The 72,089-nt window shown below is 42.6% G+C and overlaps 1 long non-coding RNA gene across 1 annotated transcript; it reads right to left on the bottom strand.

Moving 5' to 3' along the window:
* Positions 1-30,139: 30,139 nt before the first annotated feature.
* LOC116572355 lies at positions 30,140-66,357 on the bottom strand. The gene is made up of 3 exons (XR_004278270.1): positions 66,145-66,357; positions 62,823-62,956; positions 30,140-30,918 (listed from the first exon to the last, which is right to left on the bottom strand). It is a non-coding gene; the product is annotated as an uncharacterized LOC116572355 (long non-coding RNA).
* Positions 66,358-72,089: the final 5,732 nt, after the last annotated feature.

Raw genomic sequence — 72,089 nt, 5'->3', positions numbered from 1 at the left:
TTCAGAATCCGTTCTACATGATTTCTGGCTATTTCACAAAATCAGGCCACCCTGAATCAGGTTCTGAGCACTCTTCCAAAAGGAGAATTCTAAATATATTTGAAGCAGAGATTACTTTATTAGTGAAAACAGGCAGCTTCCCATGGGGAACTTTTTTGACAAGCAAAGCACTCAGATGTGTGAATTTAGGTATATGAGTTTATAGCTACATCTCAATTTTTAGTTTGGTATTCTGATTTTTTTCAGCCACCATTCATTTCATTCATGTATTCATTCATCAAATATTTATTGAGTATCTTTACAGCAGGACATGTTCTAGATGGTGGGGATTAAGTGTTAAACATAATAGACACAGCCCTTGTCTTCATGAAGCTTAATCTAATGGGGAAGGCATATTTTTAAACATAAATATACAGTAGTAAAAAGCAGATACGATGAGAGGGATCAAAAGGAGGTGCCTGATTTAGATTGGAGGGATCAAGCAAAGCCCTCAGGAGAAGTGCCATTTAAGTTGAGACTGGATAGAGAAGGGGGATCCCGAGGGGGGAGAGGAAAAGGAAGCACATTTTACACAGAAGGAGAGAGCCTGTGTGAAACACTGAGGCCAGAGGAGTTTGCTGAGATGAAGGAATTTAAAGAAAGTAGGAACGGGTTCACTCTAGGCCTCATATTTGGAGGGAAACAGATGTTGCCTGAAAAGGGTCATTGCATTTACCATTCTCAGACAAGTGATGATTTTTAAAGAATGCCATCCACATAGGATGAGAATCTTCACATTTTCCTTAAGTTTAAATATCTGTCAAAATCTCAAATAGCCAGACATTTTTATTCCTGCTTTCCCCTTGTATATAGTGAGTCATCAAGCAAGTATTAGATAGTTACTCAAGGAAGTAACTTCCAGGATATGCCATAGGGTCTGCTCTAACCTATTTTTTCTGTTTGACTTCTAAACAGACTTTCTGAACAAATTTTCTTGCACTTTATGTATCCTTTGACTATGTAAGCTGTAAATTAATATTAGTACTATTAATATTAGCATATCTGTTGCTGTTCTTATTAAATTGTAAGATGTTTAGGGACGGGAACAAGCTGTTATTTATTTTGCTTCCCCCTCAATTTTCTTTTAGAACTACACCCCATAGATATTGTAGCAGTTACTAGAAGGAATGTATGAAAAGTAAGTACTACGCAGACAATTTTTTGAAGATTTATTTATTTATTTATTTATTTATTTGAGAGAGAGAGAGAGATTGCATGCTTGATCACAAGCTGGGTGGTGGGGAGAGGGTGGGCCAGTGGGAGAGAGAGAATCTCAAGTCCACTCCCTGTTGGGCACAGGGCAGATCCCATGATCTTGAAACTGGGACATGAGCCTAAATGGAGTCAGACACTTCACTGAGTGAGCCACTCAGGCACCCTAGCCCTATAAAATTTTTAAGTGCTTACTAAGCTATACTGTTTCTGCAGAGGAATTATACAAATGTTAACAGGAATAGCTGGAACATTATTTCAGTGGTCAGATACATTTGGCTACACAATATAACACCTTTGTGAAGATATACAGTGCATACTGGTGTCTTACAAGCTTGGAATCTTGCTTTAAAGGTGATACTTAACTTTGCTTAACCCTGAATTTCTAAGCTCATTTGATCATGGACCTCCCTCTGTTCCCAACTCAATTTTCAGCCAGACATTTCTCTGCATCTGTAAAATGCAGTTTGGGGAACCCAGTTTGTATTAAGGCTTTTTCAAAATGTTTAAAATATACATATTTGTTTTTGTAGTTTTTAAAAGCATACAGCAATCTTTAGTTAAAGTGAATCCTTGATGAGCCATAAAACTTACCCTTTCATTCCATTACCCATTCATCAAACATACATTGATTACCTCTGGTGGACTGGTAGTGGGCTAGAACTCACAGTTCAAGCGAAGCAGCTAATAAGAAACCCCACTCTTGCAGTGATGTGGTAAGTGCCGATGGAGGTTTAATAGCACCAGTCCTGGCAGGGAGGTGCAAGCCCTCCCATTCTACTTTGGGCCAGTGGGAGATTGTGATTCATGCCAACAATGGACCATTTTTCAGCTTGGTTCCATATCGTCCGTCTACTGCACATCCTCTTTAAATGTTCCTTAAGATACATTTTTTAAAGTCTGCTTTTTGTGAGTAGGGGAGCACCCATGAAAAGTGCAGCTGCTCCCAGCCCTCTAAGCCCCTCAACGTGCAGCTTGCAGCAGCAGTGGTGATTGTGACCAGGATAGGTATTATTATGGGTTGTCATAGGGCTACGCAGGGTCATCGTCAAGGAGCTGTCCATCCTCTTCACGGACTGTAACTTCCTACCACTGAAAAGGAGAAGTCGGGAAGAACCCATTACAAACATGTTTCCTTAGAAAAGGTCAGGGCATAGTCACTGCTGGATAAGAATCAGCACATTTCTCGGAAGCAATACCAATCCTTTCCATCAGTCCTCCCAGTGAGGCATGTCATGTTCTGTCCATTTTTACAGGCCTTATCTATCCGCAGCCTGCCTTTTCGCCTTGATAACTGATTTCTGCACCATCAATCGCGTTGGCTATGGGAGCTATCGGAAGGACTGCAGAAGTGGGCGGAACGCCAGATTTATCTCACTTTTCCTCTCTGGTGTCTTATCATAGAAGCACTTTGTTAGATCCTTACTTGCTATATAACCATGGGCTACTGAGTTGGGCTCCAGGTTTGCCCATCTACAGGATGGGAATAACAACTAATGCTGACCTCAAGAGGCCCTTGTGAGCAAAAAGAGAACAGAGGGAAGACACTTAGGGGGTGCACCGCATAGTAAATTCTCAAAGAACGTTTGCTATTTTTTTTTTTACTCTTATTTCTTAGTACGCTTTATCAGAGGTAGGTTTGGAATAAATTTTTGAAATCTCACCTTCTAGTTGAATTAAACAATTCTTCAGTGAGCACCAGACATGTAATTCAGCAAGTATTTATTAACTACCCATGATGTGCATGAGGAAATAAAGGGGCTCTGTGGAGATAAAGGTAACTAGAATAAGAATCTTGTCTCCAATGGGAAGTACCATGGAATAAAGGGCTTCTTAGAGTTTGCTCTGTGTTTGGCCTTGTGTGAGGTCCCGGGGTGGAATGGGATAGGTACAAATGTAAAAAAAAGACAGTTCTAGTCTTCCAAAGGTCCTATGACTGCGGCTGTGCAGAGACAGCAGCTTTTTATGCAGGTAGTAAGTTAGGTCAGGATATAATTAGGCACCCAACTGACAGAAGCATTTCTGTGGCATTAAGGAGAGTAACCAGATGTTTTCCTAACCTGGCTACAACATTTGTCACCCAGGGGTTCATTCAGTATCTCAAGATTAGCTAAACCAGCATCTTGGTCCTTTTACCAAATGATCAAGGAGTCAACCCTCCTTTTGGAATTTTGCGGTTGGGTCCATCAGTTAAGAGAAACTGTACTGTATTCCTGTGCCGGTTACCTCCAACCAGCTCTCTAGGCCCATCCATAGAAGTAGATGTTTCTGTATTCAGGGGTGGTGAAGGGGGCATTCTTTCTGAGGAGCGGTGGTCTCTACTTCCTCAGCTTATGGAGAAATGTAAGACAACTGCTTTTCTGAATGTATTTTTCCCGGGGTAACCATCATAAAAGTGTCCGTCTCTGTTGGCTGAGATATTTTTCTCCTTTTCAAATATCCTATTGTTCTTTTCATGTTTATTGTTTCCTTTATGCCTCTCTGATAGCTTCTTTTGAGGCCTTGTAAGATATTTTGATACTGAGTAAGGAAGGCAGATGTGAGACCCTCTATTATTCTGCCTCTTATTTTGATTTAAAGTTACGTGTTCCCCTATGGAAGAAAACAATAAAACTACAGTGCTGGAAGAAGGAAAGAATACGGGAAGATGAATAGGAACCTGTTTCACTGGAGAATGAAAGAAGAAGAAGGATATTGGGCATAACAATCAATGCAGGAGATCGTGAGTGACACTCAGATAGTCTATTAACCTGATAATAACTGCCTTGTTAGATTTATTTCTTGAGGTATGGCAACTACTGAAAGACAGTCTAAAAGTGTGGTTTCTCCCGATATGTTGTCTAATTCAGTGTAATCACCATCTTTTATGTATTAATTATAGCTTAGCCTCGCAATTGGGATGAACGGAAGAGCTGACATCAAATCAGGCCAGATTTGATTAGCATTCTTTGACAGGATTCCTCTCTGGGATGGCATTTTGCATCTCGCATCCTCTGAGGATGAATGGGGATGAGAGCGTTTCATCAGCGGTCGTGAGCAGGGTCGCACATCAGGCCAGGAAGCTCCGTGGGGAAGTTCCCTGCCGTGGAAGGGACAGCAGGCTTTCAGACAGGCTTTGTCCAAATTGCCGCTCCATTACCTGCTGGCTGTCGACTGGGGAGAGGTCACTGAACTCGCCTGAGTCTCACTTGCTTCATCTACAAGACGGGACACTCTGTTGACTCAGCAGGATCGTTTGGAGGATCCAGTGGGATAATGTACATAAGGGTGCCTTCTGCCAACTTTAAACAGTTTAACAGGTGTTAGTGTCAGTCCTTGAGTGACCAAAGACACCTGTCCCCGCTGGATGAATAGCTCTACCTTGGCTGGTCTTCTTCAGGGTCTAGGTTAGTGTTTCTGCACACATCAGGCACTCACCCCACAGGACTGACCGAACAGCCCTGACCGCCTAGCATGGGCGTCACCCTGAAGGAGAGTTTACAATCCCATTTAGGACACAGATAAAATGTGACAAGCCACTCATTCAAAAGGTCAAAATAAGTTCACTTTAAAGACGAAGAGGCATTTTATACTCTATGCCTGTGTCCCCATTTTAAAAGTAAGTGGAAAAATCCTTAAAAGATGAATTTACTTAATCAAGCCACAGTTGGAGCCATGAAAAACCTATAATCATAATATAGTATCTTCTGAATATTTATTACTTCTAACTGGACATACGCATCATTTATTTCTCACATCATTTTCTATGAAGTAGCACGAGAGATAATTTAAGATTTAGGAAAATGTGTTCTAGAACCATTTGTCGGAGGTGACATTCTTGTAATTGGTAGAGAAAGCAGGTCATCCAGGCAACGCTTGTTGCTGTTACTTAGAGAAAAGGCTAATGAAATACCCATTTATTTAAAGCGGCTTGTTTGTTTTGTTTTCCCCTTGATGCAAATATGACAGTGCGGCATGCAAAAATCTACCGGGAGCCCAGGCTACACCTATCCAGGGGCAATATCTAGAGCAAGTATGGTGTTTACTCTCTCCTGATCAAATCATTTCAAAATAGGATTTCCTCTTCCTGAGGCCTCTTTCGCCACTTTTTATTCCCCAGCCCTCGCCCCCTGTAGCTTCATTTTTCTTCCTCTTGTTTAGATAGCAAACCTGATCAAAGACCATCTGTCTGCTGGCTTTCAGTGGAGGTTAACATGCATCAGAATGTGATTAATGTTTGATTGTATATTAACATCATCTTAATTATGAAAAACTGAAATTTAAATAAAAATATCCAATTTAAATCTCTCCCAGAGTCAGCCTCCTGTGTGGCTCTCTGGGAGAGTAGAAAGGGAGAATTTTTTTTACTTAATTCACTGGGAAGAGTAGGAGATCGGATACCCCCAAAGGCTGCGTTTCTTCCTTGCCTTTTAATATGACAATGACATCTTTCTCATTCTCCACTAAGGAACAATTCACCAAGTTTTTGAGTTTTTAATGACAGAGTCTGGAGCTGAGCTCCTTGACCCATTGGTTGAAGAGCCATTGTTTAGTGGTGAAAAAACGCAGAGTAACTGATAAAGCCCATCACAAGCCCTCTGGCTAAAAGGTAGTTTTGTTTTGCAAATTAGATTCTTTGACACATTAGAAATTCGGTAAAAGAGATAAGGCATTCAGCTTGGGTTCTGAATAGACAATGTTCCTGGGAGATAGCTCAGCTCCTAATGCATAAACAGTGGGGTACTCTGGAGCTCTACTGGTGTCGCCCATGACATCAAGTGGCCAGCAGAAAATGCAAAGCCCTTCAGAGCCTTTCCAGCATTCTGTGCAAGTGTCTGTTCTGTGTAAAGACAGGGAATTAGGGAGAGACTCTTTGTATGCCCGGTTAACTGTTGTCTTCTTCAGGCCTTTGGTGATGTGGATTGGATCCCAGGAAAAGCAAGGGACATAAACACACACACACACACACACACACACACACACACACACACACACACCCTATTCCAAAATACACCTGGGAAAAGGTAGCAGCACAGAAGTCACCCTCCGGCTCCTTTCCTGATTCAAGTCCTGGCCTACGAGAGTCAGTTTCCAGTAGTTATATCTTTAGCCTGTCTCCGAGGCTGTCTCATACGGCGCTAAAGCTTGAGGGTGCACACAGATGCCCAGAGGGGTGGCATCCTGGTGTTTCATTCTTGGAATTTCATTCATTCCAAGTAACTAAAAAGTTACTTGGCTGGGAATTAGATTTGTGGTTTTGCCTTATGCATTTTTCTGCAGAAGGCAAGTATCTAGTCTGTCTTATTTGGTGTCCCTTGGAGGCTAGGCACTGAGGGCAGGCCCAGGTTTGGCCTGGGCACTATTCAGAAGAGAGGCTATGGCTCCATTAAGGGAAAGAGCGAGACCGCTTTTATGGCTTTGCCGTTCTTTCTTCTGTCTTGTCCTTTTGTCAGCATCTGGAGGTCCTTTCTGAGGACTTGTACCCTCTAGTGTATTGGAGGTTTACCTTTACTTTCCATTTTCAGTGGAAGTAGTGAGTTAGGGGCTGTCGCATCTTCATTTTACAGTTTACATTTTACATTTACATCTACATTTTACATTTTACAGATCCAAGCACTGGAGCTCGGAGAAGTTAAGTAACTTGCTCAGGTTTGCACAGCTAGTTAAGTGGTTCGAGCCTGCTGTGTCTGTGTCCAGAGTCCTTGTTACTAACTAATGTGTGGTTCTACTGAATCTTCCCACATTGAAGTCGTAAGAAACTGCTTCATTTCCTTCCCATTTAATCGGAAACTGATGGTAATACTGTATTGTAATCATTCATTCACGTGATCAAAAAAAGTTTATTTATCACTGTCTTAGTCCATTCGGGCTGCCGTAACAAGATACTAGATACTGGGTAGCTTATAAATAAATAATAGAAATTTATTGCTTGTGATTTGGGAGACTGGGAAGTCCAAGACCAAGGCTCCAGTGTGGTTGGTTGAGGACCCTCTTTCTGGGTCAGCCCCTAACTCACTACTTCCATTGAAAATGGAAGGTAAAGGGACACCTACAAGGAAGAGTAGGGAATGAAACATAATTTCCCTTGACCCTTCTGACTTCTCTCTGGCTGAGACCTCTGTAATAATAGACTAACAAGGAGAAACAAACAAATTTATTAACATATGTATCATACAAACATAAGGGAGATACTCAGAAAAAGAATGAGTAACTTTAGAGGTGGCTGAGAATTCAAATTTAAATACTATCTCAATAGAGAAAAGATTGGGGAGACAGAGGCCTCTCAAGAAAGAACAAATGAGCAGGAAGAATAGCTGGGACCCTGCCTGAGTTGGCCAGAGGCTCTACCATTCATGGATCCATGGCAGGTCCATCCAGAAGCCTCTTCTCCTTTACCCTTAAAGAGGCCTGACCTACTTATTTACCAAGAGGAAGTTGCTGAGAAAAACCAAGAACCGGTTATTGGCATCACAGACATCCACATTTGTCCACATTCACAGATACCCTGCACTTGGCTCAGAGAATTTGTGACTGATTTCAGAAATTTTGTTTCTGTTCTATTCAATCAAACTGGTTTGTTTGTGTGGTGAAGCTATAGGCTGAAGCAACAGCTTCGAAAAAAGAAAAGCAATCTCTCGGGCAGGTTGTTTCTTTTCCTGATGCCACATGGTCAGTGGAATGATTTTTGTAGTTTGTATAGTCTCCTGGCCCTCCTCTTTGGAAACCCTTGTTCCAGCCAGCTTGGTCTTTTCATTAGTTCCCGAGTGTGCTGCAAACATTCTCACCACAGTGAATATTCACTTTTATTTAAAATGCTCCTCCTCCGCCTCCCCTCCCCAAATCCATCCTCCTCTTTTTCAGGTTGGGACCTCCCCTATGTTCCACCCAAAGGACACCTGTCTCTGATGCGTTTTTCTCAGTGCCAGCCCTTAGGTCTCATTACCTCTTTTGGGTTCTTCCTGGTCTTACAACGGTGCTTGCATTGGTGCTTCTGACCTGTGACGCTTATCACCTGTGTTTATGACTCCTCCCCTTCATCTACATAGGAAACCCTGCAGAGGAAGAGACCCAAGTCTGTGCTTGGTACCTCTCTAAAAAAGATCACGTAATCCAGTCCTGGATGAGGCCAGTGTGGGGAATCAACTCGAGATATGTTGGTTGATCTCTAGCAGGTTTATTTTTACATGAAGGTGTTTCTGGCTGCTGAGGTTTAGAATAAGTAGATAGTCGGTCTATATTTGCTTGTAGATAGTTGGAAGCCATTGAATTATCAGATGTCTGTGGTAGTGGGAACCTTGCAGAACAGTTTTCCCAGTGACTTTATTCACTAGCGGAGGACATTGAAGTTCAGAGAGGGACAGTGACTTTGTCCAAATTCCCTCAGGGAGTTAAGGACTAAGGCCCCTCCCTGTCTGCTTGTCTGGGCTACTTGGCTCTTTTTCCATCACAATACCTGATCTTTCCAAGATGTCTGGCTCCCTACATTTTCTAGGGACAGGGACCTTCTTTATTTCTTCTTTAGCTATCCATTCTTTGTTTTTTTTGTTTTGTTTTGGTTTGGTTTGGTTTTTTTCATTCTTTGGTTTTATCAAGTGCTGGGTTAGGGTCTTCTTTCCCTAGGCAACAGAAACTCAGCTTCTATTAGAAAAAGAAAAATAATATTCTTGTAAATTCATATGCTCATCCTAGTACAAGCCACTGCAGGAAACCTCAGATATTTCAAATTCAGTCTTACTCATAAAATACATGTGGTTTAAGCAAGAAGATGGGACATGTGCATGAAAACTGTTAGCAGAAATATAAAGCAGTGATCAGTGTTCAAACTGCATTACCCAGCTAAACAAACTACTGAAACAATTCCTCAGAAAGACCCTTCCTGTAGAAATCATCATTGGGTAACTGTGGATAAAAGCAAATTTCTGTGTCAGATGTGAAAGCCGGGGTCCAAGGTCACTGTGGATCAAGGAACTTTCATGAAAGTGTCCAGGGCTGGGGAGCGTGGGAGAGGCAGGGCTTCTGTGATGGACATTTCCGGGCACAGCCACCCATACTGGCTGTTCTCATCCTCTGATGTGTATACAGTCTTGGTTGTGATGTGCCAGATGAGGAGACACCTCTGCCCTCTCCCATGATTTCTTGTGATCTTTATATTGATGGGCCTGGAATGTCACAATAACATTCATTGCAGAACCACCTTGGCAAGTCAGTTTTTAGGCTAGTTGAATAGTTGAAACACACCATGCTACTTTAAAAGTCGGTCTGTTCTCTGTATGTTATTACTCTTTTTTTTTTTTTCTTCCTTTCGGCCAAAAGATCAAGATTAAAGCTTTATACCAAGATGATAGTCTCTATAACACTACTGTTGGAGCAAGTTTCACTGTCCACATTAGTCAATGATGCATCCATCCCGAAGCATTTATGATGTGACCCAGACAGGTTAAATATGCATTGTCCTGACAGCCTTCCACATAACTTGTAGCAGCGGACACATTGGAACTATCTATTAAAAGATGTTAATAATACACCAGTTGGACTTCTAACAGTACAATTATAATTTAAAATGTGCATTCTTTAAATAGTTTGTGAAAACTAGATGTTGAAGAAACCCAACTCTTCAGGACTTGGGATGCTTTTCCCTTTTCTCCCATTTTTCTCAGTATACATACTGAGGTATGTTGGTCATGTTAGAATGCAGTTCTTTCCAGAGTCTCCAAGAAGTCATTCTTTGCTGTTTCAGCTCAATGAGCATAGCTTTCCTGGTCTCCATTATGCCACTTCCTGTGTTGGTCTCTTGACCCTTGGTTTATGTTTACATGTGTGTGTCTGGGTTCTCAACTAGACTCCAAGCCCACTGAGAGCAGGACCTGTGTCTTATACTTGTCATACTCTCCCTGCTCTTCCAAGCTTATATCATACTATCTACAAAATGCAGAAACTTTAAGAAGATGTGATGAGTATGGGCACCTGGGTGGCTCAGTGGGTTAAGCCTCTGCTTTCGGCACAGGTCATGATCTCAGGGTCCTGGGATCGAGCCCTGCATTAGGCTCTCTACTCACTGGGAAGCCTGCTTCCCCCTTTCTCTCTCTGCCTGCCTCTCTGCCTGCTTGTGATCGCTCTGTCAAATAAATAAATAAAATCTTTAATTAAAAAAAGAATATGTGATGATTAATTAATAACTGAAATCTTTCTAATTACTTGACATCCTGACTTATGGAAAAGATGACCCTGAGATCATATTATTTAGGGTTTTCTTTTTCTATAAATAGTTTCTATAAATAGAAACTTAATGATGTAGAATACTTTTCCAACCTGTGGGCCACTGACCACAGGGAAGACAAAAGATTTCAATCACACATAAAATAAGTATTTTCTTCATGAACATATAACAAATGTACAAATATTATCATTTGGGCCATTCCAAACACTCTGCCACTTCCATAGCTTTTAGCTTAAGGCTTTGGAATTTTTGTTAAAATGCAAACCCTAGGTTGTAGGTGGTCTGGGTGTTGGGAGAGAGTGATCATTCTTTTTTTTGGGGGGGGGGTGATCATTCTTTAAGGAATGAATGGAAGATCTATCTATAGCTGGTATTGGGAGTAAGAGGGGAGACAAGATTCTGAGCTCTAAAGAGGAAAAAGTAAGCTCACTGCACAGTGCTACCTCGGGGCCCCCTGAGAGGTAGCCAGCATTCAGGATATGCTCCCAGTTTGTATTCATCTGCTAGAGAGGAGGACTCAGAGGCCCACAGTGTTCAAGAACCACCTTGGCGTGAAGGCTTCTGCTCCCTATTTCATTTAGGAACATAGGTTAACTCTTCATTAGCACATTGATTGTGTCTAACATAGATCAAATGAAGCCTCGTTAGAGAATACATATGTGTTTTCCTTGCCCACAGGGAGTCAGTAAGAAACTGTCGGAGAGGCAGAAACCACCTCTGGGAATCATTCCACAAACAGGGCTCGTGCTCAGATGCATAGTGAGCGATTCCAGCCTGACTTGTGAGGTTGGGAGCAGGGCTGATGGGCTTGAGCTAGCAATGGTCTTCGAAGACATGGGGCTTGTTCCAGATACAGAAAGGTAATGGTAATGTGGTGGGGTAGGCCAGAGCATTGCAGGAACAGCAGCAGTGCTGTGGTTAGGGACATAGGATACACCCCTCACTGAACACAAGTGTTAAGGAGGGAGTCTAGGGTCCCCAACCTCCTCTGATGCACCCAAGGGTAAATCAAGCCAACAAACTGTTTAATGTTATTACCACTTCCTAGCTGAATGTATCTTTCCAAGATCAAAGGATTTCAAAATCTTAACCTTGAAGGGCATGGGGATGCCATCTAGTCGGACTTCCACCAGTAGTGGGATCTCCCCCTAGGTTCCTAAACAGGCTCTACTTGAATTCTTCCAGTGACCAAGAACTCACTGCTTCCTGGGGCTCTGGATTCTTTCTGGATGGGCTGTATTATTAGGACATTCTCCTCCTGCTTCTCTGATGCTGTGTCTTTTTGTGTTCTCCCCTCACCCTCTCTTAGAACCCTCTCCCTCCAAGCCACAGTGCATTGATGGAGACCCAACTGACCCTACCACTTATCACACTTCCACCCACTACTTGAAATTTAGAACTCTAAATTAGACCTGCTTCTCTGCTTTAGTCACCAACTTAGGGCTTCTTATTATATTAATTGCTGTGTATAGCAGAGATGATTTTTTTTTCCTGCCAGATTTCTTCTCAGCCTTATTATTGTTCGGAAGCCATAAAACTGAAAACTGCATTTTTATGACTTCAGATGACCTTCAGAATTCCAGACACGGCTGACTCTTGCTTGGCTATAATATTTTGGCTCATTAATTTCAGAGAAGATACTCCGATTTATAATTTTATTAAGTTTCTGAGGATTTTTAATACTGTGTTTCTAAATATGATGAACTTCTCTCCACCAAATTTTAATTAGGGAGCATATTAAATCCTCAATTAATGCTTGCAGTAATGCATATTTAATATCCAATAACATTTGATCAGGATCCTCTCAGCAAGGAAGGGACTGGGGTATTCAGGGTCCTTGGTTCTCACTGACCGGTAGGGAAGCCATATCTTCCTTTCAGCCTTTCCTCGCCCTGGAGAGTAGAGCCCATTAGGAGGTATTTGGTCAGGAACACAATTGAAACTCTCATTATTAACTTCCCCCTGAAGTGAGCAGAGCGTATGCTGCCACTGAGTGTGCAAGAGGCACACAGTAGATTTTCTGAATAAGCCATTCCAAAGCACATGAAGGAACTTTAAAAACTATGTGCCTTAAAGGTATTTTATTTCTTCTTTTCATCTCTAATTTATTTCCCAGTGCACAGAATAACATGCATTAGTGCAGGTGTCTGCAAACTTTTTCTGTAAAGGGCCATTTTTTTATATAAAGGTATTGTGGGTCATATGGTCTTTGTCCCAGCCACTTGATTTTGCCCTTATAGCAAAAAAAGCAGCCATAGACAGTACATAGATGGATAGGTATGGCTGTTTTCTAATAAAACTTTATCTATGGACAATGAAATTTGAATTTCATATCATTTTCACATGTCACAAAATACTGTTCTTGATTTTTTTTTCAACCATGTATGCATATAGAAACCATTCTTAGCTTGTGATTTGGCCAATGGCCAATTTTCCAACCCTTGCTTGAGTGAAGAGTCCACAGCCTAGGTCAGGAGACCTGAAATCTCAGTCTAGCTCTGCCATTAGGTCACCTCGGGGCACTCCAGAAAGTCACTGCACTCTTGAAAACCAGTTTCTTTAGTGGTAAAATGAAGACGTGGACTGGATGACAGCTAAGATCTTGGTCTAAGGATGAGTGATCACTTCCACAGCAGGAACTTGCTCAGGCGCTCTTTCTAGAGGCCATAAAAAACATCTGTTCTCATTTTCCTCTTCTTAAAGCAGTCCCTTTCCTTTAGTCTCGGAATGCTTTTGGAAGGAGAACAAAAGTAGCCAGACACCCGTTCCGGAGTGCCCGAGGCTCATGATCTGCACTTTGGGATACTGGAGCTTCGTTTTGGCCTTGGTTGCAATAGGAATGGTTTCTCTCTCTGGTTCTTTACCACCTTTATTCTCTTGAGAGCTTCAGAATCTTCATACAGAAAATCTGTCCAGGAAGTATTGACTACCAGGGAAGCCCATAGAATTCAGAGGTAGACAACATCACTATGAAACAGAGAACATGTTTCTCCTTCCAAGGGCTGGCCCTCAGCTATATTCATGCCACCCAAGGAGGCAGAATTCCCTCCAGTCTTCCACTTTGGCTCTTATCCTTTCGATAGTCATGTCCACCCTTTCACACTCTCCTCCTTCCTGTAAAATCCCACTGTCAGGATACAAGGGCATAATTTGGCCATTCATGTTGAGATAAGAACAGTTGTTGGAAACTTATAACGTTGGAGAAACCTGGAAGAATTTGGGCTTCGATAATTATGAGAACCAACACTTAATGGGTCCTTACACCTGCTAAGCTCTGTGTGTATCTGTGCATATATGCATGTGTTTATGTGTGTGTTTCTACCTAAAATCCTCATTTTGTAGATAAGGAAAAAAAGTCAAAATTTAAAGAATCTTAATAACTTGCCCAAGGTTCATTACCTAGTAAGTAGTGGGATTTCAACCCAAACAGTCTGACTCTAGAGCTGCCACTCTTACAGTATACCATGTCTAGAATGTTAATATGTGGAGACTTAGTAAGTGGAAGAAGAGAAGTATTAGGAGAGCTTGTCTGAGCTGTCATCTTCTACATACTATGTCGCTCCCACACATTGTCTCCAGTGAGGTTGCCTCTCCTGTCACATGCTTTCCTTCCCTCATTCACAGTTTGCCAAGAAGGAGGATCCTTGTGTACTGGAATCTGGGAGCTGATTGTCCCAGGAGCTGTTGATTCTGCCTCCCTCTCTTCCTGTCAGGTTGCCTTGCCATCCCTTGCAGTATGATTTCATCCAGATGGCCAAATAATAACTTCATTATAAAAATAATTGCTTAAGTAACACTAATATTTATAATTCATACTCAGAATTTTCTTTCCCCCTGTTCTGAACATAGCAAAAACATAACACTTTAAAATGCCACCGAGGCCATCTGTTGTTTCCTATCAGTTCTTGACGTCAGAGTGGCTCAGTTATTTTAGGGTTTCCATAACTGTGATCATACAAGGAGGCATTTCAGAGAGTATTAGGACCACTGAACAAGGGACTCAGACTTGCAAGGGACCCAGGGGTCATCTATATCTTCCTTCCATGTTCTCCCGAACATGGAACTTAAGTAGAATTCTAGTGGTTGAGAGATTTATTAGGAAGATCTCCCTCTTTCTAAATGCCAGAGTATTTCTCCTCCCTGAAGCATTTGCTCACATGTCTAGGTTCTGGCCTCTGGACCTACATAGAGTAAGATGTCTGACATGAGTAGACGTTCAAAAATTTTTAAAGCTGTGATCATGTCTTTCTGGAAGCTTCCTTATTCTATAGAGAGCTTTCTCAATTCCTTCAAATGGCTCTCATGTGATTTGGTGTTGATCATGCTCACTTTCCTAATCTTTTTCTTCCCATTAGACTCCAGGAATCCTCTTAACATGGGTGACCTCTGACCTCTCAGAAACACTCTAAGAGTTATTTCATGTAATCTTCACAACCACTCTTCGAATTGAAAGGACCGTGGGGTTCCCACTGTACAGATGAGGAGATTGATTGCAAGGTCAACAAAATGATGTGTTCACCAGCAATCCCTGACTTCTCTATAGTCCAGTGAAGAGTCACAACCTGTCCACTCTCTTTTCTCTATAGCCCAGTGTTTCCTCATGGTAGAGTACCTTGTAATAGATGTGCTCAGAGCAATTTTTTCTTTCTTTTTTCTCACTTTAAATAAAATACCTCAGAAATACCAAAAGAGGATAATTAATAACTTAATTAACACCCTTGTAGCCACTACCCAACTTAGGAAATAAAACATTACAGATAATAACTTATATACCCTTCTATATTGACCCCCATCTCATATCCCTACTTTTAAATCCAGAAGCAACCATTATTCTAAATGTCATGTGTATCATTCTCCATATATATATATATATATATCCCTACACAATACCTAGTATAATTTCATGTTTTATTAAACTTCATATATATGCTATTCATAATGTACATATCCCAATTTTTTCTTTCATTTAACAGTTTGGTTTTGAGACTCATTCATATTGATACATGTGACTAGAGCTCGTGTTTTTCTTTGTCCTATAATAATATTCCTTTTAATGTGTATGCTATTTGTTTACTCTTTCTACTTTTGATGAGCATTTTAGGTTCTTTCCCATCTTTCCATTGCAACAGTGCTTCAACAAACATGGTGCTGAGCCCAAGTTTCTCTAGAAATGGAAATACTAGGTCATAGAATGCATGCATGTAGAATATTTGCAGCTTTACCAGTTGTTACCACACTGCCCCCCAAAGTGGCATCTTATGCTCACTAGCAGTGTACAAAGGACCCCATGGTGCTACCTCTTTAATCAACACTTACTAGTATCATACTTTGTCAGCCTGATAGGTATGACTATCATTGTTTTGAGAAAAATAGATATTATTGTTTCTAATTTATGTTAGAGTGCAAAACACTAAACTTTATTTGCGTAAACTGGCCTGACCAAGCCACACAGTCTGAACTAGAATGCAAGCTCCTTAGCAGGAGTAGAATTTGCTTGCTGTTGTTAGCCATTAGTCAATATTGCCTAGGCACTAGTGTATTTAAAAAAAAAAAAAAAAAAAAAAGCTATCCTAGGTGCCATGAAACTTCCATAGGAAATACATTTGCATTTGTATTTGTTAATGCTGATGGAGGCAATGTGCAGGTAAATAGGTTTATAATTTGGACTCATGCTACTTTTGGGTATATAACTGAAGTGTGCACTGTGCCAGTCTATATAACAGCAAGTTGTGTGATCATTTGGTTCTGTGGAAGTGGACACGCTCCATACTCTCAGGTGATCTGCCATTAAATGGTGGAGCTAATGAAGGCCACAGGCAGTAGCCCAAATGAAAGGCAAAGAGTATTGCTGGGACGAAATTCATAGAAATAGAAAATCAACATTACTTTGCAAATGTGCTCTGAGAGATGTGCCCTGCTTACTTTGAGGTGACAAGAAGGCACAGACAATCTGGGACATGAAGACCTGCTAGCCAGGGAAGGTCAGGCAGATATTGAAAGCCTGGCATCTAGCAGGGAAATGCCACTGAGCCTACTAGAGAAATTCCACTGAAGGAGCTTCTAGGCACTAGCACAGGGAAGGTGGTGATGCTTCCCTTGGCACTGCGCATTCGGCTAGGGAAGACCAGGGCAGTGGGTACTGACTAGTTCCAGAAGGTAAAGCCCACAAGCCCACAAATGAAGCCTGTACATATTTTTGCTCTGTACCTGCCAGCTTCAGGCCCTTGGGGGGAGGTACTGAGATAACGAGTATAACGCTTGACCCTTGCCTCAGATTTGTATCATCAGAGAAATGAGACAAGGAAAGCAAAAGGGCATTCTAGGCTTTTTATATACGTATATTAAAAAGTAGAAGTAAACATATGGTGAGGGGTCAGTGGTGGAGAATAGTAGTATCAAAACCTAAAGTGAAGAGTCAGAACCACTGATGAGGAGCCTTGAATGCCAAGAAAAGCAACTGAATTATCATTCAGTAATACTATTAGCATACTTGAATGGCACCTGTTATATTCTAGGCATTCTAGGTCTTATACACTCTACATACTTTATCTCATGTAATTCTCTCGATTACCCCATAGGTGGGTATATTTCTATCTCTGTTTTATAGATGAGGGAACTGGACACAGAGAGGTTTGGAGACTTGTCCCAAATCTTCCAGCTACCAAGTGGTAGAGCCAGGTTTTGGACTCACGCAGTGTGGCTGGCTTCTATAGTCCTATAATCCCATTATAGGATCTGGGGGTTTCTAAGTAAAGGTTGATTAAAGCTTATAGCTTTTGAAAAACCCAAAGTGCTGGCCACATCACTGGACATTCAGATTCCATGCATCTGAAATATTGAACGACTGCAGGGATAGTTTAGATGCACGTGCACACTTGGCTGACAGTCCCTGCTGTCAGCCCATGGGAGCCGCTTGGGTTTCTGATAAGCCCAGCGACATTCCCAAAGTTCAGCACTTGAGAAAGGGAGAGTTTTAGCAAAGCAGCGTTTTAGCAGAACTGATCTGGCAGTTGTGCTTGACAGGAACGAGGAAGGTCCAGAGAATCAAGGTTGAGAGAGCATGGCAGACTGTTGAGAAGCCAAGTCAGAAGAGAGGAGGGGCTGGGCCAGAAGGAGGAAACAAAAGCTAACTAAACCATTGATGCTGGAGACCAGCTAGGACCATGTAAAAGGAGATGTGGATGCCTTCACGTGGGGAACTTGAATAGGGAGTGACAACAGGGAGTAGCAATCCTCATGCTGCTGAGTCCACCCTAGTGGTTAGCACTTGGGCTCAGGTCCCAGTCCCTGCTCCATCACTTACAACTGTGTGGCTGTGGACAGACAGCTCCATAGCCTTTCCATGCCTCACTTGGTTCATGTATGAACTGGAAATAATGACAGCATCTCTCATTGGGTGATTACTGTATAAACAATGCTTAGAACAGTGGTTTGCTCACAACGTGTGTGCAGCAAATGTTAGGTCTTATTATTTTTAATGGTAGGAGATGGAAATTGGGCAGTGTGAGAGACCATAAACTAAGATTTAGAAATCTTGGTCTTTGATTCGGCAAGATCTCTGATCCTACTACAGGCTACCTTCAGACTGGGGAGAAGAAAAAAAAAAAAACCTGCTTTTTCCGAAATGACAGCAGCTTCATTTTCAATGAAAATGATGCTAATTACTGGGTATTGACCCAAGATGAATTTCTCTTTGATGAACTACATACTGCTCTTCAGAAAACCTAGCCAAATCATCTCAAATACCAGGAAGTGTGGGGTAATGCAGCAAATTGGGGGAAAATGTGTATCAGAAAAAATTATTGCTACAAAAATATTTTCAGTAAGTTTGTTCCCTTCATAAATAGTGTGAATGGAATGCCTCAGCAATCAGCTGAAAGCCCGATCTTCGCTGTGGGCTAATTGCTCGTCTGGTTAGTGCAGAATTTAATTTGTGCTATTGTGCAGGCAAGGCTGAGAGCGTGAAATAAACAATGTGTGTTAATTTCACGTTTTCCAGTCTACTTAGCCAAAGAGAAAGCTTGGGCTCCTTCTCAGGCCTCGCCCCACCCCCCTCCCCAGCTTCTCATCCTGGAATTTGCAGACCATGGAGGGGTGGGATATTTGCTGACTGCAGGTGTGGGGTTCTTGTTCTGAGACTAAAGTTGCAGGAAAGCCAGCTGACCTGGGCAGTGATGCTAACCAAGGATACACACAGTACTCACCCCATTTCTACCCCATGCCCAGGGCTGTTGCCCAGATCTTTCTTCCATGAAACACATGGTGACCTGCTGGTGCCAGGCAACTGCATTTATACTCTCAGGCTTGGTGATGACCCTGGCCTCCTCCATAGCTGTTTTCATCAGGGCAAAGAGAAAACTATCTAACTGGATGTATGCATACTGAATGGATTAATTTGATGAGCTAAGGGGAGTTTGCTCTGTTTAGGGCAGCAGAAGTAGCTTTATGAGGAAGTAGAAGAGATGCCCACTTTCAGTTTGGGGATTGAAGGAGGCTAAGTTGACTTCTCCCTTGCCTGCTTTCCTCCATGTTCCACTCCAGGAATCAGAGAAATCAGCACTTCTCCCTCCTTTCATGATAGCTGAAGGCCCAGAAGCCCAAAAGAAGTGCCTGGCTTAGGGTCTGAGGGGCATTCAGTAGCTTGACAAGACCCAGAATTTGATGATCCACTCTTGTAGTACTCTCTGCTATACCATTTCTCATCAGGTCTATAAAGTGAACCCAGTTACCTTCTTTATAGGTATCTATATCTTTATCTATAGATAAATATAGGTATATTTATCTTTATGATCAGGGGCCCAGAGTCAGGCTGCTTGAGTGCAGATCCTTGCTCTAGCCAGATAACATTGCATGAGCTACTCATTCCTTTCCATGCCTCAGTGTCCTCATTTGTAAAATGCACATAATAACAGCACACTCTTCAGAAGGTTATTATGAGTATCCAACTAGTTAATTCATATAAAGTGCTTGTACCAGTGCCTGGAAAAGTCAGTATTCAGTAAACATTAACTATCAGTGTTATTATTTTGAATATTCTAAATTTCTGATGCATTTTTATTGTAAGATTGTGTGTATGCCTGTGTGTGTGTGAGAGAGAGAGAGAGAACTCAGATAGTCCTATCCTCTTAGAATGAAGGACTATTATTCCCTTGCCTTCATTTACCATCCGTCCTGCTTTTATTATTAAAAATCTAAGAGGGGAATCGCAGTATCTGGGAATGTCTTAGGGCCTTTTTTTAATTGAGAGAAGAGCTAAAGAACTGAATTGATGAATGAATTGCATCATTGATGCAAACCCTTGTTTGTCTCTGTCTTCCCAGTGACGGTACAGGTCCAGTACACAGTACATCTTGAATGTGTGCTGAGCCACCAACAGTCCAATGGGAGAGGCAAAACGTAGCTACATCTTTAAGCCTGCAGAGGACAAAAACAAAGTGGGGGAAAAAATCTCTTCCCTTCAGGCCTTCCTTGATCATGGAGATGACTGGTATTTCTTTCCAGGAAAAAGCAAGATCAGTCTTATTTTAACCCATTAAAGCATAGGTTAGAGCCACCTTACCCTAGTCTAAGAGGTATATGCTTTTGGAGGGGCCTCCGTAGGTATTATATCAAGGCCCTGTATTGAACTGGATACTATACCAAATGCTGAAAATGCAAAGATTGTGCCTGTCCTTCGGGAGACCATAATCCGGGTAAGTAGGGATCTTAACTCTATACTGCAACTTGACATTGACACAGCGTCTTGCTATTTGTAAAAGCACTGTGCTAAACATTCCTATACAACAGGTAAGGACAGTCAGACAATGAGGGATTAAAGGACTTACTCAAGGTTACGCAGCTGAAATGTAACTTCAAGTCTCTGGACTTGAGATCCGCTCCTCTCTCCCCTACATACATGGACTTCTCCATGGCATAAAGGCTGTTTGGCCTGACAGCCTTGTTCTGCTAACTATTGGGGATGGCAAAGGAAAAGCACACGTGATAGTACCAGGTGGGGCTGTGTAACCTGAAGATAAAAGAAGAAGCATGTTTCCACAATGCTACAATTATGAACTGGAGATCTAGGGGAAATTAATATTCTCAGCAAAGTGGCCATAGTTATGGAGCACCTACTGCATGCAAGACACTGGGCTGGAATTATGATAGGAGAGAGTGGAGGGTTGACACAGAGATGAGTAAGAGGCCGTCCCTGTTCTCTGGTGGATCACAAACTCTGGAGAAGATAAAATGAGCATCCCTAGAAGGAAACTTGATTTTAGCTTGTGGAAACTGTTACCCAGTTGTATAGGCTGGATGGGCTTGGAATTTGAGAGAAGGTGAGAACCTATAAATGCTGGGCTGGATGTAAGTTGCAAAAAGAGTCTGAGGTAAGAGATGACCCCAGGAAGTGTATCACTGGCTGCCTGACAGTGAGGGGAACAGTATCTTGCTTGCTTCAGGGTGGAGTAATCGGGGAAAGCTTCCAGAAGCAGTGGAACCTACAGGAGCCTCAGGGAGGAAGCATTTGAATACTGGAGGAGTGGGACAAGGGATCCAGACAGAAGGAATGTCAAGATCAAAAGCACCAGAAAAGGTAGGAAAGCATCTCGTCTGTCTCCAGTCATAGTTTAATTGGAAAGATCATTTGGCTTTGATGGCAGAGAGTCTTTGACAGAGATGAAGAAGATGGTTGTTGAGTGCTTCACGCAGCAGAAGGAGTAGGGAGAAGGGAAGGAGAGTTTAAGATGAATACATAGCCAGGTGACTTTTTCCCATGATTCCCCTTGTCCAGCCAGAATTCACAGGTTAAACAGTGAACCTTATTGGACAGATAGATAAGAGATTGGAAATGTCCCTGGCTTGACAGGAACTGAGAAGTCCTTTCCCTAACCATATCTTCTTAGCTCGGAACCATCCAGGGCCCATACATGGCTGCTCCCAGCTTAGGGCTCAAAGACTTCCTGAAAGCTGACGTGTTGGCAATAAGAAGGCAAGAGTTAATGAGGCTGTAACCCATAAGACCTTCACAATCTTCAGGCAGGCATGGTTTGAGGATTTCTCCTCTTGAGCGTTCCCTTGAAGTTCATTCACAACTGATTTCATCTAGGTATAATAAATATGTAGAGGAAGAAGGTAAGAGATGGAAATGGGACAAGGTGGCACCAGTGTTTCCAGGAACCCTATTCCATCATCCTTCTGAAGGATCAGTTGCTCTGTGAGAATGCAGCCTTCCCCAGTGGAGAACCAGCATTCACTGCCATCCACCCCTCCTATGGTTGAGACCGTACACCTTTCCTTGGTGCCTGCTTTCTGGGAGTAGACTCCTCTAGGAGAAGTAGGGCGTCTACCTTCAGAGACCCTTCAAGGAGCCAGAACCCCTTCCCCACCTCACAGCATTTCTACCTCTGCCCTGGCTTGGGAGCTGTAGTGGCACAAAACGAGAACCAGAGGAGAAGGGCGCTGACACAGAGGACATGAGGGAACTCCAGGCAGGTGTTCCGACCTCACGATTTTCAGCAGGCTGATGTGGGCTCTGTCTCCTGGTTTCCATCCTGAGAAAGCCCAAGGAAGAGCTGCCTAATGTGTCAGCCCCAAAAGACCCTTAGGCATAGAGTAAGTGACAAGCCCCAGGAGGCTGCCTGCTGCCACAGTCCCCCAGCGGACAGGCAGAGGGAAGGGAAGGTCAGAGAAGAGGGATGCTGATGGCAAATAATCCAGCAGGGAAGGGCCTGGACTGGCCTAAGCTGCACAGCTAGTCATTTCACCGAATGTGTCAGCCCCTGGTATTTGAAATCTTCTAACATGTGCAAGTGGGTCGGCGGTGGTGTTGCAAAGAACGTGGTGGCTTGAGTGCTTCACGGGACCCTGTGCGAAGTCTTCTTTCCCTTCGGGGTGTCTAGAGCTGAGAAAACCTGAATTCTAAATCCTCCGTGAGGCTTGGACCTCCCTGAACCTTTGAACATCTCCAAGTGTGAGAATTCTAGGGTGAGGAGCCAAGAAGAATACAGCAATACTCTGGGTGCTCTGCCCCATGAGGTTACCCATTGATGTGTGTGACCTGAATGACTCAGTCCTGTGCCATGCTTCCAAGGGCAGAGGTGCTTTCCCTTCACCTTCAACTCACAAACCTTTCGAGTCCTTCCAGAACCAATTCAAGGTTCTACTCCATGCAGGTAGCACCAAATTGTTGTTTTCAACACCAATCCATGTGTTTTCCCAAAGGCTAGCTAGTGAAAGCTCTGATTTGAAGAAAGCCCACTCTATAGGTCCTGTGTTAGTCATGGCTTCCTCGTTTATGTTCACAGCAAAACTATGAAGTGAAGCATTTTGTTTCTTGGTGGGAGAACAGAGACTCAGAGAAGCTAAGGTTTCTCATCCTGGGTCCAGTTGATTCCAAAGCCAGAGCTCTGAACCACTGTGTTCTACATGATTGTCCAGCCCTGCCAATGTGCTCTGTTGTTTTGGTGTTAAAGCCATTATGGTTCAAACTGAACTTGCTAGGCTCTGTGGAAATGTAAAGTACTATGAGCTACACATTCCCTCCTGCTCAGGGAACTTGAACTCTGGGTACACAGATAATGTATATAAATAGATGGTTGACACAGAGGACCCACATTACATCGTGTCAACTGGTGCTTAGTGGGCATCTAGTGTGCACCACCAGGCATGGAGCTGAGCTCCTGAGGATCTCAAGAGAGAACCGTCTCTGCTCCATTGATGCTTACAGTCCACTGTGGAAGCAAATAAGTTTGCAAATGGCTGTATAATTTACAATGTAAAATGTTAGGGAGAGAAAGATCTGTAAGCTATGAGAGATAAGAGCCAGGGGACCTTTTTTAGATGTGAAGGCCAGAGAAAGCCTACCCCCTGAAGTGTTATTTTAGCTGAGATTTGGAAGATGAGCAAGAGCTGGAAGAATGCAAAGAGGTTGGGATCTGGGAAGGGGTCATTTCTGGCCATAGCCTGAGGCAGAAAGAAACATGGAACTTTAAAGAAACACATCTAACCAAGGCAGCCAGCTGTGTGCCTCCAGCTTTCGCCATGCTTTTTGGTTTGCTTCAGCCCTCAGGCCCTACGTCCTGAATGCCCTGAGCTTAGCAGATGCCTCCCTTTCTGTCAGTACCCCCGGCCTCTTATTATGACATTATACACAGCTTCATTCTGAGCTTGGCTTCTTGCTTTGTCCTTTTTCTCCTTTTGATCATGGCAGGAGCTTCTGGACCACTTGGACAGTTGGGCTCATGGCTCGTCTCCCTAAACAGGGGGCCACTGGGCTATCAAAGCCCAACCTGAAGAGCTCTGCTTTCTTTTGTATCTCCCCCTCCCCAGCCTCCGTGGGAGCTAGGACCTGGGAAGACTGTAAATTGTATACATTATTTCCTTTTTGATTAGGTGAATAAATAACTTGATTGAGACGCGCCTCTTTGGAGGGCGATGCTGGCAGGCTTCCAGGAGTGGGAGGCAGCTGGCTCTGAGCACAGAGGAGGTAGCAACAAAGACTGGAGGGATAGACACATCGTGGGCAGGCTTGGGATCCTGCCTGGTCTTGGAGAGAACTGGCCAGAAATGTTTAAGCAAAGCAGTTTGCACCCTCTCTTCCTGAGAGGGAAGGTTCGGGTTTGGGATGCCTTCGCAAACACTGGGCCATCTGTCCCAGCCCACTGCTCTCCGGAGGGATAGGCTCAGCTGGGAGGAGTGGGCACAGGTTACGGGGCTGCTGACAACTGTGCTACCCAAGCGAGTTGGACCACGGGAAAATTCCCTACAGATGAGAGGTATAGTTTTTAAGAAAGGCCTTTAGACCCTGGGCAGTGTCTCCATTGTGCAGGGCAAAGAGATGTTGGTGCATGGAATATACTCACTGGCCTTTGATCCATGCTCCTCTTTATTGCTCCAAATTTAAAGTATGGAACTAAACTGAGATTCCTCTTCCTTCCACAACTCAAGAGATACCATTGGCTACCTGCATAGCCTCCCAAAGTGGCCCTGCCCCATCTTAGAACTTTGACAAGCTCTGGTGCTAACCACCCAAGATGCCCTGTAGCAAGGGGCAGTTTCAACATGGGGAGAAACAGCATGTCAGACTCTAAGTGATTCAGGTATAAGTCCTACTCCAAATGCTAGCTGTGATATTCACTACTCTGTGACAGGGGAGAAGCCAGCTCTGAGTGTAGATACTAAGTTTTAAGCACCTAAAACAGGCCTTTTGGTGCAAAATTGGGTTTCCTTGCCGGTTACTGATCTACTGCTAAGAGCTATTCCTTGGAGTTAAGTCATTCCTTGGAGTTAAGTGCTTTCAAAAATCCCCTGTTAAAACATCTCTAAGATGGAAAACACATTGACCCAGTAGCAGTCATTAACACCTGACTTGGTTAGAGAATAATCGATGACTACCCTTTCAGGCCCAAGGAAATAGATGAGGACATAAAGCAATTTGCTACCATTGATGGAGCCCATTACAGGCCTAGAAGAACACTGGGTCTTTCATATATATCTTCTCATTTAGTCCTCAGGATCTGAACCCAAGTTTGTGTGGTGACCACCACTTTAACCTTTCCACTATTCCAACTGCCTTATCTGAAGGGTTGTAGGGGAAATGAGATTGTTTTGAGGAAACACTAGCCTCTGAGAGGGCTTCTCTGAATATCCAGGTACCTAAGGGGGAAGGAAGGGCACCACAAGCCGGTAATGCCCCAGTTTGGCCCTGTTCATGCAGTCATGCCTTACATTGTGACTCCATACCTTGTGCTCCTGGTACCTGGGTAGATCCTCCCCAGGCTGTGGGTATCACTCAATACCATTCCGCATACTTCCTTGCCAGGTCTTCTGGAGTCTCAGGGAAGGCCAGATGCACAGCCCGATGTTGAGCCACACTTGAGTCCATCAGGATGAGGAAGAGGTCAAGGAAATTGGAGAACCTGAATCTGAGTTTCATTGTGTGGAAGGTGCATTGCTATCTCTGCATACATTCCTCACTCATGGCAGGGCAGTCCCAAGCTAACTTCCATGTGGGAGAAGACCTCTCACTCATCTGACTGTACCCACCTTTGCCCCTGACCCCCCGTCTCTCCATGTCTTCTAATTCCTCTTCATGACTCCATTCATGTCCTTGCACATGGGAAATTCCTTCCCATGCTTTGTGGTTCAGCTCAAAGATGGTCTTCTTGATGATCATAGACCTGTAGCTCCCTCTTCTGTGTTGCCTTAGCACCCCACTCCTGTGATGGAGTTTATCACACTGGTATGCAGATCCGTATTCTCTTCTAGACAGGAAACCTCCTGAAGACAGTGTCTGTTATCTACCTAGTACTTAGCATAGTGTCTGACACATGACAGTTCTTATGGGAGAACCTCCCTGACATCTCTGTCACTTCCCAGTCTTGGTTGGCTATGCAGTCCCATATCCCCACAGTACCCTGCTCACACATGGAGCATGATAAGGACCCTATTTGTGTGCACTATCTGTAGGCCATAGTTTTAGGAAAATTAGACCCATGACCATCTTGTCCATCAACCAATCAGTAATGCCTGGCATATGTCTGACTAGGATCTACTCAATAAATACATATTGAGTAAATGGATGAGTCGCTCTGGACTCCTGAAAACCAGTTCGGTTGTAGACTTTGCCTGAGTCAGACACCTAATCCTGGTAAACACCTTGTTCTCTTAGTCCAGATGCCCTGGGAGGCACACTTGATCTGCAATTGCCCAGGGTCCCAACCTCATCAAACTGTGCTTAACTCAGTCACTGGGCTGGGGGTAGTAGTTGTAGTTGAATAACTTCAGTGGAATATGTAATTTTTTCCCAGAAGTTCTGGGTTTTCACCTTTGGTCTAGTACAAACAGAACATCAGCAATTAATGGGCTTTTACCTTTTACATACAAGGAGAGAAAATAAAAATACTTTATCCTGTGGTAGGTTTGATATTCTGCAAAGCTGGGAAATGAGATGTCTTAGAAAACCTTTCTTCCCAAGAGTTAAGAAATCAGATTCTGCTATTAAATTGCTATGAGACCTCAGGCAAATTCACCCAACTGGCCTAGTTTCCTAGTTTCAAGTGCTACTTCTGTGATCCACCCCCCCCCCTTTTTTTTTCTAGTCTAGTTTTTGCTATACTATCTTTCCAGTCGTTTAGTTATTGTTGTGAAAATACTAAAGATTGCTTCCCTAAGTCAAGCCTTTTAAGCATATGTGAAACTTATTTATGAGCTTGCTTTATCTCTTATTTCCTTGACCTGTGAGGTAGGTGGGATAGTTTGGTCTAGATGATTTCTACTCTTTGTTATTGTTTTCAGTTTCTAAGAGGTTTGAGGTTTTTGTGTGTGTGTGTGTTTTGTTTTGTTTTGCTTTTTAAGATTTCATTTATTTATTTGACAGAGAAAGACAGATAGAAAGAGAATATAAGCAGGGGGAGTCAAGAGGGAGAAGCAGGCTCCCCTCTAAGTAGGAAGCCCAATGTGGGGCCTGATCCCAGAACACTAGGATCATGACCTGAGCCAAAAGCTGCCACTTAATGACTGAGGCACCCAGGCGCCCCTTAGAGGTTTGAGTTTAAAGATTTGTACCTTTGGCCCTTGTACAGGATCCCTTCCCCAAAATTGGGCCAAGAATTCCCAGGTACCCATGAGTCACAGAACACAAACTCATTCACATGGGATGGTAAGAAAGAAAACCCAAAGTGGCTTATTCTCCAAAGACATGACAACCTGGTAGAGAAATTTTCCATAGTAACCATGGTTTGTGCTTTTTGGAAAGAGTGTCTTCCTACTTCCCTGTCAATCACAAACCAGTGCTGCTGATCTCTGGCAGTGCATCAGGCTTACCCTCATTTGTAGTCCAGTGATTCTGGCACTGGATCTTTTGAGTCTGGCAGGAGGGATCTAGACTTTCACCTGAGTTTCAGTCAAGGACACAGCCATGTCACCTCAATTACCATCATCAGGTAGGGAAGGTTGGTTGGTTATACTAGTTTTCAAATTCAAAGCTTAGAGAGATGTCATGGCTGGTCCAAGCAACCACCAAAATTTAATGGCTAGGGCATAAGGCTATACCCCCTACCCCATTCACTAACAGTGAATGGCGGGGGGGTGGGTAATAGCCTTCTCATTCAAAGATGCCTTTTGAACTTTGACCTCAACAACATCTGCATGAATGTTGCATCATCAGTATTCATGGGCTTGCACATGTGGAAACCATATGATTTCCTATGGAAAGAATTCTGGGTAAGGAGACAGTGAATCGGAGTTCTAGTTGCAGCCCTAATTAAAGAGTTGCTTCCACGTTCTGCATCTCACTTTCCTTATCTTACATAAAAGAATTATCCAGAGAAGTCATTCTCACTGTTTAGTCTGAGGACCAATGGCATCCACATCATCTGGATGTACATCTGGAAAGCCAGATCCCTAGGCTTCCCCAAGACCTACTGAATCAGAGTATTAAGAATGGACATGAAACCCAACACTTGAAACCGACTTATGTGGTAAGATTGTGAAGCCTACTAAGGCTTAACAACCCCAGGACCGGATGAGCTCTGAGTCTCCATCATAAGGTATTGTCTTGTGATTTTATGAATATAATTATTGCAAGGTCCACAAGGAACACACTACATTTTTAGCCTCCTTGTTTTTTATCCCCTACCCATGTGTGCCAGTTCTGTGTAGAAAATAGATGCATTTGAAAAAACTAGTACATTCTGGGGGGCACTGTAGTTGCAGACTCATCTTGAGATTCCCTCCAGGCTGTTCTGGAGCATGTTCTTAATGGTGGGCTGAGAAAGGAAGAAAGCCTGCTCTGTGTTCTGAGGGAGAAAGAGAGTCCCTATAAACAGCAGTCCCAGAATTATCCTCCAGCTCCCTCACTATTATAAAGAAAAGCTGACACAGCAGAGTCCAGGGGATGCTGAGTGTCTGCAGAGCACTAATCACTAAGCTAGGCAGGCTAAATGCAAGAAGAACATTTTCACAAACAACACCTGTACCGAGCAGTCATCCTCTATTTTTAGAGCTGCTGCAGAGAGCAAAGGGACATTTGGAGAGACTCCCAAAGGGCACCAGGCAGCAGGAAGGGGGAGAGGTTTCAGCATCTTCTCTCTGACTGATTCTGTAATGCCCTGTCAATTGAGTCATTGAAAACTTAGCCAGTCTGACTTTTTTGCTTTGTGTTGGTTTGTTCTGTGGTTGAGGATGAGGAGCAGACATGGTGGGAGAGAAACAAGATGAGATAAGGAGTGTCATTCTGATCTATGTGTGATGTTTTTGATGGAAGAACACATATTTAAAATTAAGTTTAGATGATTTTGATTAAAAAAAAAATAGAACAGTCTGTTCTCCAGGACTTACTCTGGAACAGCTCAAGGTAGGAATGAGTGGGAAATATTTTTATCTTATTAATTTTATCTAGCTTCAAAAAGGTCCTCCTTGTTGGGATTGTCACACCTTACATTCATAGATGGGACAAATGATCTAATTTTGTGCTAGATACATATTAGTTAGGTTAGGTTGGTTAGAACCTAGAGCTTAGAGATTCTAGCCATTTGGAAAGACTATCAATTCAGAACATCAGCTCTTATTTCCAACTAAGGAATAATAGTACACTAATTGAGGGCTTAAACATTTCTAAGGGCTGGCCTATCAACAATTGGCTAAAAATATCAATCGACACAGAAGGATAGAATAGGACTTCGGTAATACACTCTGACATGGAATTTCCCATCCAAGTGAATACAACCAGTCTGATAAATGTTACGTATTTGTTTGATCTTTCAGGTAGGATTCATAACATTTCAGGTCAGAAAATGTCATTTTCTGATTAACCTCTTTCTCTTTTCCAACTTGTAATTAGGAAAGTCTCCTCTTTCTCTTTCAGCCTTTCAAGGAACATTGGGTTGAACTAGAATGGGATCTGTGGTGCAGTCTTCTCCTATCATGGATGAAAAGATGAGTCTTGTTTACTTCTCAAGATCACACAACTATTTTTTTGCAGGACTAGCTTGGAACCCTGACTTCCAGTTTAGGGCTTTTTCTACTACATCAGAGAACCTAAAGCTCGTGGACTTGAAACAAAACTTAAAAATCGTCCAACATAACCTGTTATCCCCAATACTTGAACTGATAAATTGGAGATCACACAGACTTTTTTTAGTAATTCTTTTGAAACACAAAATTAGACAAAAGGGATGAATGCCAAGTTGAGTCGATTTTCTTTTGATCTTGCTTAACATAAATACAGAAAAAACAAATAAAAACACCACCTGGCTGCATCTTAATGCAGAGTGGTCTTGAGGTGTGTAATTCAGAACTTGTGGACTTCACAAGACTATTTTTATGGAGTAAACAAATTGTGATGGCAACCAAGCTGTGATTTTGTTGCATAAATACTGTATATGTTCCTTAATGCCTTCTAGCTAATGCAAACACTTTGAGACTGTTGGAACAATAGCCTTAGTGAACTGATTGTTAACAGAACTACAAAGTAACAAATTTTGCTATTTTGTGATGTCCACTCAATTTCCTGGTGACTTCTTCCTGTTCTTTAGGTCAAGCCTCTCCCCTCGAAACCACCCCATGTGTTAGAGTCTTGCTGTCAGCCAGCTGCATTCCCCCTTAAAAGTATTTACGCATAGAGATGTAATAAGTTTGAGAAGGCCAAAAGGAAGAAGAGAGGTGTTCTAGTCCATTTGGGCTGCTGTAACAAAACAAACTGGGTGGCTTGCAAATGATAAATTCATTTCTCGCAGTTCTGGAAGCTGGGAAATCCAGGATCATGGAGGCACTGGCAGGTAGAGTATCTGGAGACAGCCTGCTCCCTGGTTCATAGATAGCCATCTTTTACTATGCCCTCACTAGGTGAAAGGAGCTCTCTGAAGTCTGTTCTATAAAGGCACTGCTTCCATTCACAAGGGCTCCACCTTCAAGATCTAATCATTTCCCAAAGACCCCACCTCTTAATACCCTCACAGGGAATCAGGTTTTAACATAAGAATTTAGAGAGCTATTTTCGGTCTACAGCCAGAAATAGAGTTTTAAGAAGTACAAGTTCCTAAATCTAACCATATGCTTCTCTTTCCTTCTTGTGATTGTGTTTGCTTCCATCATGGGCTTTTCCAAATTCTGCTTTGTATTAGACTGAACCTTAGAAAATTGTCATTTTTGTGGGTCAAAGCAGTCAGATATCAGCAATTTAATAAGATTCAAGCTAATGTCATTGAGTCAGTGTGTTCTGAGGACTGGAGATGCCACCATAGCATCCAGATACTTCATTCTTCAGAGTGATGTTGCTCTGTAGCCACTCAAATAAATTAAGGTTCTCTTCTCCATGGACTTGTTCGCCAAGACAGGTCCCAAACACCAGGATGTAGCCTGACCTCCCCTTTTCACCTCATGGATTCTTGGGCTCTTGCACTAATAGACACTGGAAAATATAGGTAGGGTTTTTTCCCGTTTTCACTGTTGTTCTCAGGGATATGTTCAGCACTCTGTATAAAACGCATGCTCTGGAGATTTCAAGTTTAATGGCAGTTTAAATGGGAAGGAGGCAAAAAGAGAAAATGTGAAAGAGAAATTATAATTTGAAAACACAGAAAAGCAATGTAAGCACATGTGGGGGTAGTGGGGCATAAGCCCATCACTCAAAAGGGAGTGAGCTTCTTGGAAGTGGGTATTGACTTTTTGATACCATACATCACTAAGAACATAATAGCTGTTCAACAGGTATCCACTGAATCAAAGTAAACACTTTGTTTAAGATCTTCAGTAATAAAAGCCAATAATGGTGGAAGCAAGATGTCCCTTCCCCAGGCATTTTTCAAACCACAGTATGGAGGCAGCCACTGCTTACATGTACTTACAATGCCAGATTTGAGCCAAGTTTTTTCCAATCTTTTTACTCTTCTCTGCACCCAGGCAATGTCCAGCAGTTATTTTAAGCAAGATTCATATATCTAAGTCCTCTTTTATTCTTCCCCCAAAGAACTCCAAAAGCTAAGAAAGCAAGAAGTCAGGAAAGGAAAAAACAGCCGAGGGAAGGAAGGAAGGAAGGAAGGAAGAAAAGGAAAGGAGGGAAGAGAAGAGAAAAGAAGGAGGAGAAGGAGGAGAAAAAGAAACAGCGGAAGCAGCGGAAGCAGCCATCAGGAAAGTTGAGCCCTTTGAACTCCATCCTAGCTTCACACCGTCATGGTATGCTCTCCCAGCCTTTGTGGGACACAGCCCAGCTTCCCCTACCCCCACCCATACCGTACTGTTACCCTACCCCAAGAAACTCCAGCAAGTCTTGGAACAAAGGCTGGCAACAAGTCTTTGTCTGGGCTAGGAATAGGATGCAGTTAGGGAAGGTTTTGAAATTTGTTTTTAAATGCTACGAATATTCTGTCTCCTGACTCTCACCTCCATTCATTCCCTGTCCAGCACCCCCTTGTCTCCTTCTTACAGGGTCTTCACAAAGTAAAGCATGACCTTTAGATTGAGACATTCTGTGTTGCAATACGTTGGAATAGGTTTCAACACAGTAACTTGAGATCTATTTACTAAACCGTTTGGCACATTCAGCACGTCCTGGGGGAATTGTTGGCGGGACCTGCAGTACGTTTTTCACTCTTCCCTGATGCATTACCAGACATAAGGTCATCCCAGTCTAGCAGAGATGGGTGCTACACAGGGCTCATTACCTCGCAGCAAGCCAACCAGATGAGGCTGTGGGATGTTTTCTCTTCATCATTCAAGCTTGAAAGGAAACTGTCAGCCTCCACTTGCTCTTAAAACAATGAAAATTTAGGTGACAGCACTCTCATTAGCTCAATGGAAATGAAAGTTTCTAGGCTAAGACTTCTCTCCTTTGTGGCATACTAACAAACTCTACCTTAAGGGTCATTCTAGAAGCCAGGACACAAGGACAGCTATCAGCTTCTAGGGATAGTGTGGTGACAATAAAACAACGCACATCTCTTTAGTAAGACCAGAAATCTTCAGGAGACACAGCATCTGAGCTGAGAAAAATGGGTAGATTTTAGATAGATCCATGTTTTCCATGGCTTACCTTTACTAGGAAATGGGCATATATCTGGGGCTATCCTGTTTCGACTTACGTGCATTCACATCATCAGAAAACAAGCAGGAATATTATTATTTTGGGAAATGCTCTCCCTAGGAAAAACTCAAGCACAAGTGCCAAGTGTAGATCCTATTCCCTAGACTTATCATTGCAGAATTTCTAATCTAAGAGGGTTTGGTCAATATTTGATGAACCACTTGAATAATACACAAAATTATGGGAACCCTAATAATTGCTTACATTTGTATAGTACCATATTCTAGGACATTCATATGCATTATTTTCTCATATGATCTTTGTAAAAACTACGTTTGATGGTTTTTAGTAGGTATTTAGTCTTTGTTTTTATAAAATCTTAGGCATATTAGAACTGCAAGTGACCTTCGCTATAATTTTGATCAATAGATGACAACCAGGGGTGCATATTGAATCATCAGAGGAACTGTTTTGAAAGCCTGTGTGTGTGTGCCACCCTCCCAACTCCCCACTTACTGCTTTACTCTCCCAACACACACATACATATACAGAGTCTGAATCACTAAGTAGGGAGGAGAATCCTCACATAAATACTTCTTAGAACACACTCCAAAGCATGCGCCAGTTTACACCACTGCTCTAAACCAGTTTGTCATTTGTCCAGTGGAGAAGTTGAGGAATAAAGCGGACATGATTGACCCAGAGGCACACAGAGTGGCAGAGTCTGTGTTCCAGCCCCCCAGCCTCCTGACACTTAGTTGGATGGCCTTTCTTTCATACTTTGCTACCATCTTTCCAAATCAAAGGAGGGAATTCCAAGATGATGCTCTTTATTTTAAACTGTTTTGTGCTTCTTGACACCAGCAGGGGAAATGTTAAGAAATGCTCTGTCCAGAGTATACCTGATGTGAGTAAAGTTCCCAGAACCACACTTTTCTGTTAGAAGCATTTCTACCTGAATACATGCTCTTCACAGGTTTTACTCTGCCGTCCCAAGAGGTGGTTCTGATTCTCATGAATAATGGTTATCCTCTTTTTCTTGGTGGCACTTCATTTTCAGATTCTTTACACCTTCCCCAAACCGCAGGAGCACTCCATTGATTTGGGGGCTCATATCATCAATAATCTAAAATATATGGGAAAGCACTCATGAACAAGAGAAAGGCCTCTGGGCAGCAAATGAGCTGTGTTGGAGAGAGGAGCAAAAGTGTTTTCTCCCAGGCCCTCTGTCTCTCTGTCAAACACCTCTCTAGTAATCTCATCTGATCCCTTTGCACTCTTGGATGGGAGGAACCCATTGCGTTGCTCAGAACAATAGCCCTTCTTTGGTCCCATTTACTAGTGGGCTGGGTTACAGTGTGAAAGAGTAGATAGAGCTCTAGGTATGATGCTTCCAGAGCTCAAGTGCTAAGAAGTGAAGGCAGACCTTTCTTCTGGGCTCACCTCTTTTCATGCTGTAGATGGATAAGCACACCTAAGACAGGCTCTACAAATTTCCTAACCTTGGTTTCTGTCTAGGATGTAGGAAACCTCATTAGGAAATTCCTGATGGGAGAAGGCAATGGAGGGCTACCTAGTCCTACTCTTAATAACAGATGCTCTGTCCAAAATGTCCCTGATTCGAGTAAGGTTCTGTGCACCACAGTTTTCTATTATGAGCGATTCCACCTATTTGGTAGCAGCCATAACGTATCTCTTTACCCCAAAGAATGTTATTAGGCTCTCTTTCCAGTAATAAGAGTCTGCAAACCTTTAGTTTAGTCCCAAAACTTTATTTTCTTATTGTGATAAAATATATGTAACATTAAATTGACCACTTTAAGCATTTTAAGTGTACAGTTCCATGACATTAAGTACATTCACAGTGTTATGTCACCATTACCACCATCCATTTCCAGAAGTTTCCCATCAACCCAAATGGAAACTCTGTACTCATTAGACAATAACTTTTCATTTACTCTTTCTCCCCTTCCTCATTCCCTGGTAGCCTTTATTCTATTTTCTGTCTCTATGAGTTTTCCTCTTATAGGTACCTCATGTAAGGGAAATTATACAATATTAGTCCTTTGTGTCTGGCTTATTTCACTTAGCATAATGTTTTCAAGGCAGGGAGTCTGCTTCTCTCTCTCTCACAAATAAATAAATAAAATCTTAAAAAAAAAAAGAATTTCATTCTTTTTTAAGGCTGAGTAATATGATGTTGTATAGGCCATGTGTGCTTTTCCATTCAGCAGTGGTGAACCTAACCCAGGCACTTCCATCCTATCATTGGTTGAATGGGATACATATTTACTAACTAAGCCATTGTGTAGGGTTGAGGGAAAGAAGTGCTGAGGTTTGACGAGGTCTTAGGGAACCTCTGAATAGGCTTTATAAACCGTAGAAGTATTGGAGTGTCTACATTTTTTCTGAACTAAAAATGAAGACATGATTTGACAAATGTCTTATTTGTCCAGGAATAATTGAAGAGAATGTTGTAAATAGACTGTTTAGAAGATTAAACAGGTGTGGTCACTATGGCTCTCTTAGCAACATGAAAAACAAAGGGGGGAAAATGTTCCATAAGGATTTCCCCCTTCTGAAGCTGAGGTTCTGGAGTCCTCTATTCCCTGATTTTGGCCTCCTCTGTGAAACTGAGTGCCTTCTCTTCCCGAAGGTGCTATGTCTGCAGAGCAGGAAGGGAGTGTAGTCTAGAAACACCAAGAAGAATGTCTTAGAAGCACCTGTGGCCCAGGAAGATGTCTCTGTTATCTCTCAACCTCTTAGGCCCTCCTTCTTGGTATCAACGAATACCAACCACAGCACCTGGACAGAAAAGATGACCAAAGTCTTGAAAGCGGTATAGGACTGAAATCAGCTCCGTCAGAACCTAAATAGCTTGAGTTGCACTGAAGTTATGCTCTGATATAGCTACTTTGGTGCTCAGATAACACAACTCAATATTGATATTCATGAAGTTTCAATAACTTCCTCGGGGACTTTGTCAACTTCTTGGAGGGGTATTTGGACATCATGAAGTTGGTAGCATAACAAAAGGTATACGTGAGATTGAGTTAAGAAAATCCCTAGAAAAATCTCCTTCCTTTCACCTTACCTTAACTGGTGGATTTCATGTTATGTAAGAAGCACATGCTTGACATTCAAGCTGGGAAGCTACTGAGGGTGATGATGGAGCACTGGGGGAGGGGCCAGTGGGTTTTATGAAAAGCAAAGGAATTATAGAAAGCACATTGCAAGTCCTGTTATTTTTCTTGTACTATGTTCCAAACCCAAACAAACTAAAAAAAAGTATGTGTGCAAAAGCAAACCTTAAACCATTTCGTGAATCCCACCCTAGATTTCACATTTCTCTAGTGAGGCTCACATTCCTTTATTCAGATTCCAAAAGTAGAGATAATTTGTTCCAAATGTTTCCAAAGCCGACCAGCAGAAGGGCCTAACGATTTTTCCAGAGCTGGAGAAAACTGTGAAATCTTCTACAATCCAATAGAGCATTCAAAGTGGAAAAAAAAATAAGAGACAAAGAGACAGAGAGAGACAGAGACAGAGAGAGCAAGGGGGAAAGGGAAAAGGAATGTTTTGATGATCTATTTGTTTATTTTGTAACAGTTATGGCTCTTTGACAAGGTTTGAGGAGACATGTTGATTGCCAACATCTTATTTCCTTTGGCAAGGTAGAATTTTTTCTGAATTATAGAGCATATTATGATGGAGAAATTGTCCACACAATTATGTATTTTTTATAATATAATGAGCAAGTTCATTTCAAAGAGGTTGAATGTGGGGATTCTATGTGTGCATATATATATATTCTGGTGACATCAAGGTGACCACCTTCCTCTCCCTAACAGATCTTCAGATAACCATCAATTTGTACATGACAGCTGCTTGTACTAATAGAAAAAAACATGCTCCAACATAGCTTCCATTTAGAAACATGTTTGGGCATTGGGGGCCAAAGCTGATGATTGACAGCTGGAGGAATTTCTAAGAAGGGACGAGTTTCAGTGAGATTGGAAAGAAAGGCATTTTCTAACTTTGCTAAACTGTCACTAGGCTATATTGCCATCCAGTAGCTTAATATGTGTATGCCTTAACTCTTCTGTGAGATTCATGGTTCCTACAAGTCTAGAAGTGCGTCTTCCTCTTCTTTGAAATTCCCACAGTGCCCAGCACAGTGTTCAACTAGTAATTATGTTGATTTGGAAAAAAAGTTAATAGAATGGGACATGTGATCCACTACCTCATTAAATTTGCATGGAGCCAAAGAAAACTAACCCAACTAAGAAGGTGGCCAGTTCAGATTTCAAGCTATTATGGTTTGCAATATAATAAGTAAAAATTATGACTTATTTTTAATATTATTATTATTATTGTCACTGTTTATTGAAGTTATACTCTGTGCAGGCACAGTGACAAGTGCTTTACATATATAATCTCCTTAAATCTTCATAACAGTTCTGCAAAATGAAATGACTATCATAGTCTACAAATGCAGAAACTGAGGTTCAAAGAAATAAATATCTTTGGACTCCAGGGACTGAAGTTGGGTCAGAACCAGGTTGGTTGATGAATCTTTGGGTAGGCACTGAGACCTTGAAAGTAAACAGGGGTGATGTCATAGTCAGTTCACTCAGTGGGGTCAAGCAAGGGACTAGGGAAGCCAAAGCCATGATTGTGACTCTGTGTTTGTGCTGCATTAAGACAAACTCTTTTTTGGCTTCCAACCACACCCCTAAGCCAAGCCAGCTGGATTTGAAATTGTGCAATTGGTCACAGACAAAAGAGTATGGGTGGCTTGGGGAAAATCTATTACTAGGCTTGAAACTGCATTTCAGAGTACATGGTCTTCTAAAGGGAGGCTGGGAAAACATTTCTGTGCATGAGTGATGATGGTGAATGGCTGCCAGGATCTGAAAAGGGGTGGAGATGGAATGTTAGCCATGGCTCCTGTCTTTGAGTGAGGGGGATTTATAGGAGAAGGCAAGATGTTCAACCACCCCAAGTAGGACATGAGAACATTGATATGAAATTCATGAATGAGCATGCATATATTCTTTTCAAGCTCGGTACGTACAGATGAAGTCTTGGGTGTGATGTGACCAGGCACATCTTTCCCTTGCCACCCAGAGTCATCATTTGCCACTAATTCTCAGAACCCAAGATCCTTCCTCCCCAAACTACTCTCAATTTATAGGAAACCTTGTGTTGGAGAAAAAGAGCATTGGCTTTGAAATTAGAAGACCATGACTGGAGTCTTTCACCATCATTCACTAGCTAGAGAAGGTGAATCTTCATTTCTTGAACTAGATGTTTGGGGCTAATGTCTGCCTTTCTGAACTTACATGATTGTTGAGAAGATGAAATTACAGCACACATCCACAAATATGGAAGTACTTTATACATTTTCAAAAAGTATATGAATTATAGGTATTGTGCTAATCATAAAACCCAAGGGATTTAAGGAGTGTATAACTAGCTAAAATTATTGCTAGATATTTTGTGTTCAAGATTCTGTTAGATATTTGTATGAAGTAATTAAAGGCATATATTACATAGCTCTTACCGTTAGGTAGCTTATACTACTTTAGAGATGGTGAAACTAGCAAGTATTACTGGTTTATTGGATAAGCTGGCTGGAGTAGGGTGTAAGAAAGAAATTTAATTTCTACCTGCCACTGGCTCTCTCTGTCTTTGGTGATGTCACAGAGCCCCTAGTTTTCCAAGTCATTTTTAGATATCAGCAGACAGTCTCATTTTGAGGTATTGGATTGTTAGGTCAACAGTGGCAAAAAGCTCCACATCACGTGAGCTCAGAAAGGCAGGGGATGGGGAGGGATGGAGTGTGATATCTTTCCTCATTCTGACCTTCTTCTTGATAGAATTTGTTTTTCTACACTCCATACCCCAAGAGAAAAGAAAACTTGAGGAAAAAAGCACAACTTTTAGTAGAAAGTTTTCTCCTTCTACCATATTGGGCTCATTTTGTGTTAGGTGAATCTTCTCTCATGGGGCACTTTTGTGGGTTTTTTGTCAATCTTCTACTTCCTAAGGTCCAACCCTTAATGGTATCAAAGTACTCTGATGCCTCCTCTGTCTGAACAACTTTTGAATCTCCCTTCTACTTCAAGCTGCTGGTGGCAAACCTCATGTTGAATCTTTCTGCTGTGGCTCCCTCAGTTCTTGAGCAGTATCCTTTCAAAAGGACATATGCCTAGCCACTTCTGCAGAATCCATTGGCCTTTCTTGTAGCCACAGGAAATACTTGGAAGCCAGCACAGTCCTCACCATTCTTCAATTACCACAGGCTGCTGCTGTTGGACATCTTCACATGGGAATCAGGCACTAGGTTCTGAATCCTTCAGAATCCAGAGACACAGGTCAAGCTCCCCAACAGTTTTCTGGAAGCTCCTTGACTTGGTTGAATATGAAGAGTTGAGCAGAAAGAGCCATACTTCCTGGAAACTCTCTGCAGAGATGCATTCTCCCCAGCTGTCTCCAAGTCCCCATATTACATGATAGAAGAAGGAAGAATAATGAGCTATGAGCAACAGAACCAATGTTTTGCCACTGAATTAGTTTCCTAGAGCTGAAGTAGCAAATTACCACAAACTGGGTGGCTCAAAACAACAGAAATCCATTCTGTCACAGTACTGGAGAATAGAAGTCTGAAACCAAGGTATCAGCAGACTTGGCTCCTTCTGGACACTCTGAGGGAGAATCTGTTCTATGCCTCTCCTAGCTTCTGATGGTTGCCAGCAACCCTTAACATTCCTTGACTTGCAGATGAATCCCTCTAATTTCTGCCTTGTCTTTGCATGGCTTTTTTCCCTCTGTGTGTGTTTCTGTGTGTCATCTCTTCTCGTAAGGACACCGGTCAATGGCAAATGCAGCCATTCAAATCCTAGAGTTCACCTTAGTCCAACATGCTCTCTTCTTCACTTGAGTACATCTGCAAAGAATTTATTTCTAAATAGGATGAGATCCATAGGTACCTGGTATTAGGACTTCAACCTACCTTTTTGGAGGACACAACTTGATCCATAATAGCCACCTTACTTGCAACTATTGTATAGAGATTCTAGCACCTCTCTTTAGAATATATGGACACCTAACTCTCTGTGTTCTCAGACTTGGGGCCCTCATGAAATAAGACTCAAAGTGAAGTTTCTTGTAATATCCACAATGTCATTTTAAAATGACATAAAAATTCTAACAGGCAGAAGAAAGCTCTTCTTCTCTTGCTTGGACAGTTTCTAAGGGCACCTCTCACTTTTGTCTTACTTTTTACCTAATTTTTTAAAAGTTACTTAATCTTTCAAATATACACAAAAATAGAATAGTATATATACCTCATGTGCCATCACTTAACCTTGAGTAATTATCAACATTGTTAATTCTTGTTTTATCTCTTTCCCCCCCACCAAAAATACAAAAACAAACAAAATCTTTGTTTTTCTGGAATATTTTAAAGCGCATCCTAGACACCATATCCTTTATCTATAAGTATGATTTGAACTCTTCTAATCATCGGGGCTCAGTCTGTATTTGGACCTTCCTCTCTACTGATGGTGGGTAGGGTTAACAGTGACACACATCATTTGTGCCCATGTGTGGTAGCTGGGTGGTCTGAAGTACGTAGCTATCTAGAGAAGGTAAATCCTTGCGGCTTGGAAACCTACTGTACTCTCTCTCTGCTTCTAAAATGTCTCCTCTAAAGTTTAGGGCAGCTATAACATTGTAATCAACCGGTACGGTAGAGTCACTTTGTTTTCATCCTGCTAGGCTTCCCCTTGACAGTCAATTCCATGTTTCAAAGGTATAATAAGTGTCCACTAATGATCAAGGACCTGGATGGATACTGTAGAAACTTCTCTCAAGAGGCTTCCAAGGTAGTAGGAGGGAGGAAATAAAACAAATAGGAAGCCATAACTCAAGGAGAATAAAAAACCCAAACAGTTATAAAAAATAGCAAGGTTGAGTCAGAGCCTTTACCCAGAATAACAACTGCTTGCTTCCAGAGAAGTTTCTGGAATTATGGCTATTACCCTAAACCCACAGCTTAAACTGGAATAAAAGTACTGGCAGCAATTTGAATGATGTGATTTTGCGTGAGGAGAGCAGCCTAAAGGGTCAGGAGTGGGGAGATGTACAGGGTGAATTTCTCAGCCATGTTTCTCAAGACTCAGGCCACTTACGGAGCAAATGCAGCCATTCAAATCCTGACTATTAGACTTTCCATTTCAAAGTTCTTTCCTCAAGAATTCATAAAAATGCAGCTGGGGTGAAACCTCCTGAGCTACACAGGGTTTGGCAATTTATCATTCAGCAAGGCTTTTCTCCAACTCAATTCGGCCTTTTTCTCTTTGTTAATAATAGAGTGTTTAGGGCGGTTTGTGGTTTCAGGTTATCTCCTTCCCTGGCCAAATTATACTCCCAAATGCATCAGTATCTTCTGGGGAATCGTATCCATTGACAGAAGAAATTATTTGCCTTCTCAGAGGATCAAGCAGAGTGGTCTGGAACTGAGAGATGAAAATATTTAGATAGAGAGGCAAAAAAATAATATAAGCCTTATTTGTAGTAGTGGCTACATCATGCAATAGACCCAGTGACTGAACATCTCTAAGAGTGAATGTAGAGTCTCTGCAGTAGGAAAGAAGTGGCCGGAAATGAGGCAGAATGCAAGGAGGGGGCTATGTGAAAGGCATTTTTAGGGCATTTCCTTAGAATTCAATGCATGGTTTAATGTCGTTTATTTTGTATTGGCAGTGTAATTTATATTCTAGAATATACACAGAAAATAACAGAGGACCTGTCCCAGCACTGGTCCTGAGAAAAATCGCGGAGTCAGTAAATTGCAGTCAGTTAAGCCATGAATCTTTATTGAAGTCTCACGAGGAGCACTACAATGGCATGTACAAAGAGGTAAAAACTCACAGCCCATCAGTCCATAATGCGCCTTGTTAAAAAGGAAAAAACTGTGATGTTTGACTGGTTGTCCTCATTCTGGGCAACAGGATCTTGAACTCCACTCGTTAATTTAATATGTATTTATTGAGTGCCAGGCTGAGATACATACTAGCTCATGCAGCACTGACACTTACTCATAATAATATTTGTAATGATTCTTTAACTTGATGAAAGTGTCTGTGAGATTGACTGAGCCTGATTTTAAATTGAGAGCTATGTATAGTTTATTACACCTAGTGGTATATGATACACTATGAAGATACATAACAGGTTCTGACATTAGTTGGAGTTTCTTCTTACAAGAACTAGTAATTTAAGGTAAAAGAAGTATTTCTGGCTTATTCGGCATTCTCTTCCTTTGCTTCTGTCCCTTGAAGCCTGGCCACTGCTGAATTGTTTGCTTCAGGATTTGTATGTAATCAGTGGTACAATGGAAGAGCTAATATAAAAATGGAATCCCAGTCATCGCCTTTTATTGTAAATGTAAATCTGCATATTAGGAATCCAAATAGCAATTGGATTTTGTTTTGGCCTATTGGGTGAGAATATTTTGTTAATCCTTTATTAATTATGTTTAAACACTAGCTAATAGAACTAGGGAGCATGGGTGATATTTAGGGAATGACATGTAGTAGCCACGTATTCTATGGCCTTGAGGACTGCCCCATATATTATTGGTTTGTTTTTGTTTTTAAACTTCTTATAACTTTTTTACTATAATGGCAGTTACTAAATTCCCATTACACCTACTAACGAATAAGAAATAAAGTCGTTAAGGATTTTGGTCACAATGCCACAGAAATGTACCTACCTTCATGAGTTATCTTAGTCTGTAAACTCCTAGAACTTTGGAAACCATCTTTCGGATATCTGTTTTAGATGATCTCTCATATCCAGAACCCACTTTGCCTTCATCTCTCTTATCTGTAAAGTAGTAAAATAAAATTTGCACCTCTACCTCTCGGGCTCCTGGTGAGGAGTAAGTGAGTTAATCCCCATGAAGTGCCAAGAGCATGCCTGTGGCAGAGGCCACACTCAGGAAGTGGTGAGCTCCACGCACAGAGCAGGTGCTTCTCTGCCCTGCTGCTAGCTGAGGAGAGGTCTGCTCTGAGAGCCGTGTTCCACCTGCCTCCCTCTGCCTCTCTCTTCCTGCAAAGTACTCGCCTCATGCCTCCATTCCTGAGTGCTCCCACAAGAATTCGAGTGCATAAGTGGATGGCTCTTATTTATTATTTATTCACCTATTTACTTACTTATTTAAAATACCTTCTTTGAGGTATGACTAACATAAAATAAATGATACTTATTTAAAGTACACAATTTGCCAAGTTTTGACAAATACTTACACTCTTGAAAACACCACCACAATCAAGACCAGGAATATACCCATCACCCCCGAAAGTTACCTTATTTCCCTTTGTAACCCCTGCCCCTCCACTCCAGGCAACCACTGATTTTCTTTTGGTCACTATAGATTACTTTGTATTCTATAGAGTTTTATATAAACAGAATCATACCATGTGGACTCTTTTGGGGGGGTTGTCTAGCTTTTTGGCACTCAGCAAAATTATTCTGAGATTCATGCATGTTGTTGTGTATATGAATTAGACATTCCTTTGAGGATATTCTATTGAAAGTAGATTCATTGATTGCAGTAGAGGAAGGAGGCTTAAGAGCTATTGTATTCAGACTATAAGAATCTAAAGCTTTTTGCATTCTGAATGTGACCACCAGTATTGCACAACGCATATGATTCACTGAAGCCAGTAGAATTGGTGTCAATACAGACAGCACTGAACAGTCAGAAGGGACCAGGGCATGGTTAGGATACTCTATTTAAGAAGACAGGGAAATACAGAGAATACGTTGTAGAAACTTCTTTCAGAATAACTGGAATTATTCTGAATTTTAAAGTCTAAAGAAGTCATCCTAAGCTACCTGGAACACTGGCCTCACCAGAATTCTCCAAGGACCCTGAGCAGCCAAGGATTTACTGCACTCTACTTGTAGGGTTTCCTCTCCTTGCCAGGAGAGGAGGGGCCTCTCCCTGACTCATTGAATAAATGGCTTTTTTCAGAGGAAGGTGCTAAACTCTCCTGGCTCCTTGGCCAGAACAGGTAGATGAAGCTCTGGGCTTCCACAGCATCTTTGCAAGCTTAATGGGGCGATAACGAGGAGAAAATGGCTTAATCTGTGTTTTGGCCTCCTTCTTGCCAAGCTGGTTGGAATGAGAGAGGCTGTAACTTTGGAAACCCTAGCCATAAAATAGGTTTTTTAACATGGCTGTTTTTGGCAGGGACAGAGAGACCTTAAAGGAGTAAGTGCCTGCCAGTTTCAGCTTTGGAAATGGATCAATTAATGAGAAAAGTAAGGGTGGTGAGGGAGGTACAACACGCACCACCTGGACAGCCAGCTTTTGTGTCGCCTTATTGGTAAGGAAAACAGATGCAAAAGAAGCCAATCCAAAAGAAAACAGAAAGGTATTTGAACTGTGAGAATGTCCTCTGGGCAGGAGCCTAACCGGATATAAAGGTGAGCAAGAGACTGTTGAAAAATGGAGCTTTCCAGAGGAAGCAGCAGGGGATCCTTATTAACATCAGCCTGCCGTAGTTAATAATTCTGCATTGGGCAGGAGGTTGGACCAGATGATCTCTAAGGGCCCTTTCTCACTCTGAGATTCTAAGATGCTGATATTTATAGTGCAATATTCAGAACCTATAAATCGACTGCTCTCTGAAGGTGTGCCTTATAATGTCTCTTCATTTCATCAGTTTTCCCCCCGGATCTTGCCTCCTCCCCTCTGTTACCTCCTTGCCAATAGAGCAGGAAGAGTGTATTCATAGATCCCTGAGTAACATCTGGAGGATATGCATTGGCCTCCTGCCCTGGACAGATGTTCTGGGACTGTTCCTTTGGCCCCATATTTCACATGGAAATGTAACAATAACTGCCTGTGATAGCTCCCAGTTTTCTCCACCACCAAATCTAAACCCACAGCCCAGATTTCAGCATCCTTCAATTGGCCTCCACCTTGCCTCCAGTCCAAATACATGGAGGCTCAAGGCTTGTTGGGCTCAGTAAGTCAACCTTAAGTAGGTTGACCGGTCAGCAAGTATTTACTGAGCCTAAGATACGTGCTTACCTTTGGGTCAGGCATTAAAGTTGTCCAAGAGAAGGACAAGACATTGCCACACCCAGAATGTTTATAGTACAGTTTTTAAAAAGTGTGTATACAAAAATAACTAGAGGAAGAAATAATAATGATAGGAAAAAAAAAAAAAAAGCATGTCTTGGATTGTATATGTAGCTCTAAGTGGTATAAGAGTTCAGAACAGAAATCCAAAAGACTAGAATCGTCAGAAGGGCCTTTGACTAATGAGGGGCACTTGAACTAGGCTTTGAAGGATAGAAATGAATTGGAATGGGGGATGGGAAGACAAGGCAATATAGTCAGGAAAAAGAACATTCAACAGTGCCTGGAACTCTTTGCAGACTGACCCATGCCAAGTATTCAGTGATTTTTGGTAGGTACTGGTAGCCTCCAAAGTTAGAGGTAGGAGAGGCCCATAGGTCTGTTTAACTAGTAACTTGCTTCCATGTTATAATTTACAAGGTAGTCAGGCTTTCATGGAGTCTTGAATTCTGCCATACACAAACAAGTTTATTTGTAGGCGCGTATGAAAACAGTCACATAACCTGTGCCGTGAACAACACGGGTCATGTCCCTCTGTCCTTGTACAAAAACATACTGAAACAGATGGAGCAATGTTCTGGTGACAGGACTTCAGTAACCTTTTAGTATGATAAACAAAGACACAGGACCCATTTCGATTCCTAACCCCAGGGACACCATTCCAAAGCTGCTGCTGCTTCTGTGGTGGCTGCTGCTTCTTTTCCTCACTAACTGCTTATCCTTTGTTTTTGCAAGGGCAGGCCTGCCTGAAAACAATGCAAAAAATCCCACATTTCTAGCTGTCAGTGAAAAAAAAAAATGGTTTTTACCATCCATGATTCTAATTCACAAAGCCACTGGTCATAACCAGAAATAAAGAAAGTTAAAGGCCTGCACTAAGTGCCTCTAAAGTTATGGTTTCTGACTAGAGTCTTTTGAATGCTAACTAACCTCTGGAGTGTGTATTCCTGAATAAGGAACTACAAATTTTAATCAATAGTCTTTAGAGTAGAGATTAGAGTTAACACCTATGCACCCATTATGCGGTCTATGTCTAATGCATTTTGAAGCAAATTACAGATAATATAAACAGATGAAAAAGAATGTGGCATGGATTGTGGACAGTGGAAGGCCCATCAGCTGACCAGTAGATGTCGAAAAGAAAGGAAAGAACAGGTGTATGGACAGGTTTTTGGCAGATGGGTGATGTGTCGGATTACAGGCTGAGCAGGTTTGATGGTGTAGCCTATGGGTAAGGTGATCATATAATTTATCAAGAGTGAGAAAAAAAAAAAAACTGGAGAATAGAAATGGGTAGTATTAATAATAACGCCAAAACAATCAGGGTGCTTGGGTAGTTCAGTTAGTTAAGCGCGTGCCTTCAGCTCAGATCGTGATCTCTGGGTCCTGGGATTGAGCCTCACATCAATCTCATCTCTCTGCTCAGTGGGAAGCCTGCTTCTCCCTCTCCCCCTGACTGCCATTCCCCCTGCTTGTGCTTTCTTTCTCTCTCTCTCTGTCAAATAAATAAATAAAAACTTTAATAAAAAATATTAATAATGCCAGAACAACAGATATTAACTGGCTCTGTCCTAGGCAAACCAAGACATATGATCAATTTAGCTGTGCTCAGTGCATTAAAGCACAGAGAAGACATGATTAAAGCTGCATTCTATGAAGTCGGGTCTGTCCGACACCTCTGGCTTACCTGGGCACAGCAAAGTTTCCTCTGGGTGATTTGGTAGGTCACAGGGCCTATCTGGGAAGAAATATCCCTCTGACTGTCCTTTGACTGTTATCTCAGACTTGCTGATCTGTCGACAGGGTGGTGCCTTATATTCTTAGAGCAGCATTTCATGATCGTGTTTTGCATCCCTAAACTTTGGCTTATCCAGAAGCAATTACACAGTGGTAAAGAAACCACCTCCCTCTCTGTTTTGCTTATGTGACTTTGGGCAGTCACTTCTCTGGGCCAACAGATCAGCAGGTATTTTTTGAGAAACTACTTTGTGCTGGTGGCAAGCTTTTCCATATGCTATCTCATTCTTCCTAGTAGCCCTGGGAAGTGTGTGAGAGACCACATGACCTGTCCATCCACAAATGAAGGTGGTTATAAGTATCTACCCTACTTTCATTCCAGAGTGTATGGAAGGTAAAATGAAGCAAGAAGATCCTTGAAAAATTAGAGAATTGGTTATCCTGGTTATGAGGGTAGAATATCTACCCTCACTAAGGTTCAGGTTAGCATCCTTTGGACTGTTTGTGGAAGAGCTGATGGAAAAGTTCCACCAATGTAGATAATTTAAGGTATATTTGTGAGCTCTGGGTCCTAAAGCTGTTATGTTAGGTGGTAAAAATTAGAATACAACTTTCTTGGTCTCTTGGATGGTAATGATTCTGAATTAGAAATGCTTTTCCTGTGCAATAATTGGTAGACTGATAAAAATACAAGCCATAACCACTGTTTGTTTGAAAGGGGATCCTGTGGTATGGGGAAAGCACTGGTATGGAAGTCAGATACCAAAAGTCCTAGTCTTTGAGTTGGCCTTTAATGCATGTCACTTTAGGAAAATCATAACATGGATCTGAGTGATACCAACTCTCGCAACCTGTTAAGTGGTCTATGATGTAAATATGTGTAGTCAATGAATGATTATATCTCAGGTAAAACAGCCCATGACAACCTTTGATAGTGATACTGGTGAACTGTTCTGAGTCATCCTCCTCATCATCCATTTCAGAATTCCCCCTCAGACAGAGAACGCAAGGATGGATTGTTGAAGGTTAGGCTATTTCTTTCTATTTCTTTTTAAAGATTGTGTTTATTTATTTGTCAGAGGGAGAAAGAGCACAGGCAAGGGGAGCAGCAGGCATGGGGAGCAGTAGGCTCCCTGCTGAGCAGGGAGCCCAATGTGGGGCTTGATCACAGGACTCTGGGATCGTGACCTGAGCTAAAGGCAGAGGTTTAACCCATTGAGCCACCCAGGTACCCCTAGGCTGTTTCTTTAAAGGAACAGGTAACAGGGGCGATTCTCATCATGTATCGATTTCATATTTGTGAATTTGCCTGCTTGCTAAAATGTATTTGTAACCCCCAAATCAATACTTGCAATGCCTTTGAAGACTTTCAGACATGCACAGAGCAGCAAAAATTTGAGTCACCAGACATGCTCTTCCCAGCTGAGTTTGAATAATTTGTTAAGTTCTTTCATACTGTAAAAAGTATCTTTTTTGCGGTCTAGTTGGTGTCAAGATTTTTTTTTTTTTTTTTGCATTTTTGTGCTTTTTGTTGGTGAATTTACTGTTTTAAATGGTCCCAAGCATGGAGCTGAAGTCCTGTCTAGAGGACAGGCACTTTAGAGTGCAAGGCACTTTCCAGTGCAAGAAAACTGTGGTGTACCTTATGAGGAAAGCAAATAAGCTTCCTTCAGGATGGAATAACAGTACAGTTGTCTAAGAGATCCATGTTAAGAAATCAGCACTATATATTAAATAAAATGTCTTTAAACAGAACCACCTATAAAACAAGATCATGTATTCATTGATTGACAAAAACTGTGACCAGAGGGTCATAGGAACCTACCCTGCATTTCCCTTAGAAACAATAGTTCGCTATTCTTTAACTCAACATGAATAATGGGAATTGACTGTACTAACCGACAATTTTTTTTTAATTTTTTAAAAAAGGGGGTGCCTGCAGGGCTCAGTTGGTTACGCATCTGCCTTCAGCTCAGGTCATGATATTAGGGCTCTGGGATCAAGTCCTACAGTGGGCTCCTTGCTCAGCAGGGAGTCTGCTTCTCCCTCTCCCTCTCTCCTTCCTTCCTGCTCATGCTCACTTGTTCTTTCTCTCAAATAAATAAGTGAATAAATAAAATCTTAAAAAAAATTTTTTTTAAAAAGAATGCAGCCATAAGCAGTTGCTGGTACTATGAGGTAAGGGTGAACAGGTGATACCTTGCTGGACAAAGGAGGCTTAGCGGAGCTATGAAGGAGAAGAAGGAGGGAACCAGAGGTAGAGTATTGTGGGGGACACATACAACGGGGAGACCCATCTCCACAAAGGAGAGAGAAAGAGAGATGGCAAGTCATGTGACTAGGAAGGAGATTAAGGAGGGAGAGCGTGGTTTAAAGTCAAGGTCAGAGAAGTGAACAGGACCAGTCCATGCTGGGCCCTGTAGAGTTTTAATTGGTGAACAAAAGGACATGATCAGATTTATGTTTTGAGATAGCTTTGGCGAAAATGCTCTCTTTTGAGAGCAGTCAGAGCAATTCAGGGAGCCAGAGAGAAGGTTATTTAGCAAATGTCCTGTAGAAAAATGGTGCCTGTTTGTACCAGAGTGTTGATGATTAGGATGGAGAGAAGCAATTATTTGAGACATGCTTAGGAGACAAACTGGGCAGGATTTAGCAATGAACAGAATTGGAAAGGCAATCAAGAATTTATCCTAATTCCAGACACTTTCCCATGACACTGTGTTCCAGTGCTTAAACTTTGTCCTTGGGAGAAAGAACTTCTAAACCCACTTCTTGATATCATACCAAAGCAGGTACCTTCTCAATCTACCAACCTTTCTATGTAGCCAAAGGCCATTGAAACATCCTTTCATCAGTCTTTCTTTGAGATCAGAATGTCCCTGGTCTCCAAAGCCCTGATGAGTTGCCAAGTCTGACAGTAGTTAGTGTCAGAAAACTGGACATAGAACATAAATCTCGCAGATGAGTAGTGCCCCCAAGCATAGGTTACTTTACCACTTTTCTTCAAAGTAGTCCTATCAGATTGTCCTTTGGTGCTGCTGAAAACCTTTGTGATTCTGTTGCTTTTTTAAGAAGATTTATTTATTTATTTTAGAGGGAGAGAGAAAGAGTGAGTGGGGAGGGGCAAAGGAAAAGGAAGAAAATCTCAAGTAGACTCACACTGAATGCGGAGCCCGAAGCAGGGCTCGATCTCACCACCCAGAGATCATGACCTCAGCTGAAACCAGAGACAGATGCTTAACCAACTGAGCCACCCAGGGAAACCTCTGTTGCTTTTTCTCATAAGCAAAGCCCTGATCAAACTCCAAGAGAAGCACCACACCCACCCCCACAACCTGCTGCAAAGCTACCTTCATTTATCAAAATTTGTTTAATAACAGCTCTCCCTGCTCTGAGAATCTACATCTGAAATGAGCCCCACAGAAGAGCTGGGTGTTTCTTATTTGGGCTACATTCTGACTGTCAGCATGTTGGTTCAAATGGTCAGGGGCAAATCAATAATGCTAGGGGGCTGGAATGCAGCGATGATGGTCCCTTATTGATACTAATACTGCCATGGCTGTTCCTGTTTTCCTCGTGACACCTTACTGTCCCTGTATCCAGTGATGCCCCCTCCGCTGCTGTGACACACAGAGCACTTGCAGCACAGAGCAAAAGAACACAATTCAGCGTCTCTTCCATCCAATTAAAATGTTTTACTATCTTTCCTTTATATCTCGCCTTTGTAATTGGATTCCCAGTTTCTCAATTTTCATGGCAGCAAAGGGAGGGGGAAAATGATAGCAAGTATCTGATAAAAATAAAATGCTATGATTTAATTTCTGCTGAAAGGATTCTCACTCCCCTTTATGAGGCCTTTGAAAGGGTTCCCGAGTCCCTGACCCAGTCAGATTATGGCCTTGTGGTTCCTTCTGGTTATTCAAAAGGCCTGAGAAATTCCAGGTATCATGAGATCAAAAAACTATAAAGTCATCTCTATACAAACTGCACAGAGGATCCAGAAGGGACAATTTGCGAGGTGATGACAAGAACAGATTTTGTGTGACAGCGATATCTGATTCTATGAGACCTCAGGCATCCTGAAACTATAGTCCCCAGGGTGGGGGTCGGCTCATCCTATAAGGCTCTCCTCTCCTAAGAAAGCAGACATTCATGATGAAATCTGCACATACAAACAGCTACAATTTGCTGGTCCACTAAATTCCATAAGCTATAATATTCCAATTTTGTTCTCAGGATTAAAAGAGTCGACCTATGTTAGAGCCCTCTATGTAATTCTCTAGTCAAAATTTTTCACTATCTTTGTTGTTATTGTTGTTGTTTTTGTTAAACTTATTATGTCCGTAATGCCTGGAAGAGTGTCCTTCACATATTCTTTACTACATAAATATGCACTGACCAGTTCGTTGATACGTTACTTCACCCCTATACTCTTCTTCAACATCAGCTCTCTGACACCAACTCAGTGTCCAGCAATTCATTTCAGTTCTGACTGAATCTATTCAACCAGATTTGGTAGAGACCCCACAAGTTAAAGGCTCAGTCCCATAAGACTGCTCCCACTTCAGATGCTCACCACAGTGTGGTCCCAGGTAACCCCAAGCATTTGTGGCTGCTTAAAAATTTGGGGCTGCCAACAATCTTTTCAGGCTCAGTAATTCACTAGTAGAATAACTCACAGAACTCAGGGAAGTTCTGTATTTATGAAAACCAATTTATTATATAAGATACCAATGAATAGCCAGATGAGGAGGTATATAGGGTAAGATCTAGAAGAGTCTTGACAAGCAGGTATTCTGGATGCAAGAAGGAAGAGACAAATCCCAGGAATGTTGCCAAAACGATGGATCCAGTAATGCTTTCACTCTGTGAAGATCCAGAGAGATTGAGAAATAGATAAAGTCGTCTGGTCAGGAAATGAATGTAGTAAGAACAACTCCAAAGAGCATATTATTATATCTTTCTGTGCTTATCCTTATAAAGAAAGGTAGAATTGGTTGGTTTTGGCATTCACTCATTCACTTAAAAATACATTATCGAGAACTTACTCCATAGCAGGAACTCTGATTGGTGCCAGAGAGATGGAGAAAAAAAGGCAGAGGCCCTGCTCTCTAGTGATGACTCTTCGTGCATCCAGCAGTCAGATGGTAAGGAGAGAAGCCCAGCTCACACTGCATCATGCACTTGATGCCCTCTGGTTCTTTACAGAAGCACGGCTCAGTATATTTTTGTTCTATTACCCTGCCATTTCCAGTTCTCGAGCAAACCAACCATCACCTCTGGGCTGAATTTGTGAGATTGATCCGTACATATCCTTTAGTTCATTCATTCATTTACAGTGCTCTGTATCATTCCGTTGCAGGACCATTCTGGTTTATTTACTCAGTCTTCTCTGACAGAACTGTGGGCTTTCTCCAGTTTTGCTCTATGCTGTGATTCATATATGTGTATTCTTGACCTCACTATGAGTGTTCATCTAGGGAAAATTGCTGTCCAAATTAGTGGTGCTAGTTTACACTCTCATTAACAATAGATAAGCGATCCCATTGATCTGCTTCCTTGCCAACACTTGGAATTGTCAGTGAAATGATTGCAAATATCATGGGTGAGACACTGTATCTCACTATAGTTTAATCTGCATTTTCCTCATAGTAAGAGTTGAACTTCTACTTACACATTTATTGTGATTTTTTTTTCCCTCTTTTGTGAACTGCATATTCATGTTTGTCTTCTTTTCTGTTGGGTTGTCTTCTTTTTTATTTTTACCAGTTTAGAAATATATGTGCTAAGTATCAATTTTTTGATGGTTTTATGAGTTGCAGATATCTTCTCTGAGTATAAATTTTCTTTTAATGGCATCATCTTCTTAATGACATTTTTTGATAAATTAGAGTTTTGAAATTTAATATAAATATCAATATTGAAAAATCCTACCTACCTTAATTTTTGCTGACATTTCCTTTTAAAAAAGAGTTTTGCTTTTCATATCGAGATCTTTATCTGACATTGATGTGTGTTCAGGGAATGAAGTAGGGATCTAATATCTGACTTAATTTTTTTCCATTTGGGTAATCAGTTATCTCTACTCCCAAGTATGAGACAATCCTTCCTTCCCCTGTGACTGTTCAGGGTCACCTTTTTCAAAGATCAGGAATCCAGAAAAGAAGAGCATCTGTTTCTGGCTCTATATCCAGTTCTCCTTCATCTGCCCTAACTAATACCATGGTATTATAATAACTATAGTTTACCGTAAAGCCTTGACACAGGGAGGTACATTATATTCTGATTCTTTGGTCCTCTTGAATCTTTAGTTTAGCCTTTTTCTTTATCTACTTCCATGCCCTACTTACCATCTACTCAGTCTTCAAGACTCATTGTAAACATAAATACGACTACAGAGCCTTCCCATGACAGACCATTTAGAATTATTGTATTCAACTCCAAAGTCCTTTTAGCAGTTTTGCCTCCATGACAGCACCTTTCAAGACCTGCCTTTGTTCTCATCCCATTGTCCTGTGTGCCCCGGCCCAGTTCCCCCACACTCACAGAGCTATAAGCTCCCTGCTAAACAAGGTCTCATGCCATCATTCCCATAGCACTTCAGCTGAGTGGGAAGCCCGTAAGAGGCACAGATAGACTTCACGAGTTGAGGCTCTTTGCCATCATACTGACAGTGATGTCTACACTGGCACACCATCCAGGGCACTGAGATGGTTTCTCTGGCAGAAGCTTCCCTGCTCCTCCACCAGATCTGAGATGCACTGGCCCACAGCCTACAGGAAGCCCAGAGTGGACGACGTGACTTCGCTTTGAAGTTCTGGTTTGTGAGATGCCTATGGAAATTATTTACAAGGTTTAAAATGCGCATCCACTATTTAGTCCTTTTACACGTTCATATACCTTTAAATAAAAATTTGGACTTCTCCAAAGCCTGGTACATAGTTCATCCCACTTGGACTAGATGACAGCGGATCTAAACACCCAAGTGGCAAGCCCAGTCCTCCCATGAATCCCTTAATTCCTCTCTATCTCTGGGCTTCAGTTTTCTTATTATAAAATAAACATATTGTACCAGGTCTGTCCTAAGGTCACTTCTAGCACACCATGTGGCTGTGATTATGATCATGGTCCCCACTGTTCCTCCTAAAGTTCTAATTCTACTGTTTCAGCCTTGGCAGCTCTGGACCTCAATTATTTCATCTGTCACAGAAGAATGTTAGACTCAACAAAGTCATTATCAATTCTAAAATGCTGCAATTCTGTGTGCTTCATAACTGGTTTGGGAGATGGATAGGACAGTAACAATTTGCTCTAATTTATAAAGAAACCAGTACCCAGAGAGGTTGAGTGGCTTGCCCAAAACCACACTATTAAAAAAAAAAAAAAAAAAAGAAAGAAAGAAAGAAAGAAAAAACTGATAGCTCAGGCTCTAGAAGTCTGGCTGAGGCATCTGTTTTCTGTATCATTCTGTCTCCCATTTCCTTTACATTCAGGCCAGTTATGAGACTCTATGTTCCTTTTGCATGACTAGTCATAGGATGGTTTTAGCGCCATACTTTGAATTCAGAGCAACTGACTGGAATGCTAGGACCAGAGGTTTTCATTTGTGTCAGGCTCCTGACCTCCTATGTCAGGGATGAACCTATTGTTGCCTCAAGAGAAAAGATTGGACTTATGATACAATCCATGCTAGATTGAGGTAGTTTATAACGGAGTCTCACTACGTTCTCAATGTCTCTGTGCTCTTTTTGCTTTTGTGCTTTTAAAAAAGGTGCTTCGTGTTCCCTGTCCATTTGGACACAGATCATATTTGGAAGGACTGTCCGTTCACTGCCTGATCAAAAACACATGATTCAGTCTGGGGATGATATCAAATGGGAGAAAAGCCACATAATGGGGAGTACATGGAAAAGTTCCCAGGCAGAGGAGAACAGCCACATGAGACCTTTGCAGAATACCAAAAGTGGCAGATTGGGCCTGTTGACCATGTCGCACAGAGGGAAACTGATTCTGTTGTTTAAAACAGGTTGCTAACAATCCCCTTTTCCCTATTCTGTGTTTTGATTAGCTGGACACATCCCAGTCTCCTCCTGGGGATGAATGGAAATATATCAGTGGGCCTCCTAGGTGGTAGACCAGTGCATCCATTCCTGGATCAGCACAGCAAAGATCAAACAGAGACAGGCAGCAACAGTTGTCCGTGGGTTGCACCATGCATTTCAATTCTGACACATCGCGCACTGAATGCAGTGAACAGGGAGACTGCATAAACATTACCCCTCTTGGCGTCAGAACTCTCCTCTCCTGGGCATTTCCCCAAATGTTTCCCTAGAATTATCCAAGGTGCTGTCATCTCTAGATTGTAAAAAATTAAAGGCAAGAAGTGGAACATAGAAGAAGATTAAGAGAACTAACTAGGCATAACTTAGCTAAATGAAAATGCCAGGGGATCTGAAAGCTGCCTCCCGGTATTTTGTGTGCCTAGGTAATTTGGCAAAAGGCAACATCTAAATCCATCAATGATGGAAACAATGACTGCTTAAGGTAGGGGAACAAATCAGAAGTAGTCAAAAGAAGCAATTTTATCAACTTTTTATTGAGCATCTGCTATGTGTCCCACCGTGTGCTGCATACCAATGAAGACTTGAGACAAAAGCAAAACAAGTTAACAGCACCCCTAGGGAAGGACAGCAGAGCCAAAAAGACAGAGCACATACCTTTGAACAGAGTCCAGAGAGCAGATGATATTCTAAGAAAGGTCAGGGCAAGGAAAATCCCCATGACCTGGGGTGGCCAAAAAGCCAGAGAAATGTGTAAAAACCTGATTTAGAGAGTGTTGTCTCCAAAATGAGTAAATGTCACTAAAAACCATCCTGGATAAAGCCCCAGAATCACAAGGTATGTCACTGAGATGCACTGAACGATTGCTATTTCTGATTTCTCTGATTCCCGGGAACACCCTGTGGCTCATAGGGTTGATTGTAAAACAATACGCTCACAGCCCAAGGTTACAGGAAGAGCATGTTCATCACTGTGAGGGAAACTCCTCTGAAGGAGGCTGTCGTTCAGTCTCCCAATGGCAGGACCAGCATAGCTCTGTGTGCTTGATAATTAGGCGGCTCAGTTCAATTCCAAATATCTGGGCGACGATCGATAGTGGGAGCATGAGGGGTGTGGGGCTGGACTGGTTTATGTGACGGGTCACACATTAAGTGTCTAATTGATGTGACTTCTCTGGATGTGGCAATGCCGCTGACACACACCACTTTCCTATTACAAGGCTTAATGGGTCATCTTTTGATTTCTGCCTCACTCCCAGCTTCGTGTTATTTAAATAAAACCCTATTAGGAAATTTATTTATCACAAGGAAAAGATTTATCTAGGAAAAGAAATCTACTGAGACACAGCAGTTCCCTCTTCAGAGGTGCCATAATAAAGAAGACAATAGCAATATTTTTACTGTTTAGGTCGATACAATTATAGGATGGGAGAAAGCAAGGAGCAAAGAGTATAAATTTCACACTCAGTGACCTAGTAATTTGTCAGTCATTTTCTGCATTAAACCAAATGCATCCACTGGGACTAGGGGATACCAGAAAAATGGCACTCTTTTTTGCCTAACCATGTTCCGAATTCCATACCATCACCTCCTTTATGCCCCTTCCTTCCTCATCTTTTTCTGTGTGTGTTAAATTTTAAATTGTCTTTGTCTTCTCAGTTCCTATGGCTTTCAGTGAGAGTTCTCTTTAGTCTTTTATTTGCATATCAACTGGCATAAAATAATTTTCTCTTCACCTACCAAATGAACATTTTGTATTTCTCTGTTGGAAGAAAAGAGCCTAATGTGGGGTGGTGAAAAATCTTCACATTGACCAATTAAACTTTGCCCACCGTGGGAAGAGAGGGCAATCCCATTCTTCTTGGGTTTCCAGCCCACATAATCTCCATTTTTTTTTTTTCCAACATAAATGTCTTCACTATACTTACTCACTTTTTATTCAGCAATGAATGCCCACTGTGTTCTCAGCCAAGTTTTGGGTCTGAGAAGTATATAAAAGAGGGAGAAGGGAAATTGTTCCTTCCCAGAGCTTGCAGTCTGTATGAGGGGATGAGACAGACACACATGGAGCATAGAACTGAGGACACTGTGGGAGTAGAATGGACAGTAGATGGGAGAAAGTGAGTAGGTGTGACAGCTGTATCCAAGTATCAGAAGGACAGTAAAGGGCAAGAAGGAGTAGATGTCATTTGGGGCCTCTGGGGAACACGAATGGGATCAAAGCATGGGATCATCAAAGACAGAGATGTTAGGCTGACATGAGGAACACTTCTCAATCCAGTAAGAGTGGAGTCATCTGGCAAAAGAAGGTGAATGACATCTATGAGGGCTATAGTCATAGAGTTACTGCACTGGACAGGTTGTGGAACAGGGCCTGTTTAAAGCCCATGTTCTCTGATGTGACAAATATGTGCTTTAAGAGTCTACAGGAGGAACACATTTGTGAGGGCATTAGTTATCAAGGCAGACTTCAAAGAAGAGGTAAAAACTGACTTAGTTCCTGTGTTAAGAGCTGAACTTCTTGGGAAGATGTGGGGAAGGTGCTTCAAAAGAGGTACAGCACACATTCGGCTTGTGCCCACACTCCTCCACACCCACTGTTTCTTATAATGCTTCATCCAAAGAGCAAATTTACCTCTTTTAGGCAGAGAGAAAATAGTTCATGACATGTTCATCCATCCTACAAAGTGAAGGAAGAATCACAAGAAGGAGACTGTTTTTAAGTCGATGCATTTATTTTTTGTTTTCTTTTGTCTTTCCAGTCTATTTTCCTGTCTTCTAAAACAGCTTACTGAGGATCTAGATACTAGGGCCCAGGGCTAGAGTACGATGATGTACAAAGACAGACCTGGTCCTGGCCCTCAGAGGGTTTATGGTCTACCAGGGGAAAAGACATTAGCCAAGTAATGCAAGATACAGATATATTTGCAAATGACACCAATGGAAAATACAGGAGGAAGTGAGAAGACTTAAGAGACAGTCCAAATACCAGCTGCAGTGGAGATAGAAGAGGCTTCCTTAAGCGAGGGATAGTTGAGCTGAGATCCAAGGTTAGGGGTTGGTATAACAAGGTGAAAGTTAAGAGATTCAGGAGTTAAAGAGAGGAATGTATTATTCCAGGAAGAGGGAACAACATAAACACAAGAACTACATATTCAGGAGACTCAAAGAAAATTCTAGGAAACACCAGTGATGGTACCTACCCGCAATGGTAGGAAATAACTGAAGTAGGATCATGATTAGGGATACACAAGAGCATGGGGGTAAACTGATGAAATTTGGGAACCTGAGATTTTTGCAAATAGTACAGTCCTGCTTTGTACAGTTCTTTGGGAAGATGGGAAGATTAGGGTTCATTTCATAGGTTAGTTGTGTTACAGAAATTATTTTGGATTGGGGTCCATTTGATCTGTTTTTAGTACAGTTCTCATGTAGGCCCAGATAGAATTTATAGATTAAAATTGCAATAATCTCTTTATTATCCATGCATTCATCCTCCCTAGTAACTTGGGCCCATAAATGATTTTCCTTTCAACCATGTTAGTAAGCCTCAGTAAGACAAGAAAAAGAACATAAAGAATCCTGAGCTAGATAGCAAGGAGGTGGATGAATTTGAGAGTCTGAGTATGGTAGACATACATAAGCCTATGACTAGTGGGTTTGTTTCACACCTCCTTTCAAGATTAAACATAGGTCCCTGGGTTATCAATCTTTTGTACTAATCTACCTGTGGCAGCTTAGCCTAGCTTTATTCTGAAATCTTAGAGATTCATGTCAAACGGACAGACTAAACAATTTGCTAATTGTTTTCTCCTATCTGAGATTAAAAATATTTTTAACAAGATGAATGGGGACTCTTTCAAGAAGAGCATAATAAGTAGAGATGATGGGAATTATTTGTTCTCAATTCATCTCCTTCCATTATGAGAAAGAAGCAAAAGTCTTAGCTTTATCTCTTTAATATCTAAGGCACTTGCTGTAATTTTTGGAGGGGGTAGGTTTGAGGTAAGCTATAAAATGAATGAATAATTGTTCTCTTTAACATCAATACTAAGTAAATATAAAGACAAATTACCTGTGCTATAACCAGTAGAAGTCGCTGATTCAAGCTTATCTCAGCTATTGATGTTCTCTGGCTCACTAGTCCAACTTGTTAGCATTCTATTTACCTAATCGATAGTCTTCAAGAATCCCTGGTAAATCAATCAGCAAAGCTTCTAGACATCAGGACCAGGCCGATTTCTGAGGAGCCTTTGGAAATAGACAGGGACTGGATGGGCTGGCTTCTGAGTATTGGTGTTAAACAAAGGTTATTTTGATTCCTTCCTCCATTCACCTTTTCAATCCAACCTGAGTAATGTTGACTGTGTGGCCAATGCAATTTCTCTAGCAAGTGCTAGAGAAAAGCCATATAAATAATAGTTTTGATTTGTGGAGGTTCCCAGTTGAATAGAGCAGACAAACATATAAGCATATGCTCAGATCTCCAAGGGATACCATACCTGAGTCCTGTCTGGTGGAGTTGGAATGATATCCCCAAAGTTGGTGGCACTTGGCTATCTAGTGGGGTGAGATTAATGCCCTGGTAAAGCCACTGCTTTGGTAAAAGACAATTTCCATAGAAATGGTCAAAGTGAAATTAGGAAAGAAATGAAATTTCCATAATTTCGCCCTTTGCACTGCCCACCCAAACCCTCACTCGTGCTTTGGCTCAACCTCCAGATTATCTGTGGTTCTCCCCTCTCCAATCCCAAAGGATTTCCAGCAGCATATACTGGGACACATCAACTAAGGTCGCTCGCTGAAGCATGTCAGTGACTGATCACTTTGATGTATTTTTTGAAAAGATGTATGCTATGTTAAATAGATCATATATTGATGGAACTGAGGAAAGATACTATCATGGAGCAAACACTGAGGCTGACCTGACCTGCCTTGCAGACATGGAGACCGGGCCCTTTTACCTTCTGGTTCTGTAGCCTGGGGCGGAGAGATGCTCCTACATTTCTGCATTAACCTGCATTAATTCTGCATTCATTAATTGAGTCCAAATGCCCTAGTCTGTAAGATCATACCTGTCTCTTGCAGGGAGACGAAGTACACAAAGCACAGGGCCTCGAACGTTGTAGGTATTCAGTGAAGGACAACTTATGATGCTGATACTGATTCAAATCTCACACAGATGTAGAAGACTGTCTTTTCCAGGCTGCCAAGGTAGACTAGAGAGAGGAGGCATTTTTGGATAGGAAGCACAAAGACCCCTGCCCTATGCTCACACTGTCAGAACCCCCATAATGCTTACCCTGGCTTCAGACAATACCTGGGTCCCAAATATCTAAGAATTATTGTCTGAATGTTCCATTCATCTCAGAGCACTGGGTGGGCTGACCAGTGAGCTGACCAGGTTCCACTACTGGGGAACAGTCAGGGCAAGCTTACCTCTAAGGAAGCAAGAATCAAGGAAACCAGAGAGCTGAATCCCAACCAGCATGCACGGGAGGAGCTGGCTGCCAGAGACAGAAGCAGCTGCCATAAGAGACGGAGGGCAGTCCAGAACTGGTGTGAACTCCTGAGGGATGTTGTGGTAGCTCTAATGGAGAGGAATTCAGGGCTTTGTGGACATGTCAGTTTTCTGACTACACTACAGTACACCAAAAGTATGGCTGTGCTCAGCATGCTGTTACCTTCTGTGCTCAAAAAGCCTATGTATCCTTGTACATATCCCTTGCCTTCTCTAGGCCTTATTAGAACTTTTATTAGGAGCAAGTGAGATCATGGATATGGAACAACTTTTTTCCCTACTATTGGTGACTATTACTACCACTGTGAATGTCTTATTTTCAACGATCATCACTCTACAGGGGTGCTACTTACACAGCAAACCCCACTCAATGGACTTGCATCCTATTTACAGAATTTGCTAGAGCAGGCTCATCTCCCACTTATAGATTTCTTGGAAGAAACCTATCACATCAGCATAGATAGCAACAAATTTGACTAATGAGGAATAGATCAGAATCAGGAATGATGTGGAAAGTGGTTGAATCTGAGACCAGAAAGCTGGCTCTCCCAAAAGTCATAGCTGGAAAAAATACAATGTAGGCTGAAAGTCTGGGTATAAAGAGATAAAGATACAGATTAAGAATGGTACTATAATTAGTGGTCTGAATTAGTGGCTCTTGAACCTGGCCAGCTCTTACTAGAATTAGCCAGGAGCTTTAATAAAATATAGACCTAGTGAATCAGAATCTCTGGATGGTGTTTGGGGGGCAAAGCTTTGTTGAAAGTTCCCTAAGTAATTGAAATTATCAGCCAGGTTTGGGAAGCAGAAGTCTGGGCCAGGTCTTGGGTCCAGGTGCATGAAGCCATCAATCCTATAGATTCAAGTGTCTGGAAACGTGGGGCCTGCAGTCATCTGGACCATGACAAGGACACTATTATTACGTGGCAGGGAGGATGATGGGGGCAGGCTTCACTAGCTTATGGATTTTATTTACTTGCTTAATTCTAGAGATGTGGGAGCTACAGTTCAGGATGTTGGAGAGGCTTCATCTGTAGGTTTGAGGAGAGAGAAAGCTATATTTAGGATGGAGAGCCTTGGAGGAACAGTTGACGGTCACTGCCAAGGCAAGCAGATTTTCTCTTCTCATGCTCTGACTTTCTCTCCTGAGGCAGTGGGCTTGGGACACAATTTTTTTTTTTTTTCTTTTGACCACTGCCATCCGGACAGGTTAAGAAAACAGAGCTTGAAGGAGAAATATGATGGAATTACAAGAAGAGGGAGAAGAATAAGAGTGTGTGCATTTGGATTTTCCTCTCCTTCACCCCATCCTCCACAACTACAGTCATAAGAGCAAGGAGAGGCCATAGGTGCCCTGAGGAGAGTACTGTTCTCAGGTGTGTAAGGAGACTGGCTTGGTGGACTGACAGGATCCTGGAAGAAGCTGTTTTTACATTGTGGTGAAGAGCTTGACCTGCCACATCTCAGAAGACTTCTAGAAACCACAACATAGGAAGAAAAAAAAAAAAAAAGGACAGAGAAAGACATGATAAAGTTCGTGAATCAGCATAGAGGAGAGGGTAAGGGCACCATAATTCCTCAGTCAAGGTATTTGATTGTGCATATCTTCAGTTTGAAAAAATAATAAAAAAATAAACTCTTTGAAGGGGAGAGAATAAGAGAAGGGTTTAGTTGTCTATCCTTTGTCCCGGTGAAATGCCAAAATGAGAATTCCACATTAAATTCTCCCAAGAGTCTGAACTACAACAAAGAGTATGCTTCAGAAACGGAGGAAACAGTAGAAATGGACTTTATCTCGCTGGCCAAAGCCTCCCTACTCCTACAGGCCACTCTTCTGGAAGCAGTGCCTGCTTGTGCTCAGATGAAACTTGGAAGGGGAAATGGTGAGGATGCTCAGAACCCAGTGGTCCATCAGAGGGACATAATAAAACACTGTATCATAAAACTTGTCTTGGTTTAAGTAACCTTTCTTCACCCATAATTAAGTGTATAATGTGGGACCAAGATGGCACAACATAGAGAAAGTACTGTGAACTGCCAGGTCCAACTCTGGCTTCTAACACTTCTAGTTATATGGCCTTGAGCAAGTTAATAAACACTTGGATACAAGGATACCTACAACCTCCACCTAGAGTTCTGGAGAGAACTAGGTGATAGAATGCTTATACAGTCACTCTTGACCGTGTCTTGGGTATAGCAGGCAGGCATCAATAGTATGCCTTAAACAGGATGCCAGTTTACTAATCTGTGATCCCTTCAAGTTTCAGCCAGTTATATTTATTTCTCCCAAGTCGCCTGGATTTTTCTGCATATAGAAGGTCACAATTGGGTCTAAGAAAAAAAGTGTTGTTTGAGGTGAAAGGGAAGCGTCTGGTTACATGAGCAGACCAGAACTCCAGGCATGAACTAAAGGAAGGCCTTTCTAGAGAGTGTTTTTTGTTTTGTTTTGTTTTGGGGGGGGTTTTTTGTTTGAAGATTTTTATTGATTTCTTTGACAGAGAGAGACACAGTGAGAGAGGGAACACAAGCAGGGGAGTAGGAGAGAGAGAAGCAGCCTTCTCATTGAGCAGGGAGCCGGATGCGGGGCTTGATCCCAGGACCCTGGGATCATGACCTGAGCAGAAGGCAGACGGCTTAATGACTGAGCCACCCAGGCGGCCCTCGAGAGTGGTTTTGAGCTGAAGTGAAGAGTGTGCGGAGGTCAGCTTGGAAGATAGGTCAGAGACAAATTGTAAATCAGATAGGAGACAGGGCCCACTTCAAGCATTGCTTCCAAAGTGGCTCTTCAGGGCGATGACTCCAGCTCCTACTTCCCATACTACGCCACCCCCAGCCCCCCACTCTCTTCCTCTTCATTGCCCAGTTAATGCCCAGCCTTTTGGTTCAGATACCTGTGGGGTAGAGGGCCCCAGAGCCAGAGCCTTTCCTTCCTGGGAGGAGATAGGAGCACCAGGCTGCATACTTCCGTGCCTTCAGCTCGCCAGGGTGCACCTCCACGATCAGGTGCTTATCTCCAGGTGTTCGCCTGAAGGGAGGTCATGAAAAATCAACACCAATCAGGGCAGTTTCCTTGGAAGCTGAAATTATCTTGCAGGCATCTCAGAGCAGGTGCAGGGCTATTTTGGGCCAGCAATCACTGTGTGCAGAGGAGGGAGCACCACCTCTTCTCACAACAAGGCAGCAGCCTAGAGAGAGCCAATTATGGCAAGCCGCTTCCAGCCCCTTCTGTCTGTGCCTCCAAATTCTGCCACGCAACCTGGTACAAACCTGTCTGACCACTGACCACTGACCACTGGTGAGGGCGTCTCTCCACCTGATGAAATGGTAGGGGCTCAGGTGCCTGATCCAAAAAAGAGCTTGTCTTACCTACAGGAAAAAGTTTACAACTCTTAGCTTAGAAGTCAAGGCTGCCAGTCTCCAAACTCAAGGTAGTCTCCACTCAGAATCTTTGCCCACATTCCACTCTTGCTCTTGGCCAGCCCAGACCCTCCACTACTATCAGAGGATGTTTCATTTTAATCAGATATGCTTAGCCTGCCTCTGGACCTCTGTCCAAGCTACCCCTTACCTCGTTCCTTTCCGGGTAACCTACTCTGTTTGATGTATCATTTCTCCAGATTCCCCTTCTTCATTTAAAGGGTACTGCCTCCCCTGATGGCCGCTCCAGCCCCGTGAAGGTCTCTTCCTTTTCTGCTCTGCCACTGTTGGAACCACACAACCTAACAGCACATCTCTGTGCATGCCTTAACTGGCAAGGATGGCTTCCTATACAACCCCCAACCCCTTAGAAAACAGAAAATGACTCAAGGGTTTTCTACTTTTTGTGTCCCGCCACAGTATCTGGGACTGAAGTCTAGGCATTGAATAACTTACTAATTCAATTTCTTTCCTAATTCCTGAACCTTCTCCAGGTCTTAGCTCACCCCTGGCCCCAAAGAAATGTCCTCTAGCCACTCAAGTGGTCAACACTAGTTACATTTATAGACATCCCGGAGTTTAGGAGTTCACTGTTTTTTAAAAGCTTCTGGTGGTTTGTCTTGTCTCTCCAAATAGCCCAGTTCTGGAGACAAGTGCCCTGTCTTATGTGGACATCCTTACACCTCACCTCAACCCCCAACTAACACAGAAAGTGAGTGCTCCGCATGTGTTCTAGTTGCCTAAAGGCTATCCAGCTGGTGATCTCGTTTCCAAGGAAGGGAAGCACTTGGAATGTAAACTGATTTACTAAAGTACCTGCCCACCATTCTTGCCTTTTAGAAGCCAACAATCTAAAAATATGCCACAGAGAGAAAGGGCACACAGACAATTGAAAAGAACCAGGAGCAGACAGTATCTAAAAATATCAGGGTTCTGAACAGAAAAGGGAGGCTTCATAGTGTTACCCACTGAAAGCTTCTCCAAAGCAAGCCTCTTTCCCTCTCTTTCCCTCCTCCCTCGCCCCTAAATTCTTCACTTTTTTCTATTCACTCCCTCTCTTCTAGTATTTAAACCTTTAAAAAGTCAAAACAGAATCCACTGGGCAGCAGGCGCCCACATCCCTCCCTGCTTGTTCTCTCCCCAGAAACTGGGTAGCACATTGTGCAGCTCCTGTCAGATCACTGAGATGAAAGTCTCCCTCCTTCCTCTGAGAGCATTTGGTGCCCTTCTGATGCAGTACTGATGAAGTCAGTGGTCCTGCACTGCACTCATTGCGTGTGTGGTGTTCGCCCTGATTAGAGCACAGACCCCTTCACAGAAGCAGCCACATCTCGTTCACCCCAGGAGCAGCAGGACACAGTGCCGTGGTGTTGGTATAAGAAGGTGGTCTTTTGCTAAAGGAATGAGTGAGCTAGCTGTTCTTTGAAACCATGATTCTCTCCGGGACCTTGACAGCCCATGGACACACTGATATTAATAACCACATTTTGGTCCCACACAGCTCCCACCTACACAACCAGACAGTCTGTCACACATTGACTCCATGTGAATCAAGAATGGAGGAAAGGGGCAGACCTACAGACAGACCCTAATATAAAAAACAGATGGGACAGGTTAAAATGTCTGGATTTGGCAGAAGTCTGCTCTGCAGAACGCAGAGGCTCCAGAGTAACAAGGGGGGCCCAGGGCTCTCCGCCTGGATGCAAGAGGCCATCTGAGGAGTGAGAACAAGCCAGAGCCAAGCACAGCCCTGGCTGCTCACGCTCCCTTAACCAAGTTCATAGTCTGCGTTTCTGTATAGAACTTAATCTAAAGAAAGTCTCCCAGTAATTAGAGAAAAAGCTAGGTTACAAAAAGCTTCCTAATTACTGCTCCATGAAACAACATGCCACTGTTCATGCCCACCTTCTCCCTGGGAGCACCCCTGACCGTAGTCCCTGGCAGTAGTAGGTCAGTAGCGTTTGTGGCTATGAGCTGCCCTCCTCCTACTGGTGGAACTGTGGAAAGTCACCTTCCTTCCTACTTCCCTGCAGCTCCCCACTCCCCCACTCCACCGCTGACCCCCCCCCAGGCCCTCCTGCACCCCACGCCTTCCACACGTTCTCATAAAGGTTCTGCATTATCACAAGGGAGTAACCGAATGCCAGAGACCCTCCTTGGTCTTAGAGATGAAAAACCCCACTGTGAACTCTAGACAGGCAGAGGAAAGGCCCAGTCCCACTGTTAGACGGTTAGGCTGTGGAGACTCATGTTCCACAGGTGTCTGCATATTCAACAGGTTTAAAATACCACATTGCAAGGCACCAGGCCGGCCACGGAGGCACGTCTGGGTCGGGCTGTATTCAGTCCAAAGTAAGGAGAGCGTGGTTCTCCTGCAGTCCGACTCAGCGAGGGGGTCATCCCCCCAAGCTACCTGCAGAGTGCAAAGCCAGCACTGCAGAAACTGTGTTTTCTGAATAACTGGAATAGTTTCAGCCAAATGAGAGTAGGCTTCCCCTCCAAGGCCAGTATTTAACTACCGTCTTCCCCGGTTGACGTGCCTCTGGCTTGTGCTGAAGCTGCTCCCCCCAGGCTAGGGACGGAGCTGCTGTAGGGCCCAGAGCTGTGTGGCACCAGCTTGACCGCATCCATGTGAATGGAATCCGCCCTGGCCTGGCATTTCTCTGCCTGCTCGCACCCATTCCTGCTGCCCCTTGCCCGCCCCTCTCCCCCGAAACCTCCCCCCCAATCAAGAGCGTTGTATTTCCCAAACCCCATTTCACAGCTACATTGTTTTATAAGGCCCCTCCAAAATACCTTGAATAGTCCCTTTTTATGGTTCCCATTTTCTGAAAACTCCAGCTGCTCCTCTGAAACCATCCAAATCTAATTAACCGCGTAAGCTGGAGTTAGGGAGAGCGGCTCACTTTCGGGTCCTTAGCATACCCATTCAGGCCTTCTTTCAACATGGGCACAAAACCAGGAATTTCTAATAATTGTATCTACGGGCTTGGAAAGCAAAAAAAAAAAAAAAAAGAGAGAAAAGAAAAAGAAAGAAAGAAAGCTGCTAATAAGTAGGTCTGTGAAAGCAGGGAGATCAGCACCTCGCATGAACTTGGCAGCCTGGCCCCGAGAACACTTGGAGACAATGCCGTTGGGGGATCTAAAAAGCTTAGCCTCCTGACTCAAATCTGGTGAGAACGTACCCTGGCTGTGAATAGAGATCCGAGTCTCAGCTCTAAATTGTCCCGGCTCAGACTCATTGAAATGTCTTCTCACAGAATTAGACAAGAAGGGGGCCGGGAAAGTTTGCAGAATATCAATGAGGCTGTGCTTAGAAGTGGAAGATGGAGAAATGCAGAGGTTGATTCTGGAACACCATGGATTAAGACAAAAGCAGCATTTGGGTCTTTGCCAGGTGGCTCTTAATGGGAGGGACTGTGCTACGTGGGGAGCCAGGAATGGAAGCTGCCTGCACATGACCCACCTCCTGCGGTGTCATGCCTGGGCTGAGGCCTTGGGAAGTCACCTACTCAGTCCTCACTGCTCCTTTAACAGATGAGAAGGAAGTGTAAGAGTGGGGACTCGGCTTCAGCATGCTGCCCTCACCCCAGGCTCCCTGCCTCTCTTTTGTTGTCTTGCCAGGCTGCCTTCCTCACCGTTCAAATTCAGTCCCCTCCCTTGCCGAAAGAGGCCAAGTACAAATAAAGATCTGTACCCATCCTTCCAGACTTGTTTCAGATGCCAGCACCTTCCCCAGTCCTCACCTTGCACCCATTCCATGGCCCCTTCCCTGTACCCCCCACCATGTCCCTGTATCTTCCCTGTACCCCCATGACTGTATCATGTAATTATGGTGTCCCCATGATCCTTTATGCTTAGGAGATAATTAATAAACATTGCAGGAACCGGCTACATAACTAATGAAAACCGAGTCTGGGATTCAGGTCTCCCAACTCTTAAAATAAAAATTTCCCTGCACTACCCTTCAAGGCCTTCCCCATGGTTGGTCGATTTACTTATTTCCATCATTGCAAAGGTGAAAATCAGGTAAGAGTGAGAGGGTGGCAGCATTTCTGTAACAGTGGTGTGCTGAAGATGGACGAAGTAAAAGATGAATTCTTCTGTACATGAACATATATACACGAGTATGTGTACCTATGTTACATATATAGGTGTGGGTATGTATACAAAGGTATAGATAGCTATGTATAAGGAGCAGGAGTGATTGTATCTATAACAGAGAAATTACAAGTAAGAAAACCATTTTCTTCTGGAAAGAGTCAATGGTCTCTCATTGTAAAGAAGAGCCACTGTAGGTTTTTACAAGCCGCGTAGATTAGGCAACATGAAATTTTAGAATAGTGCTTGGCACCTAGCAAGCATGACACGTTTTGTTCATTTTTATTATCAATGTTGTCTCAAGTCATTTTTCCAGGAGCGGGAATGGGTTGTCTCATGAATAGGAATTCACTCACAGAGCCTCACTAGTTTTTACTGAGAAGACCTAAAGCACCATTCTCTCCTCATACCTTTTTGCTCTTGGTGACAGTGGTCCGAAGCCCCACTGTAGCCCCTGATGTGAAGGGTGACAGACCCAGAACAGAGTGAATCACAAGATTTTTCAAGCCATAAAATCTTCAAATGAAATCACAGACAGGTAAACAAGTAAAGAGGACCCTCTCTCCCCTTTGCCCTGTTCCCCTTCCACTCAAACCGCAGTAGCCCCAGTAGGACGCATAGACTTCCTAAGCCCCCCGCTCAGAGGAGCACTGTACAAAACCTCTGCTTTCTTCTCATGTCCCAGCTTTACAGTTAGAAACGGTAGGGCAGGGATGTCTTGGTGTCTCAGTCATTAAGAGTCTGCCTTCGGCTCAGGTCATGATTCCATGGTCCTGGGATTGAGCCCCGCATCGGGCTCCCTGCTTGGTGGGGAGTCTGCTTCTCTTTCTCCCATTCCCCCTGTTTGTATTCCCTCTCTTGCTCTGTCTCTCTCTCTCTTTCTCTATCAAACACATAAATAAAATCTTTAAAAAAAAAAGAAAGAAAGAAAAAGAAACAGTGGGGCAGGTCCCAGTTCTGCCTTTTTCTAGCTTTATGGCCTTGTGAGATCATTCCCCTAGAGTAGTCTTCGTAATCTTGCCTGGAAAACAGTCATTACAGGTACTTCTGGCTTTATGTATCAAACAATGTGCATCGTCTTGTGGAGCATTGGATCACCAGACACAAAGTGGGACATGTAACAGTGAGACCTTTTGATCTTGATAGTCTTCTTTGCTACTCTGATTATTTAGGGAAGAAATAGAGGATAAGAGACAGTTTTGTGCCCAGTGTCACAGATCCCAGGTCACCTACAACTCCCTACCTTGGGGCTCTTCCCCCATCTGACTTGGGTTACATTCTTGGGGAGAGGAAGACATCTGTCTTTGGAAGGGGGGTGATCACAGACTCTAGAGCCAGAAGGACTGGGTTCAAGTCACAGCTCTCTCACCTGGCTTACAGTCACCACTATATCTGTTAGCTATTATTATTACTATTACTATCGTTACTTTTAATTGTTTTTCCAGGATTGTGAATGGACTCGCTCTTGTGCACTCAGCACACAGAAATTGTCCACTTAGCCAGTTTAGGGCTGCAACTGGGGCTAGATTATCCCATGAACAGCCTAAGCATGTACACCCAAGCAAGGGAATAAAAAAAACAGCAACTAACTTCAGTAAGCTTAGTTTTGTAACTAGAAAATGCCACCAGCAGGGATAGAGTGAGTATAACTATATGTTTTAGTGTTTCCTTTCCAAAGGACTTACTGTGAAGCAGAGTGCCCTGGAGGAGAGAGCAGAGCACAGCTGCCTCCCCAGTCAGGAGTCTGAAGCCAGCCCCTTAGCCAAGCTCCTCTGGCTCCTGAACTCACTAGCCACAGTAGTCACCAAAATTGCATTGGCCTTTCTGGGCTTAGCTCCCCACTTCACCCAAAGGCCTCCTGCTTGGTCTCCCTCCACATTTGTTCTCCTCCCCTTCAGTCTCCTTCCCAGTGCATGCTAGCTGGATCAGCTACAGGAAAGGTTTTGGTGAGCACAGACTCTGAGACCTGTCCAGCCAGACGCTACCAGATGTGGAAGCCCCTCTCGATGATCATAGAGACAAAGGCACTAGTGTAGCTCATGCCAAGGACCCCTCTGTCACCTTCCCCATCTATATAAAAGACAGAAATGTGCAAGGTGGATTTTAGCAGAGTGAGCTAGAGCATTCTCTCTCACTTTCCACCTTTCTGTTATGGGTCCTTCTTATTCCTTTAGTGCCTTCCCCTTTCCCACCACCCACTGGCTGTCCTCTGGCTGTGCAGGGGAACTGGCCACACCCTTCTGCCTGGGCTATACCTCCACCTCCCCAGGACCTTAGACTGACTCTGTCTCCTACTTCTCCCCCTCCACATGTACCTGGTGTGTGTCTCTCATTATTGGGAGGTTGGCTCGGCTGGTGTCTGGTAGAGTACTTCTGGATTCAAAAGCATTCATGGTGCCCGATAGATTCCATCTGCTTCATCAGAGTGGTCTGGGCATCTCAGAATGGAACAGAGTTTATATATAAAGGTAGAATGTCAGGCCAAGTACTGGGCCAGTGGGAGAGCAGTTTAAGGACAAAGGCTGGGACTTGCTGGTGTCCTTTCAAATCACATGGCATGCTGAGGCCCTGGTGAGGAGTGAGGAGGAAAATCTGTCAGAATCACAACTCCATTTGACTGAGGGGCAGGAAACTGGTTATCCAACAGCATGTAAACAGAAAAGGGTGTTGCTTTGACTGAAAATTTTCATTTGATTTTATATTTTGGATTCGTAGCTTTGGGGTTTTCAGTTTTGGATAAGAGGAATGTTAAAGCTACAAGGAACTTGGGAGATTTTGTAATCTACCCTCCTCATTTTGCAGAGGCAAAAACAATGGTCCAGAAAAGGGAAATGACTTGACCCCAGGGTCCCACACTGAGATGGTGGCCTATGCATTTGGGGAAAATTAACAAAATTTTACAAATGTAAACTGGAATAAGGTTTCTTCTACATTGAGAGAGACTAAGGCCTCTTACCTCAATATATACTTCTCCTTAGTTTTTAGGTTCTCAGAAACTAGCTGACTCCGGCAGGCCCAAGAAAACAACAACAAAAATAACCACATGTGAAGAATTACCATCTTTGGATATGAGAGATGATCTGACTATGGTATCTGTCACCCCAGTGATTGCCAGCATTGATTTGGCTGATCTGGCTGGCTGGGCACGTGTCCCCTTCTTCTCTCTCCACTCCACCTACATCCCTCTCAGAACTGTGTGCTTAGTGGAGAAGGATAATCTTCCCCAATAGAGGAGGTTCAGTCTTTGGTCAAGAATACATGTGTGGATCTTCTCTCCTGATAGGATCTCCATACAAGCTCTCAAGGTCCATTTGTAGGAGACCATACGGTAGACAAGCTTCCAAGACTCCAGATACATCCATGAGGTGCTGCATGTATTGGTCTGCCTTTCTTAACAATAAATAAATAAAGGATGAACAGCGTCCCGTTTTAAATAGCAAATTGATTAAACAATGAGCAAGCATACTGGAACATCACGTCACCTCATTTTAGTGACCTTGTGACCTCACAAAACTCACTTCCCTATTGGTATGCTGAAGCTGACTCATACGAAGCTAACTGTGCTCATCCTTCTCCAATTCCAGTTTCAGTAACTTCATGTTGGTAGCTTGAAATTGGTCATGATGGAAGTATTTACACCATGGAAATCAGCAAATGCTACAAATCAGAGCTTTTTGTTGATGTTGAGCTGGTTCATCAGCTTTCTTCCTTCCCAGGGCCCCTATTTACCCTGCTCTCATAGGCTATTTTGGCTCAGCCTACTGCTTCTGGTTCCTGAGTTGAGGAATTGTAATCAGAGCAAAGCGGCAGTTCTTTATTAGAGAAAAAGACACTGGAAGTTTAATCCTTTTTTTGATTAATGAAAGGCAAATGTTAGGCTCACTGGTTAACATTTTGGATCAGAAACATCTGGGTGGCATGGCCCTTCCTGTCCCCTTGGTGCTCTGTGCATACTCATTCCCCACCCTATTGTGGGACACAGGACATCAGAAATAACAGGTACATCCTCCAAGAACATTTAACTAGTGAGAGATGGAGAGACACACTCTGATACTATCCTCTTAGCTGAATGAATGTCTTATGATCAGTGCTAAAGAGCAAGGCCTCCCAAAAGAGTGACATTGTTGTGCATATGGTTATTCATTTCCTTTGAATGTATACTTTGGCTTGTTGTGGTTGAGTTTCATGACATTAGAATATATAGAAGAGGCATGAGTTGAGGGTGGCGGCGTGGGAGAGAAAAGAAGACTTAAAATAACAGCCTTATCTTTGCTTACCACGAGCTAAGATCTTCTTGGTCCCTGGGATTCATTGTTAGCTTTTCCCTCAGTCTAAGTTTCTGGGAGTCAAAGACTGAGATGTGGGTAGATTTGATGACTGCTTCCATGGCAAGATTTAAGGAAGGACCCACAGAATATTTTCTGTCACATTAATTATATGACTTGCCATAATGTTGTTTCTCTTGTTAGCATTTGTACAGTGAGGTTTCTTTTCATTTAACAATTAGTGAAACTGTACAAATGTCAAACCCAGAAAGGTTTTGGGCCTCCAGTGTTGAGAGACTCAGAAAGGCTATGTGGACAAAGGAGAGATACAAAGAGCAAATGTAAGGGGTTTAAGGCAAATCTAAGCTTCCTCAT

Source organism: Mustela erminea, chromosome 13 (assembly GCF_009829155.1).
Source record: "Mustela erminea isolate mMusErm1 chromosome 13, mMusErm1.Pri, whole genome shotgun sequence".
Lineage (NCBI taxonomy): Eukaryota > Metazoa > Chordata > Mammalia > Carnivora > Mustelidae > Mustela > Mustela erminea.
The sequence above is the reverse complement of the archived record's forward strand: the minus strand, read 5'-3'. Positions and strand labels throughout refer to the sequence as shown.